General features: G+C 46.2%; 1 protein-coding gene across 1 annotated transcript; it reads right to left on the reverse strand.

Annotated features, from left to right (window-relative positions):
* Nucleotides 1–11,521: 11,521 nt before the first annotated feature.
* LOC143815707 (glutathione S-transferase Mu 4-like) lies at nt 11,522–42,495 on the reverse strand. The gene is made up of 8 exons (XM_077295231.1): nt 42,246–42,495; nt 42,089–42,164; nt 36,282–36,346; nt 26,308–26,389; nt 23,634–23,734; nt 21,053–21,148; nt 19,913–20,023; nt 11,522–12,001 (listed from the first exon to the last, which is right to left on the reverse strand). The coding sequence occupies exons 1-8, from the start codon at nt 42,276–42,278 to the stop codon at nt 11,912–11,914; spliced, it is 654 nt and encodes a 217-aa protein (XP_077151346.1). The 5' UTR covers nt 42,279–42,495; the 3' UTR covers nt 11,522–11,911.
* Between the last annotated feature and the right edge of the window lie 29,594 nt (nt 42,496–72,089).

Consider the following 72,089-nt stretch of genomic DNA (forward strand, 5'->3'; position numbering starts at 1 on the left):
TTCTGAGGGACATACTTGGACTTGCTGCGGTTGATAAGGCTTTTGATGCTCCTTTCTCCTCCAGGAGGCAGCATTCCTTTCTCTCCGAGTTTATCACTAGACTCAGAAAGACCTGTGATGTTACCGGTTCTGGCCTGGATTTTTTCAGGTTCAGATGCCACCCCAGCGCCTCTATATTGGCGCGTTCCTGGGACTGGAGAAGGGAATCCCCCATGATCAGAAAATTGTCCAGATACGGTATAACCAAAATGTTCTTCTCTCAGAGATGAGCTGTCACTTCTGAAATTAGCTTTGTAAATATCTGGGGGGCTATCGCTAGCCCAAGGGGTAGAGCCCTGTACTGGAAGTGTCTGATTTGTGACTATATCTGTACCACAACTCTGAGGAACCTTATATCTTGTTTGTGAATAGGTACACGATAACAGGCATCCTTGAGGTCCAAGGACTGCCATATAACAGCCTGGAAAGAGAACCTTTACTGCTGTCCTCACTGACTCCATCTTGAGTGAAGGGACTACTAAGAACTTGTTTAATGCCTTTAGATTTATAACGGTCCTTAAGGATGCGTCTGTTTTTTGTTTTTTTTTTTAATCAAAAAACAGAATTAGTCTTACCGGTAATTCTGTTCCGGAGAAGCCTCCACAACAGCAGCATCGGTTGTTGTATCCCTGCCCTAATGGGGGACAGGAAACACAAAGAGGTTAAATATTTGTAGATTGTAAGCTTGCGAGCAGGGACCTCACTCCTAATGTCACTGTTTAAATTGTCTTAAATTCAATACAAGTTGTCTGTACATGTCCCCGCTTAATTGTAAAGTGCTGCGGAATATGTTGGTGCTATATATATAAAAATTATTATTAAATACCCCTCCCCTTCCTGCAGCCACCAGTGTTTTTTCTGGACACACTAGCATAAATAGTTACCACCAAAGTGCAGGAATCAGATAGGGAGGGAAATTAGTGCTGTCATGGAAGGTTCCTAGAAACCGAATTACCGGTAAGACTAATTCTATTCTCTCTAGTCACCTTCCACGACAGCAGCATCGGAGTAATACCAACGACTCATTTCTTAGGGAGGGACTACAGCCTGCAGAACTCGTCTGCCGAATGTTAAATCCCTATTAAAACTTAGTGTGTAGTGTCTGGTAAACATATGGACTGAAGACAATGTGGCAGCTCTGCATATCTGCTCAGTAGATGCGTCCCCTCTCTCTGCCCACGATGCGGATACTGAACTGAATGCTGCGATTGTCTCGGACCGAGGAAAACTTTCGGCTCACTCGCACCCATATAAGCCTATGGGTGCGAGTGAGACAACGCACATCACTTGGATATCATCTGAGTGATGTGCGTTATAAGTGAACTCCAGCAATGGAGGAGATGGAGAAATTCATTTCTCCGCCTCCTCCGCAGCTGTGCTCCGATCCTCCCTGTGCAAGAGAATCGGAGCACAGACGCATGACACTCGGCTCCTGTTCTGCTGCGAGCAGGAGCCGAGTGTCATTAGCATATCGCATCCGATGCAATATGCCAGTGTGATGCCAGCCTTAAGTAGGGCTCCTGTATTGATAGGGGCTGCAGCTCCCCTACACGTCTAGCGGTAGTAATTGCTACTAGAAAGACAGTTTTAAGGGTAAGGTTTTTTAAACTCGTGGATGATAGGGGTTCAAACGGATCTTTGGTTAAACTGTTAAGCACCAGATTTAAATCCCAGGGGGAAATTCGGCTACGAAGCCTAGGCCCGATTCTAGCTGCTGAGGTTATGAAACGCTTTATTCAGTGATGACTAGCCAAGTTCTGGTCAAAGAAAGAGCTAAGAGCTGACACTTGCACCTTCAGGGTACGAGGTGTAACACCCAGATTCAGCCCTTTTCTCTAGTCACCTTCCACGACGGCATATGGAGGTTGCCTCTTTGCCCTAATGGGGAACAGGAAATGGAGAGGTTAAAAGGCCCTCCCACCTCCCTCTCACCAGTGTCTTTTCCTGTTCCCCATGGGACAGGAGAGGTTTACTTCATATGCAGTGGTGGCCGGTGACTGCTGCATCTTACAAGTGTCGGCTTGTGTGTAACCGGGCAGCATGGGGTCGTATCTTACCTCCCCTCCTATGCTGCTCCCGTCGCGCCGCGCTGCGGTGTCCTCGGGACCTGTGCCTAGCTTTCCCACGCCCCCGTGAGGGCAAAGCAGGCTAGTGTTTCTGACCGGAGTCCTCCTGGAGCTCTCCGGTCTCCTTCCCCTCCACACACGCTGCTGGCAACCCGGAAGTGATCGCGCGCGTCACTTCCGGTCCTTTCTGCGCTCCCTGGAGGCACTTCCGCCGGCGGTGTCTCGTGCAGGACGGCGTCCTCCACGCTGGACTATGGAGGGGAAGAGGTGATCGCTGGGGGCAGGTGCATTCCACCGTGTATAAAACCTGCCAGAAAACGTCGCAGGTAAGACTGTTCCTGTCATGGAGAGCGGTACCTGCCCTGCGCTTGCAGAGCCCAGCGCTGCCCCTGCCACAGTAAGTGCCGCAGGGACAGGGGTCCTTAGGTAGTAACTTTGGGGTATCCTTGGTCACTCTCTCTCTCCCCTCTCATTGCAGGGAGAAAGGTCTACCCCCAAAACTACTGTTAAAAAGAAGTGTGCCATCTGTACCATTAAGCTGCCACCTTCATGGGAGAAAAAACTCTGCAGGACCTGTACTGACAAAGTTGTCAGGGCAGAGCAACCTTCTTTACTAGAGGAAATCCGATCCCTGGTCAAGCAAGAGGTGCAATCCTCCCTAGCAGCCTTTACCCCTCCACCCCCTCCGCCACCCCCTCCGCACTCTCCAGCCAAAAAAAGGAAGATCCAGGAAGAGGATTCTGAATCTGAGTCAGACCTCTCTTATGCCTCATCCTCAGGTCGTCAGGAGGAATCTGCATCCTCTATTACATCTGAGGCCAGAAAATATCTCTTTTCTTCTGACTGGATTGAGGACTTAGTAGCCGCAGTACGCAGTACTATGGGGCTGGAGGAGGAACCAGAACCCCAGTCCATACAGGACCAGATGTTTGGTGGCATAACTAAGGGTAAACGGGTGGGGTTTCCAATCCACCAGAATATTTCCGATATGATTGACCAAGAGTGGGAATTACCTGAAAAGCGCCTCAGTACTCCATCCGAGATGAAGCGTAGATTCCCCTTAGAAGGCGAAATGACCAAATGGGATGTCCCTAAAGTTGACTCTCAGGTGGCAAGAGTGGCTAAAAGAACGGCTCTTCCATTTGAGGACTCGTCACAATTAAAGGATCCGATGGACAGGAAGATAGAGAGTCTATTAAAGAAATCATGGGAGACCTCCTCGGTAGCCCTCAAAGCTAATATCGCATCAACATGCGTGGCTAGAGCTCTATTCCGCTGGATAGGTGAACTGGAGTCTCACATATCCCAGGGCACTTCAAGAGCTGAGTTGTTAGACTCCCTTCCTAGTCTCCTTAGAGCCACGGGTTTCCTAGCAGATTCTTCCATGGAAACGATCAGAATTGCTGCAAGGTCGTTAGTACAGACTAACTCGGCCAGAAGGGCGCTGTGGTTAAAAATGTGGTCTGGTGATATCACCTCCAAAGCCAAGTTATGCGCCATACCATTTAAAGGTAACTACGTCTTCGGGCCTTCTCTTGATGACATCTTGGAGAAAGCAACCGATAAAAAGAAAGCCCTCCCAGAACAAAAAACTCCCAAAAAGAAGTTTTTTCGTCCCTTTCAGTCCCAAACCTCTCAGAGAGGGAAAGGCAAGTCCGGGAGGTGGAGTTACCCGAAGGGAGGGGGGAGAAACATCCTCATCCCTCAGCAACAGCAGCAGCAGTCTCAACAGGAGAAACGGTGACTTCGATCCAGTGGGGGGGAGACTTTCAAATTTTTACTCCCAGTGGCAAAACATCACCTCTTGCCCCTGGATCCTCAATATCATCAAAGAGGGTCTCCTAATAGAATTCATTTCCTCCCCCCCACGGGGTCTAAAAGTCACCTCCCTACCCTCCCTGAAAGATCAGTCAAAATTGGCGTCCGGTCTCAGAGCCCTAAAGATGTCAGGTGCGATATCCCAGATACCGGAATCGGAGAGGGATCACGGCCACTACTCTCGCTTATTCCTGGTTCCCAAGCCATCGGGCGAGTCCCGGGTCATTATAAATCTAAAGAATCTCAATCGGCATATAAAGTACCGAAGATTCAAGATGGAATCAGTGAAGAATGCCATCCCCTTGATAGGTCCACACTACTTCATGGCCACTCTCGATCTGAAAGATGCCTACTTTCACATCCCTATTCACCAAAGACATCGCCAATACCTCAAATTCGCTGTACAGAGAGGGCGTCTGATAGAGCACTATCAATTCAACGTCCTCCCATTTGGAATTTCCTCGGCTCCAAGAGTATTTTCCAAAATAATGGGGGAGGTAGTCTCCTTTATCCGGAAGCAAGGCGTCTGTATAGTACCGTACCTAGACGACCTTCTGATAATAGCTCCTTCCGAACAGGCCCTGGAGTCCCATGTATCCAAGACTCTCGAAATCCTGACATCTCTTGGATGGGTGCCGAATCTGGAAAAATCTCACCTACGACCCTCCAAATGCAGGAAATTCCTGGGAGTTCTCCTGGACTCGGCAAAACAAATGTCCTTCCTCCCAGTGGAACACCGTCAAACCCTTTTATCAAAGGTCAAAACGTTCAGGGACACCAGATCCCCTACAGTCAGAGTAGGCATGTCTCTTGTGGGCTCGATGACAGCCTGCATTCAATCGGTACCATGGGCCCAAGCCCACTCCAGAATTCTTCAGGCACATATCTTGCAGAATTGGGACGGTCATCCCAATTCTTTAAACAAGAGGTTGTACACACCAGGTCGTGTCAAGGCCTCCCTGGCCTGGTGGATGTCCCCAAAAAATCTACAAAAAGGGGTCAGCTGGACGCAAGTCCCACTGACCACAGTAACAACGGACGCCAGCCAGAGAGGCTGGGGGGCCATGATAAATCACACCCCTTTCCAAGGTCTCTGGGACCAGTCAACAAGCAAGAAATCTTCCAACTACAGAGAGCTAAAAGCTGTAGAAGAAGCCCTACTAGTAGGAGGTCATCTGATCAAGGGACATCACGTTCGGATATATTCGGACAATGTGACCACGGTGGCCCACATCAGACATCAGGGCAGTTCAAAAAACAATTCCCTGAAGAATATATCTGCCCGGATATGCTCCTGGGCAGAAAGACATCTCTTATCTCTGACAGCGGTTCACCTGAAAGGCTCGTCCAACATTCAGGCAGACTATCTAAGTCGCCAAGACATACATCCGGGGGAATGGTGCCTGAGCAACCGAAGCTTCGAGATGCTGGTGAACAAATGGGGTCTCCCAGAAATCGACCTCTTTGCATCCAGCCGAAATGCGAAAGTCGAAGCATTCTTCTCTCTGAACCCCAGGGACGGCTCCAAAGGAGTGGATGCACTGGTCCAGAAGTGGAATTTCCGACTGGCTTATGCGTTTCCACCAATCCCAATACTGGCGAAAGTCTTACAGAAAGTGCGAGAAGAACAAACGCCTACCATATTGGTAGCTCCACTGTGGCCCAAGAGGAGTTGGTACAACCTGATAGTGGACCTTCAGGTGGATGGGCCGCTCCACTTTCCGATAGAAGAAGACCTTCTTTCTCAAGGACCAATCCATCTCCTAGATGCCCACAAGTGGAATCTGGCGGCATGGCTACTGAAGCCCAAATATTAAGAGCCAGAGGACTATCAGAAGCAGTGGTTTCCACACTTCAAAAATCTAGGAAACCTGTAACCATTGCAATATATAATAAAATCTGGAAGAAATTCTCATCCTTCTGTCTTCCTGAGGTGCCGGATCCCTTCAACCCGAATATTTCAAAAATTCTAGACTTTTTGCAAAAGGGCTTAGAAATAGGCCTCAGGCCTAGCACCTTAAAAGTCCAGGTGTCCGCCCTCAGTTCAATATTTGATCAGGATCTGGCAAATCATCGCTGGATCAAGAGATTCATGATATCAGCTTCCAGAATGAACCCTAAGAAGCAAATAACAGTACCACTGTGGGATCTCAACCTAGTATTACAGGGGCTCACAGGTCCCCCCTTCGAACCATTATCCTCCTGCTCCCAGAAAAACCTAATCTACAAAACAATTTTTCTAGTGGCTATTACATCAGCAAGGAGGGTGGGAGAATTACAAGCTCTCTCAATAAGAGAACCATACCTAACCATTCGAGATGACTCTATAGTACTGCGCCTAGACCCTTCCTTTCTTCCAAAGGTCGTATCGGACTTCCACCGCTCCCAGGAAATTATTCTACCTTCTTTTTGCCAAAATCCTGCAAATTCCAAAGAAGAGAGATTCCATATGCTGGATGTCAGGCGCACTGTATTGTTTTACTTAGAACAAACCAGTTCTTACAGAATTGACCACAACCTATTTATCCATCCATCAGGACAAAATAAGGGAAAAAAGGTAGCCAAAAGTACTATTGCCAACTGGATAAAGAAAGCAATAGCGGAAGCATACCTTGCTCAAGACAAAACTCCTCCAGTGGGAATCAAGGCTCATTCGACTAGATCAACCTCAGTCTCCTGGGCAGAAAGAGCAGGTGCATCAGCGGAGCAAATCTGCAGGGCAGCCACATGGTCTTCATTGCATACTTTCTCCAGGCATTACAGATTGGATGTAATGCCCAACAAGGATTTAGCCTTCGGCCGGAAAGTACTCCAGGCCGTTGTCCCTCCCTAGCGCCAATCAGTTGGTATTCCTCCATATGCCGTCGTGGAAGGTGACTAGAGAAAATAGAATTATTCTTACCGTTAATTCGGTTTCTAGGAACCTTCCACGACGGCGCTAGTTCCCTCCCTATACTCCTGGATTTAAATCTGGGATTCAAGGTAAACCGGTGCTATGGTTTTCAGTTATAAGTCACTGGTGAGAGGGAGGTGGGAGGGCCTTTTAACCTCTCCATTTCCTGTTCCCCATTAGGGCAAAGAGGCAACCTCCATATGCCGTCGTGGAAGGTTCCTAGAAACCGAATTAACGGTAAGAATAATTCTATTTTTTGTTAGGATGAAAGGGATCAGGAATATTCGGAGAACATCAGGATGAGAATTTCTTCCAACCTTGCCATAAATGGCATTGGTCACTGGCTTCCTGCTCTTCTCGAGAGTTTGTATCACTTTATCCGAAACTCCTTTGCTCTTAGGATTCTGGCTTCAGTAGCCAAGCCACAAGGTTCAATCTGTGAAAGTCCGGATGTAATAGGGGACCTTGGTGAAGGAGGTTGTCTTTCTGGGATAGCGGTAGTGGATCTTCCTGAGCCATTTCCGTCAGAGCGCTGTACCAACTTCTTCCCAGCCACAAGGGAGCCATTACAATTGTGGTGATCTGATTGGACCATATCTTCTGTAATGTCCTTGCCAGAATCGGGATTGGTGGGAAGGCATAGGCCAGTTTGAACCTCCAAGGGTGAGAAAAGGCATCTATGACCAATGCCCCGTCTGCGGGATACAGGCCATTGGCAAATAGATCCACGTCCGGAGTCCCCCATCTTGTCACAAGGGATAGAAAGATTGCTTGGTCGAGGCACCACTCCCCCGGATAGATGTCCTTTCTGCTGAGGAAGTCCACCTGAGCATTGGCGGACCCCTTCAGATGGACTGCTGTAAAGGACAAAACATATTTCTCTGCCCAGGAAAAAATTCTTGCAGTGACCAATTTCAATCTGACGTACTTTGTGCCCACCTGGTGATAGAGGTATGCTAATGTGGTCAGATTGTAGGAATAGACACGTACATGATTACCTTGGACAAGGGCAGATGCGGCTTTCAACACTTCCTCTACCGTCAGAGAACCTCTTCATGCCCCATAGGGGACAGGAAAAACACTGGTGGTTGCAGGAAGGGGAGGGATATTTAACCTCTTTGTGTTATCTGTCCCCCATTAGGGCTGGGAGACAACCTCCGATGCTGCTGTCGTGGAAGGTGACTAGAGAAATGGGGGGTAGAACCCCTTCTTCCTTTCTTTCTTTCCCCTAGGTGAATTTCTTCCAAAACGTGCTTCTCTGAGAGACAGGACCTAATTTTCCAGCACTAGTTGTTTGTGCGAAGATGGTTGCACAGGGGTCTCTATATATTTCTCGTGAGGTTGAGTGTGGAATTTTAATTTTAGGCCTGAACCTATGATGTGAAGGATCCAGGCACTGGAAGAAATACTTTCCCAGGAGGGAAGGAAGAGAGAATGCCTCCCTCCCACCTGGGAAACTGAGTCATTGGGGGGCTAGTTGGTCTCCCGGGAGGGTTTTCGGAAGAAAAAAAACAAAAAAACTTCTCCCCTTTAGGTCTGCTCTCTGGTCTGTCCTGGTCCCCGAGCGGTTTCTTGTGGGAATAGCAACCCTTATGAAAGGACTGCCGAAAGGATGGAAAGGGAAACCTTTCTTTTTATCCCCTTTCTCGATAATCGAGGGCAGCCCGAACAGGAAGTTCCCTTCGCAGGGGAGAGATCAAAGTTTAATCTTTGCCTGCATGTCCCCTGGCCAACATTTTAGCCAGATCACCCTGCAACCTGCATTGGATAGCGCGGGTGATCTGGCTGCCAGTCTTGCAGTCTGCCCAGGCATCTGCAAAAACGCTGCTGCTCCCTTGATGGTTGGGATTGACGCCAGGATGGTCTCCCTCTGTACTTGCTGCTCTAACTGGTCTTCCAAGTTGTCCAGCCAGACCTTTAAGGATCTGGACGTGCATGTGGCTGCGATGGCCAGTCTCAGGGCCCCCACTAAGGACTCCCAGGCCGCCTTAAGGAAGCAGTCAGTTTTCCTGTCCAATGGCTCCTTTAACGACCCCAATTCTTCAAACGGCAGAGAAAATCTCCTTGAAACCTTGGATGATATTGCCACGTCCAATTTTGGGGCTTTATCCCAAGAGGAGGATGCTTCTTTTCAGAGGGGTACTTCCTTTTAAAGGAAGCCAAACCTTGTCCCTTCCTATCCGGCCTTTCCCATTCCCTTTTAATGAGATTCTGTAACTGCTCATTTACCGGGAAGGGTCTACGTTTTTTCTGCCCAAGGCCTCCGAACATGAATGCCTGAGCTGATTTCTGTGACTGGTTTTCTGGTCCACCAGACCCATTGTGAATTGTATGGCTTTATCAGCTTATCCGTTCCCTCTATGGGGAAGCAGTGGCGATCGTCAATGCTGCTATCTGACAAGACAGTTAAACGCAGGGCAATGTGTGGGGTAATGGCATGAGGGTATAGCCGAAGGGCAAAAATTTCAATTTCATCAAATAATTAAAGGGCCACTGTCACCCCCTCCAGCCGTTATGAACTAAAAGAGCCACCTTGTGCAGCAGTAATGCTGCAGTCTAACAAGGTGGCTCTTTTAGTTTTTGATTAAGTTATTACCTCAATAAAGCGTTTTGAAAATTGTCCACAAAGACCAGATATTGTACCTGGAGGCGGTCCTAAGCGTCCTGTATGAATCCCCCAACGGCCGTCACTCTTCTCTTCAGGGGCGCTGGTTTCCGCCCCCTTCGCGGTGTTTCTTCTTAAATCCGGCGCCTGCGCTGTGCGTGCCTGCCTGGGGCCTGCGCAGTGTTCATTGTGAGTCACACTCAGACGCAGGGTGCCTGACTGCGCCTGTGCGGGCAGTGCGGCCACCCTGTTGCTGAATACAGCAAGCCTCTGCCGTCTGTTCTGCACCAGCTGCAGGAAAACTACATTTCTCAGAGTCCCCCGATAGACCTGGCAGTCAGGGCATGCTGGGAGTTGTAGTTTTCCAGCTGCTGGAGCGCAGTGACGTCCATGGAGCCTGTACAGCGCTGGATAACACCGTACAGCACTGGATAACACCGCACCGCGCCCGGAGGAGCCTGAAGACAGCGGCCACCACTGGGGTAACAGCTCCGCCGCCGCTGTCAGGAGCCCTGGATCTGCGCTATGACCGACAATGAAGACTGCGCCTGCCCCAGGCAGGCACGCACAGCGCAGGCGCCGGATTTAAGAAGAAAAAGCGCGAAGGGGGCGGCGACCATCGCCCCTGAAGAGAAGAGTGACGGCCGTTGGGGGATTCATACAGGACGCTTAGGACCGCCTCCAGGTACAATATCTGGTCTTTGTGGACAATTTTCAAAACGCTTTATTGAGGTAATAACTTAATCAAAAACTAAAAGAGCCACCTTGTTAGACTGCAGCATTACTGCTGCACAAGGTGGCTCTTTTAGTTCATAACGGCTGGAGGGGGTGACAGTGGCCCTTTAATCAGTAAATCAATATTCCAGTGACAGCATAAAACATAACAGCAAAGTGCATTCTCATGTGAGGTGGAGATTGGTAGAGCAATGTAGTATTTTAAAGCTAAAGTTCCTGCTGTGCAAAAAAGAGGTTATAACATGTAATTGTACGGGCTAATACCTACATAATTAGGAGAGTGAGATGACCCCTGCCTGCCGCATCTACGCGCGTTTCGCCGAGTCTTCGTCATGGAGATTTTAAGCTTATAATAGATTCCTTTGTTTACAATTGCATTTGCACTTTGCCCTTACTTATGCTGCTATTAATAGCCTGCTATTAAGAGTTTGTATGCACAATTGATTGTTCTTTTTTTATATGAGTCTTTCATATGCATTTGCACTTTGCTTTTATGCAGTCACTGGAATATTGATTTACTTATTAATTATTTCATGTGGTTCACACTAAGAACAGATCGAACAAAAAGACGCTATGGAGATTTACTTACACTGACCAAGGACTGCTCGGCTGGCGCTTCTGAGTGTGAAGGATTAATATCCATGGTTCAGACTGTGCACACCACACCACTCTGTCAGCACCCTTATATAGGGTCTTACCTTGTCCAGATGACCTTCATATTACCCCATAGCCTTTTACTGCGTTCCTGCTTGGAATACACGCTACACAACCCCGATCAGAAGTGCCCCTTCAACCCGGAAGAGCACTCCATGCTGGAACGCTTGCGTGTCATCGAAAGGAGTCCCCGGCCAGAAATGCATTCCATGCTAGAACGCACACCAGTATGCATGACCGTAAGTCCAGCGGCCGGCAGCACCATGGAGCCGAGAGCCTTTCGGAGAGGGAAGCGGCGAAGTCGGGAGCTACCGACAGGCAGAGGGTCCCCTGCCCAGTGAGTTATCAGCCTCGACAGCAGGAAGGGAAGAGATACAGTCCCCTCCCATCCCACTGAGCTCTGGTAAGTGCGTTGCGCTCCTCTTGCTGTGCTCTGTCCTGCTAAGGAAAGAAAAAACACTGAGGGTGAGGTGGAATGAGGGTGGCGGGACTGGAGGTGGGGGCTTTTAACCTCTTGTGTGTTTCCTGTCCCTAGAGGAGGAGTAGGACTGCCTCCTGTCATGAGGGACGTCCTGGGGAAATTAAGTATTTCATCATCATAACCTATTTAACTCTCCATTAAAACAGTTATGAAACAGTTATTTTCAAGACTCTTGTGCAGACGTAAAAAATAAAAACTAGATGACATGAAAACAAAACACTCAGAAATAATACCATTACGACAAAATCAAATTTTATTCATAGAGCATATGGACTTGAACTTTAGAAAACGTTGCCAAAAAATAAAATGCTTAAAAACATTTGTATTAAAAAAAAAAATAATAATTCCCTGCGTAAGTGGGTAATTTTTTACCTTACATTCTATTTTTTATATTTGATCATTACAACCAAAATGTTATTAAAAGTTTACACATCCATTACCAACAAAAAGACTTCCAAGGTGTGATTGTAAGAAATCTTTAAATATCCAGGCACTGGTTTATTTTTCAAAATTATTGCCAACACGAGTTATAAAACAGACTACAATTAGAAAAAATTAAACAAAAACATTATTAGCCCTTCATCTCCAAGTATATCAGTGAACAACTGGGATGTGCATGATTATTTGTTGGACCAAAATGCTGCTTTGCCGTTAATAGGCGTTTTCTTACAACGGGGTGTTTTTAAGTATGCGGCAATAGCAGGAAGAGCCTAAAATGGGAAACAAAAAAAAAGTAAAACTTAAGTCACTTAAATAAGGTTTTATCTCAGCACTAAAAACAGCTTCACTTTTGTCAAAGAAGCTGCAACAAGAGCACAGAGCATGGTGTGTTACACCCCATTTAAACTTATTGGGAAAAGGGCACGAAAAGTGCAGGCGAGATGTTCGTAAGAGAATTGTTTGTAATTGTATTATGCAGTCCATGTATGAAATATAAGTCTCCTGACCCAAACAGTCTTATAGGCATATATGAGTGTTCGTTTGGGTCAGAAGTATCTTGTGCATTGGGGTTCATACTTGGACCATATTTTCAAGTTCATGTTTTGTAAACCTTTTCCTTGTTTCAATTCACAACTGTCTTTCTAAAGCCATGTGTCTGTAAGCAAGCTGTAAGGCTGAACTTACAAGTTTCGTCTGGACTGAAGATGGCTCCATGCACAATGAATGTAGGGAAGGGGTGGGGCATACATGCACAACTGACACCATTTAGATGGAGCACTGCAAAGTCCCATACACTGGGAAGCACACTAATCCTGCAGAAGAGAGCCACAGCAATCAGCAAGATTTTATTAGAGTATACAAAAGAAGCCAAAAAATACATTAAAAACAATAGAGTGCCCACCAAGGGGTAGGATCACGCCCTGCGGACCTAACTGCATAGCTGAACATGCAAGTGGAAACTAATACATAGTAAATAGAAAATATCACATTGACTATTTTGACACCTGGTAGGGGAAAAGAGGACTCTCTTATATCCGTACAAAGATCAGAACATAGATCGAAGCTGATACTATACACAAAAGGGTGTCAAATCAACAGAGCAGAGATTAAATGAACTGTGGCCTCTGGGAGTCCTGCTAAAAAGCAGTCCACACAATACCTAGTGAACACGACCAGAGTATGTGTTAGGAGGTCCGGAGGGTGTATGAGCCCAACGCGTGTTGCCACAGCAGTGGCTTTGTCAGGGGCAGGTCCCTGGCATATCATAACAAGGTACTTTGGTTTGAATATAGATATTCACTCCTTTTCAATACCATTTGTATATATCTGTATGTATTTTGTCCTGTTACTCTTACTATTTTTCCAGGGACTTCTGCTTTTTTTGTTTACCATTACACCTACGCTGGGCTCAAGATATAAGGGAGTCCTCTTTTCCCATACCAGGTGTCAAAATAGTTTGTATTTGGAACACTGACCAGTGTCTCTATGTGATATTTTCCATTTACTATGTATCGTATTAGTTTCCACTTGCAGGTTCAGCTGTACATTTAGGTCCGCAGGGCGTGATCCCACCCCTTGGTGGGCACTCTATTGTTTTTAAATGTATTTTTTGGCTTCTTGTATACTTTAATAAAATATTGATTATTTATTGGGGGTCCCTGGTTTATAGTATGTTTCATTTTTCTATTTATTTAGTAGTTGCCCACATGCTTCAGGTTGATCGCATTTAATACTATCTCTTGATGGTGCCCTCTGTTGTCTTTTTCGTAACTTACATGATAAAAACAAGTTATCAACATTTTACAAATCATTAGTCAGTCCTAACATGCTATATGGCAGATTAATTGAGCATCAGTGAATTAGTCCATGAGCCGGGCCAGATATCGGTACCACCCGGAGTGACTAATTTTCTTTGGTATTTTTAGGTAGATGCATGTCTGTAGTTTATTTTTTGATATGATAGCCCTTACATATACGTAGCTTATTAACCCCTTCAGCCCTAGGCCTATTTGTACCCAAGTGCCTAAGCCAATCTGACCTGTGCCACTTCATGGGCTAATAACTTTGGAACGCTTTCACCTATCCAAGCCATTCTGAGATTGTTTTCTCGTGACATATTGTACTTCACGTCAGTGCTAAATGGGAGTCAATATATTTTACCTTTCTATATAAAAAAATGCTAAATATTCGGAAATTTTGGAAAAATCGGCAATTTTTTAACTTTGAAATTCTCTGCTTTTTACAAAAATACTGATACCCCCCATAATAGTTATTAATTTACACTCCCCACATGTTTACTTCATATTGGCATCATTTTGAAAATGAAACCTTATTGTTTTACGACGTAATAGGGCTTATAGTTTTATGCGCAATTTTTCACATTTACAGCAAAACCCACTTTTCAAAGGACCAAGTCACTTCTGAAGTCACTTTAAGGGGCTTACATAACAGAAACCACCCATAAATTACCCCATTTTGCAAACTACACCCCTCAAGCTGTTCAAAACTCATTTTTAAAAACTGTTAACCCTTTAGGTGTTCCACAGGAATTTTAGCAGAATGAAGGCGAAATTTCAAAATTTCATTTTTTTTCCAGATATTACATTGTAATCCAATTTTACCTGCAACCTAGCAAGGGTTAACGGCAAACCCAAACTTGGTTACCCTAATTCTGCAGTTTATAGAAACACCCCACATGTACTCGTAAACTAAAGTATGGGCACACAGCACAGCTCAACACGGAAGGAGCGCTATGTGGTTTTTGGGTGGCGGATTCACTGGAAGAAATCTAGGGGGCCATGTCACATTTGAAGGCTGCCTGAGGTACCCCCACAGTGGAAACACCAAAAAGTGACCCTATTTTGGAAACTACACCCCCAAGGAATCTTTTAGGGGGTATAGTGACCACTTTGACCCAACCAGTGTTTCACAGTAGTTGGAAACACTTGGTTGAGAAAATGGAAAAAGTGCATTTTTTACATGAAGGTGTCATTTTAGGCTCATTTTTTTATTTTTAAGAGGTGTACCAGCAAAAAATGCACCCCACTATTTGTTCACCAATCTCTCCCGAACACAACAACACCCGATATGTTGTCGTACACTGCAGTATTGGGGAACGGCAGGCCTCGGAAGGGAAGGAGCGCCAAATGACTTTTGGAGTGCAAATTTTACTGGAAGAAATCTAGGGGGCTATGTCACATTTGAAGACACCCTGAGGTGCCCCAACACACGCACACACACTGACACATACACGTACACACTGACACATACATGGTCGAGACCATGCTGGCCCTGGTTCGAGCTTCAAGAGAAGGCAACTGGATGCTTCACCTAGGAGCAATCCGACAGATGATACCATGGTGTTTTGCCTATGACAAGGTCAACTATGCCCGATACCTAACCTATTACTATGCCACAATGTCTCGGCTGCCCATAGAACACCCAGAGGTCCATGAATACTTCATGCAAGGTGGCTTTTCGGTCCAGATCGGTAGCAAGAATCCTTTTGGACGAATTCCTGTGGACCAGACCATTGAAGAGACAATCAACAAAGACACCCAGACACCAGGGGGCACAAAAGGCTTCAGCCTCAAAGTTGGAGCTGTTTCCAGGTTCTACCTGACATCAGAGTACCGCAGTATGTACTTGAGGCAGCTGAGGGCCCTGGTAGGCCAACAATATACTGACTTCAGCCATTCAGACCTACAGGTGTCTAGGATTAGAAGAGATGAAGCCGATGTCCAATCTTTCGTTCAACTGCTGGAGACAGGTTGGGTGAACCCCTTCAACAAAGAGCATAATGGTGAACTTATCAGTTTGTCAACAGCGACTGTAGCACCACCAGATGTAGCCAAAGACCTTCAAGGGGCATACAGTATAGGAGAGGATGCATATCAAACATTCAAGGATGAGCGTTTGGGTACCGATAAGCCAACTACATTGTTTCATGACAAGATGACGAAGAACAAACTTAAAACGTTCTCTAACATCCAAATGAAGACACGCAGACAAGGTCTTGGCAAGGAGGTAATTTTGAAGGCTGACAGAAACCTATTTGGCCAGATGATACTTGTAGCTGAGAACAGAAAGCTACAAATGAGTGATGTCTTGACTCATCCCCTGGGTCCATTGCCATGGGCACTTGCCAATGGTGATGGGTCTATCCGCAAGACCAACAAGGCTGCCCTCGCAAGGGAGTTGGAGAGGAATGCTCGTCCTGCAGAAGTGATCCCCGAGCCCTCTGCAACCATCATTGATGGGATGAGCCTGGTTCAGAAACTGAAGGGAAACAATGCAACATTTGGCCAGCTAGCAGGCACAGCAATGAGTCGCGCTATCCATGAGGGTGCTAAGAGCAAGCGCATTGATATTGTCTTTGACGTCTACAAGGAGACATCCATCAAAGATACAGAAAGAGTCAACAGATATGAAGGCACAGGGATCCATTTCAAGAACATTCAACATGGGCACAACATCCAGCAGTGGAAAAAGCTTCTAAGTAGTTCCTCCAACAAGGCAAGTCTCATAAAGTTTCTGGTAGAAGAATGGAAGGCGAAACACCACAGGGAGAAGCTTGAGGAGAAGGAGCTGTATGTCACATGTGAGCAGCTCTGCTTTAAGATCACCAAAGAACAGTGGGAAGAGGCTGCTGACCTTAAGTCAAATCAAGAAGAAGCAGACACACGCCTCCTTCTCCATGCTCTTCATGCAGCAGAATCTGGTTACAAGTCGGTCATCATCACTTCGGAGGATACTGATGTCATGGTCCTGTGTCTGGGCATGTGCCACAAAATCCCATCCCACCTGTTCCAGAAATGCGGTACACAGAACCGGACAAGATTCCTGGATATCACCACTCTGAGCCGAACATTGGGAGGCAGCGTATGTGATTCATTGATTGGTATGCATGCATTTACAGGCTGTGACACCGTCAGTGCATTCGCTGGCCGTGGGAAGATGACGACACTCAAGCAGTTGAAGATGAACAAGACATACCAGGATGCCTTTCAGGAAGTTGGTCGTTCATGGGAAGTGTCTACCGAACTTTTTGAGAAGTTACAGGAAATCACCTGCCACATGTACCTGCCAACTACCCAAACAACTGAGGTAAACAGGCTCCGTTATCAGCTGTTCTGTGCCAGACGTGGAGTGGTAGAGTCAAGTCAACTCCCTCCTTGCCAGGACTGCCTTTTCATGCATGCACTGCGTGCAAACTACCAGGCTGCGATCTGGAGGAGAAGTCTGCAGAGCCAGCCATGGGTTGCAAACCCAACAGACTGCGGTTGGATGATAGATAACGACGGAAAGCTTGTTGTCAAGTGGATGCAAGGGGCACCAGCACCAGAAGCTATTATACAGCTACTGTCCTGCAAGTGTGTGCGGTCATGTGAACTTCCTCAGTGTACTTGCCTCAGCAATGGCCTGAAGTGCACAGACATGTGCAGATTACAGACATGCCAGAACAAGGGTACTGAAGACGAGCCAGTAGAACAACAGTCAGATTCAGAGTCCGATGTTGAAGATATTATGGAGTAACATATATATATATATATATATATATATATATATATATATATATATATATATATATATATATATATATATATATATATATATATATATATATATATATATATATGCACATGACATGTTCAGTGTGTATTTACATAACTTGGATTAAATTTTGTTACAAATACTACATCTAGTCACTCCGGGTGGTACCGATATCGTCATATTTGGTTCTTGGCTCATGCTAAAATTCCTGTGGAACACCTAAAGGGTTAACAGTTTTTAAAAATGAGTTTTGAACAGCTTGAGGGGTGTAGTTTGCAAAATGGGGTAATTTATGGGTGGTTTCTGTTATGTAAGCCCCTTAAAGTGACTTCAGAAGTGACTTGGTCCTTTGAAAAGTGGGTTTTGCTGTAAATGTGAAAAATTGCGCATAAAACTATAAGCCCTATTACGTCGTAAAACAATAAGGTTTCATTTTCAAAATGATGCCAATATGAAGTAAACATGTGGGGAGTGTAAATTAATAACTATTATGGGGGGTATCAGTATTTTTGTAAAAAGCAGAGAATTTCAAAGTTAAAAAATTGCCGATTTTTCCAAAATTTCCGAATATTTAGCATTTTTTTATATAGAAAGGTAAAATATATTGACTCCCATTTAGCACTGACGTGAAGTACAATATGTCACGAGAAAACAATCTCAGAATGGCTTGGATAGGTGAAAGCGTTCCAAAGTTATTAGCCCATGAAGTGGCACAGGTCAGATTGGCTTAGGCACTTGGGTACAAATAGGCCTAGGGCTGAAGGGGTTAATAAGCTACGTATATGTAAGGGCTATCATATCAAAAAATAAACTACAGACATGCATCTACCTAAAAATACCAAAGAGAATTAGTCACTCCGCTTGGTACCGATATCGTCAAATTTGGTTCTTGGCTCATGGACTAAATGAGAAATATATAGCAGAGCTTGAGCACAGGTGGGCAACCAAAATTTAAGATGAAATTGATTTATTACAGTTCCTGAAAAGATTATTAGGATTATTTAGTGTGGAATTATGGCTGAAGGTTGACATAATGGCCATGTATAAAGCTATAAAAAGGTCCATCTGGAGAGGTCACTCAAAACCTATAAAAATAATAATAATTTATATTTAAGACTGACTATAAAAAGGGGCCTTCCTTACATCTAGAGGAAAGAAGGTTTTTAAATAAACAGGGATATTTTATAGCAAGATCAATAAAACTATGGAATTCTCTGTGCCAAAGAACAAGCCTGACCCCGGCCAACGCAGATTTTTTTTGTGTGTATCTTTATTTAACTCTATGTACCATTTTATTATGTTTATTACTAAACATTGGGCTTGGTATCTATCATCTATCTATCGATCATCTATCTGTGTGTAAAAATTCTTCAGTGGAGTATATAAATAAAGAGGTTGGACAAGAAATTACATCACATTTTTTTAATTGTTTTTTTTTTTTTTTTTTTTTTTTTTTTTAAGTACTGTATGTTAGCATTATTTAGGTTACAAAAACGCAGACAAATCCGCATGAAAAAACGCACAAAAAACGCAGCAAATCCGTACCTGCGTTTTCTGGCAAGAGAGGGAAGAATCTGCACAGAAAATTCCACAGGCAAATCTGCAACGTGTGCACATACCCTTAGTCAGTTCTGCAGCCACTATTTCATAATGTGGCCAATTTAACATGGTAAAACTGGTGAAAGATCCTCTTTAAAAGGTTGTCCACTACTCAAAACCACCTTGTCAATTACTGTATCCTCCAATGTAAAACAAAAAATCAGCTTGTATTGATCTCCGGTGCCATTACAGGAATGACTGAGCAGAGTCTTGTGTGACATTACTATGTCACGTGAGACCTTCCACCACTCAGCATCCACTAATAGGCCGCTTCAGTCTCGCTTCCTCAGTCAATAGTTACATCTGGAAGAAGTGAGAACTGCTGCACACTGAAATCCATCGATTGTCAGCTATGTCTGAAGGAAGCAGCCCACTAGCGGCTGCTGATTAGCTGCAGGGCTCATGATGTCATGCAAGCCCTGACATTGCTGGAACTGCGTTGACACCAGGGTATGTACAGGCCGGTTTTTATTTAACATGGGGAAAAATAGTAATTGTGAAGGTGTTGTCCGAGTGGTAGGGATTTCCATTCAAGCACAGTACACGCTGTCAGCTATAAATGTACAGCATGACGCAGAGTTAAAGACTGTCTAAACCTTGTCAGAGGTTTTCTTTTTATATACCGTAGTTCCAATACAAATAAAAAGAAAACAGAAGCACAAGTATTTAAAATAGTGCTGCTAAACATCTCTTACCACTTTCCATCCACAGCTCTGTGCAGATCTATGTGTCTCCATAGTAACACTGAGTAGACTGATCCTGCAGTCATGTCGTATTCTGTCTCTTACTTCTTGCTAAGCTACCAAATATATGATAGTAAGTGTAAGGTAGATGGAAGGTGACATAACTACCAAACCACACCACTCAAGCGGCCTGTTACTTTAGAACTACATGGACCTTGCAGGAGCTGTATGTTACAGAACAAATGGATATTTTTCAGATTATCAGCAAAGAGATTTCGTGTCAAGATGCATTTTCGTAAGAAAACATAAATTGGGCTCTACAAAACATTTAGAAAAAACATTTACCTCAAATCTTATAAGGAAGTCCTGCAAGTTCTTAAAATTTTGCAAACAGGTAGGAGCCAAAATTTTGTGCTGATCCAGGGCATCATATATCAGAATATCTGCAAGCGTAAGCTTTGAAATGGAAAACACATACATATATAGAATTAGAAATGCAAAACTATAAATTATATAGTCCCTTAGTGACCACCAATACGTCTTTCTACTGGCCTGTAATACAAGAGACTAGAATCCACCGACTGGTGACAATCCAGCAGCTATCAGCTGTGCACTATAGTGTTGGTAATGACCATGGCCGTTTAACCCCTTAGATGTCACTTAATAGTAACTACAGCATCTAAATGGTTAACAGGATGCAGAAGCTCACTCTGGAACCCCATTGGCACCCTGAGATATTGATCTTGAGCTCCTGATGTTTGCTATGGCAGTTCATGGCCAAATAACGGCCTTAGCGTCTCCCAGCTATAGCGGCCTGCTCAGAAGTTATAAACATTTTGGTGGTAATAACACACCTTTTTATTCTAGTCATGCTACTTTGCATTACTTCCTGAAAAGCACTTAATGGGTTAATGAACTACCTGAAAGCAATTTTGAATATATTGAGTAGTGGTTTTTCAAGTGGTATAACTTTTTGGGAGTTTCTAATATATAGGACTCCCAAAGTCACTTCAAAAGTGAACAGGTCCCTATAAAAATAAGCTTTGTAAATTTCCTTAAAAAAAATAAAATTACTGCTACATTTTTAAATCTTCTAAAATGCTAACAAAATAAAAACATTTTACATATGGTGCTGATATAAAGCGGACAGAGAAATGTTATTTATTAATGTTTGTGTGGTATGACTAACTGGATTAAAGGGATAATCAAAGTTTGAAAATTGCAATTTTTTTTTATTATTATTTCTGTCAAATTTCTGATATTTTTATAGATCAAAGCAAAACATAACCTAAATTTACCATTATCATAAAGTACAATCTTAAAATCATAAAATCAATGGGATATGTTGAAGCATTCCAAAGTTATTACTACATAAATTGACACTGTCAGATTTTAAAAAATGTGTGCCGGTCATTAAGGGGATAGACATGTTAGCATCTAAACTATATAAAAAAATAAAACAAATCTCCACTGAAAAGTATTTACCTGGTCCCCAACAAACCAGTGTCTTTGCCCCAAAAATCGAGAATATCTTGCCAATACAGTTGGTAACTTTTCGATGTAAGGTCCCTTCAGCTGTTCCTGAAAAAGTAAGGTGAAAAAGATTATTTCCACTTTTTTTTGTGCTGCACTGGAATTCATTATTTATGGAAAAATTAACACTAAGGCTACGTTCACACGATCAGTGTTTGTTGAGTCGTTTTTGACACTGCAGTTCGCAGATTTAGATCTCGGCTTCAGGGAAATGGCCGCCGTGATCTCCATCTGCGCACGTGCGGCCTCCCGCGGCCATTTTCCTGAAGCCCCGGGAAGCAGAGCACTCCATCTGCGCACGCGCGGCCTCATGAAGATGGCCGCCACCACCGATAAACCGGTGATTAACCCGGCTCTGCTGCTCACATTGCATACCGGGCCGCTGCGTCACCTCACCTGTGGAAGGGACCCTGCTCACGCCATACCGCTCATTATCCCCGCACCTCTGCCGTCGCCGCACCACTGCTGCAACCCCCCCATGGACACCAGGCCTTGGCGTCACCCACCTAAGCAGGAAGGGACCCTGCTCAGGTGCACGCCGTACCACATCACCCCACCTCTGCCGACACCATGCCTCCTGTGACCCTGCTCTGCCACCGCCAGCCCTCAGGTAAGATACTGTAAATTCGGACCCCCATCTTATTAAAAAAATCCTTTTTTTTCTGCAATTTTCACCACAAATTTGGGGTGCGTCTTATGGTCCGGTGCATCTTATAGTCCGAAAAATACGGTACATTTTCTTTCATCGTGTGCGTCTTTTTTTATGCTGCATTTTTTGGTGTAAAAGCAGCTATGTTTTTGACATTTCCTGGTATTAACATTCTTAGGTGTGGAATACATCCATTCTTGATGCATGTATGCTGTGTAAATACACTAAATGTGCGTTTTTTCCCCCCTGGATCTAATGCAAGTCTATGGGTAATTCCGCACAGAAAACTCAGCGTACCCGCTAGAGAAATTGACATGCTGTAGATTATACAAACGCATTGCATACGAGTTTATGCCATGTAAAAAAGGAGCCGATACTGTAAATCTGTGCTTTTTTGCTGCAGCAAAAATGTGGAGGAAAAAGGGGGGGGGGGTGCATCTTATAGTCTGGATGTACCTGCTCTGGCTGTGGTGGGGGGACTAGCAGGTCACAGGAGGCAGGAGCCGGTGGCTGTGGTTTTCTTACATGCCTGCTGCTGAAGAGAAATGAATATTCCCTGCATTCCACGCCCATGCGCTTGGAGGGCCGTGAATATTCATTTCTGTTTAATATCATTCTGGTATGCATGACCCCATCCTTATTCTGGTATGATTGGCCCCCATCCTGGATGCAGGGCCCCATCAGAAAAGCATTAAAAAAAATAAATAAAACATTACATTTACCTTCCCCAGCTCCCTCGCTGTGTCCTGTTCTGGTGACAGCAGCTACTTTATGTTTGTAAGTAGCGGATGGCAGGGATGTCATGTGCTGCTTACAAGCCAAAGGACAGCTGCCGGAATATTCACTGCTCCCCACAGCAGGATTATGTGCTTGGAGAGCAGTGAGTGTTCATTGCTCTTTAGTAGATAGCACAGTGTAAGACGCAAGCTTCCTGCAGCTTCCGGGTGGTCTCGTGTCCCCACTATTAAAGGGAATGGATATTCAATGCACTCCACTACCGTAGTTGAATGCAGTGAATATTCATTCCCTTTAATAGTGGTAAACATGACTGCTCGGCAGCTGCAGGATGTCTGCGGCTAGCAATGAATACTCATGGCCCTCCTCGCATATAGTTCTGGGGTGGGGAGCAGCGAGTATTTCGGCAGCTGTCCTTTGATTTGTAGAAAACAAAGCAAAAAAAACAGCTCACCTGATGCGACTTATGGTGTGGGGAAGCACGGAGCACGTGTAGTTGCACGCTGATAAGATCAAAGAAAAAAAAAAAAGATTGTTCCAGCTTCCAAGTAGTCCGAAAGGAATAATTTATTGCTTGCATATAAAACCAGACTTGTGGAGGCAAGTTCACATGACCAAATAGCAGCGTATAGCACCTACACGTTTCAAACACACTAGGTGTTCTTTGACTTGTAAGCAGCGCATGATGCCCCTCCCATATGCTGCTTACAAGCATAAAGCAGCTGCTGGCACCAGAACAAGACGCTGCGAGGAAGCGGAGGAAGGTAAGCGTAAATGTTTTGTTTGGTTTTTTTTTGTTTGTTTTCTTTAGGGGGGTCTGATGGGGCCATGCATACCAGGGCAGAGATGGGGGCCCTGCATTCCAAGATAGGGATGAGAGGGGGCCCATGTACACTAGTATGGGGATGGGGGGGGGGGGGAGCATGCACATCAGGATAGGGATAGTAAGTACAGAATTGACCACATTTTTTGCTTCAATTTTTTTTCTAAATTTCCTCCTCTAAAAACTGCTTCTTATGGTGCGACTTATGGTCCCGAATCATCTTATAGTCCAAAAAATATGGTACCTAGCTACCTGGACTTATGTATATTTACAAGATTATAAAGGGGTTAAAGGCTCCTCTGCATGCAAAACAAGGTTTTACTTACAAACTGAGGATCATAAGAAAGAGTAGCAATGCGCATTCGAAAATCCATGGCTTCATTTTCAAACAGGGATACAAAGTTCTCTTCATTTTCAGTATTACCACCTGTAACGCACAGAAATACAGTAAGCAAAAACATAGCTCAACACTGTGCCCCAAGCATCAAATGTCAGTGGTGTAAGCAGTGGGCTAGAAGCTAAATCTTCACACGATACCAGCCTTCTTACCAGGTGGAGAATAGTTTCATAACCAAAACTGTTGCATCCAATTGTGCGCTTCAGATGGTTCAGCCAGCCCATGATATAAAACCCTTATGCTTTAGTATAAAGGCACATTTAGGCCCTGACAAAACACTTTCATTATTGGCAAAATTGTTACGTAATCCAGGGTTGGCAAAAAACTTCAGATTTTACGTTTTCATGCCAGTTTTGCCCAGCTCTGCCAAAATGAGTGAAGTTGGGGCGGAATGCTCCAGTTCAACGAATTCATGATGAGCTGTAGTGTACCCAACACCATAAATTTTACTTCACTCTGACAGTAGCAAAATGTGTAGGGAGGTGCAGCGCCTGAACCATTACACCCACCCATCAAACTTGAAGTCAACAACCTTAGTCTTGATGAACAGGGGCCTTGGTGTCTTTATAAAGTAGAATCTCGAAAACCTTAAAAGGAACCGGTCATCTCAAAAATGCTATTAACCTGCAGATATATGATTAATTCTAAAGCCGTGCAGCCACCGCACTTAAATCCTGACTGCCAGCTGAGCAGTGCCAGTGCATTCGTGCAGAGTCGGCTGTCAATCAGTGCCACTCACTGTATGCCAGCAGTTGAAGGCTGCTGGGAGAATTAAAGTTCACTTCTTCCAGGTAGTCTGCTTTCAATGCAGCGTCCACACAGCTTTATAATGATATTAACAGCTTCTTTTTTTTTTTTTTAATGACAGGCTCCCTTTAAGAGGATACATGGCATTTAGAGTATGTTCACACATTGCATGTATTGTACAGTGCTGCCATAATGCCAAGTGAAGAAGATTTCTGAAATCTCATGGAGCTTAGTTTTTCATTGCAGGATGGCGCATCAAGTTGCTTTTCAATCTGTAGCATGTCATTTGTTTTGTCGTTTTTCATCAATTGTTTTGTCGTTTTTCACCCATTAAAATAAATGGGGGGGGGGGGGAATACATGCAAAAGATGCTGAGCAAAAACAGCATCCTTTCCCATGATTTTATTTACAGGCAAGACTAGTGCATGTACATAACAAGCAGCTCTTGCTCCTGTCCATGCGGACAAGCACATGGGAGTTGCGGACGTAAATAGTTTGCCAAGTCCAGTGGTTACCGTATATACTCGAGTATTAGCCAAGATTTTCAGCCAATTTTTTTAGGCTGAAAGTGCCCCTCTCGGTTTATACTCGAGTCATTGTCCCAGGGAGATCGGCGGGGGAGGGGAAGCGGCAGCTGTGACATACTCACCTGCTACCTGCGCAGTCCCTGCACGTCCCTGGTTCTTCGGGCGCTGACAGCTTCTTCTAGCGTTGAGCGGTCACATGGTACCGCTCATTACAGTAACGAATGTGGACCCGACTCCACTCCCATAGGGGTGCAGCCGCATATTCATTACTATAATGAGCGGTACCATGTGACCGCTCAATACAGGAAGCTGTCAGCGCCCGGAGAACCAGGGACCTGCAGGGACTGCGCCAGGAGCAGGTGTGTATAATGGGGAGGGGGAGCATCGCGTAATATTCACCTGTCCTCGTTCCGGGCACTGCTCCGTCTTCCGCGTCCTCTGCAGTGACGCTCAGGTCAGAGGGCGCAATGACATGGTTAGTGCGCGCCCTCTGCCTGAAAATTAGTGCAGAGGACGCAGAAGACGGAGCGGTGCCCGGAACGAGGACTGGTGAATATTGCAAGTGCCGGGGGCCTGACCGACGAGAGGCGAGTATGTCTTTTTTTTTTTTTTAATCGCAGCAGCAGCATATGGGGCTAATATCTTTATCTTTTGGAGCATCTTATGGGGCCCATAATCAACATTTATGCAGCATTGTATGGGGCAAATGTCTCTATGGAGCATCTTATGGGGCCTTTATTAACCTTTATGCAGTACTGTTTGGGGCAAATGTGTCTATGGAGGATCTTATGGGGCCATTATTAACCTTTGTGCAGCATTATATGGGGCATATTTTAATGTGGAACATCTTATGGGGCCCATCATGAACTGTATGGAGCATCTTCTGGGGCCCATCATGAACTGTATGGAGCATTATATGGGGCTCCTGATTCAATATGGATATTCAAAAACACTTAACCTGCTGATATCTCAATTAATTTTACATTTATTGGTACCTATTTTTATTTTTGAAAGTTACCGGTAGCTGCTGCATTTTCCACCCTAGGCTTATACTCGAGTCATTAAGTTTTCCCAGTTTTTTGTGGCAAAATTGGGAGGGATATATTACAGGTTATGGGTATTGGATTCTGTGATGGGATGCTGATTCAGGGAACTTGTCCGAATGCTGTATGTGGCATTAGGAAGGAATTTTCCCACTAATATGGGGCAATTAGAATCTGACTCGTGGGGATTTTGCCTTCCTCTGCATTAACATATTAAGTTATAGGTTGATCTTGATGGACTTTATGTCCTCTTTCAACCATAAAACTATAAGAAGTCCATACTCACACAATCCATGCTTGCGGCCAATGTATCGCAGAATAGTGTTACTCTGTGTCAGTTTAACATCTCCATCCAAAAGGTAGGGCAACTGTATAATACAGAATTTTTCCTAATATCACCAACTTGACTCTAGTTTCAAACAAAGACCATTGATTTAAATGACTAAACCCTGCTCACAACTTCATGACATACCAGTTAGAATGTTCTGCCGATTACCTTAAGGGTGCTTTGATATTGCATTGTGTGTTCCCGTGGGGGCATACGCCCGGAGGTATGTACCGACGAGGCCAATAGATTAAACTTTTTTGAGGGAATGTACACCTACTAGAAGCAGACACTCCCGAAAAAAAGTGCATGGTCGCTCTGCCATCACCATTGCAATCCATTGGCCCCGTCGGCGCTTATGTCCATACCCGTTTTGTGGGGGGATTTCGGGTGCCTGGGATCAGCACGAACTGTACTTTTCCCTGGCGCCGATACATGTCGCACGGACGGCACATTGATGAGACACACGGATGTCCCATATGTACATACAGATGGCGCATGGACACTGACTACGAATCTCACTAATATTAGTTTTCCCATGACATGTGAAAGAGGCCTTATGCTGTGTAGATAGGACTATATGCCTCATTATACTATGAGCAAGGAATATAATGTGTGAGGGACATTATACTGTGTGGGGGGAATATACTATGGGATGCACCTTTCTGTGAGTGGAGGAATACAGTGTGTGAAGGGGGCACCATACTGTGTGAAGGAATGTTCTGTGGGGACATTATACTGTGTGTGTGTGTGTGTGTGGGGGGATATACTATGGGATGCATCTTGCTGTGAGTGGAGGAATACTGTGTGTGAGGGGGGCACCATACTGTATGAAGGAATGTTCTGTGTGGGGACATTATTCCGTGTGTGGGGTAATGACGAGAGTGTTGGGCATTATACTGTGGGGGACTGTACTGCAGTGTGCACCCTGTGTGTAGATTAATGTAGTATATAGGAAAACTACTCTGCGCGGGTGAACGCCTTAGAGGAAGTTTGGGACATTATACTGTGAGTGGTATTGTACGGTGGGGTGCACCATACAGTGTGAGGTTGAATAGTGTAGGGAGAATTCTGCTTGTGGGTGTAGTGTTGGGGGCATTCCACTGTGTGTGGAAAAATTTAGTGGGCGGAGGGGGATGCCATACTGTGTGTGATAGAATGTACTGTGGTGTACACCACACTGTTGCAGAAATATAGTGTATGTGTAGGGGGTGAAGCCACTACTCTGTGCAGGTAAATGTACGGTGGGCAGCATTATACTATAGGGGGGCACATTGTGTGTGTGGAGAAGGGATGCCATTTTGTGTGTGCACCATACAGTGTGGGAAGACTTTATACCCCCCGAAGAAGCAACTTACACGAACCGTACGTTGGGGTACAGGGCAAACGCCAAGGCAGGGCTTTCAATTTGGGTAAATAATGTTAAACTGCTTAAAAGAAAAAAAAAAATGTCTGTTAGGTTTTCCCTTCTTTGAGTAGTCTGGAATATTGACAGATCTATCTGATGCACTTGCACTTTATTTGACTGTTTGTAAGTTATTATTATTATTCCTCCTCTGGGACAACATAACATTTGACTAATGGCAACCCCAGTATGATATTACATATTAATGTCTCGCCTTGTTTATGGCCCCTTTTGTTTGAACCCTGGGTCATCCCTTGTGAGACTTACATGCACCCTTTGCATTTTTCCTATAAACTGCAGAAAAATCGTTTGAAATATTGATGTTCAATAAAAGATACTATTTTATACTTCTAATGGCATCAAAAGACTGGGTTTCTCCTTGTTCAACCATTTGTAAAATGTTGTTTTATTTTGTTAGCATTTTAGGAGGTTTAAAAACGGAGCAGTAATTTTTCAAGGAAATGTACAATTTTTTTTTATTTTTTAGGGACCTATCAAGGTTTGAAGTGACTCTGTGGGTCCTATCTACTGGAAAACCCCCAGAAGCGATACCATTTTAAAAATAGCACCCCTCGACATATTGAAAACTGCTCTCAGGTAGTTTATTAACCCTTCAGGTGATTTTAGGAATTAATGCAAAGTGACATTACAGGAATGAAAAAGTGTATTTTTACAACCTAAATGTCGCTAACTTCTGAACAGGTCACCTTAGCCGCCAGACTCTAAGGCTAGGTTCACATTGCGTTAGGGCAATCCTTTTAGCGCATACGCTAGCGGATTGCGCTAACGCAATGTCCCAAAAGGGATCGCGTTTGGCGATCCCGCTAGCGCAGATGCCCGATCTGCGCTAGCGAGGAACGAACCTCGGACGCTGCAAGCAGCGTTCGAGGTCCGTTCGAAAATTAACGGGACATCGCTAGCGCATGACAAAAATGGCATGCGTCAGCGATGCGTTAGCGACCCTTTAGCACATTGCGGTCAATGTGTGCGCTAACGGACCCGTTACATAGCGTTGATTGCGACAATTGCGCCATGTAATGGAGTCCGCTAGCGGACACCCATTAACGCAATGTGAACCTAGCCTTAGGCCGGTATTTGGTCGTGAACTGCCATGGCAAACATTAAGACCACACAATCATGATCTCAGGGTGCCAGTGGGGATAAAGAGGGAGAAGCCACACTCTGTTTACCATTTATATGATATAGTCACTATTGACAGCAGCTTCTAAGGGTTTTAACAGATGTGTTCGGTGCCAACACTGATCGTGGCTAATGCTGCAAGTTGTCATTTACAGTGTACAGCCGACAGCTGCTGGATTGTCACTTTGTGCGAATGCTCTTCTCATATCTCAGGTCAGTAAAAAGATGTATTGGCGGTCATTAAGGGGTTAAACAAAAATAAATAAAATATACCTAAAAAGAGTATTGGATAGTTAAAAAAATAGGGATTTTTGTGTACTCATCGTGAAATCCTTTTCTCCGAGCCAATCATTGGGGGACACAGGACCATGGGTGTTATGCTGCTGCCACTAGGATGACACTAAGTGAATACAGAAAGATTAACTGTTCTGCTAACGCCTGGTGCTGAATGGCCCAAGAGGCACCAACTGACCGAGTTGAGTGTGCCTTAATCTCATAAGGTACAGGTTCACCCCTAACACGGTAGGACTCAATAGCCGAGCGGATCCACTTGGCTATTGTAGCCTTAGAAGTGGCTAGACCCTTCCTATGCACTTCTGGAAGCACGAACAGGGTATCTGACATGCGAAAAGACGCCGTCTGCGAGACATATCTCTTCAGGGCTCTCACAAGATCTAGGGTGTGGAGAGGCTTCTCGATGCAATGTACCAGTGCCGGACAGAGGGAGAGCAAAACAATATCTTCGTTGAGATGGAAAGAAGAGACAACGTTCGGCAAAAAGGACGGGGGTGTCCTCAGAAACACCTCATCTTGATGAAAATTCAGGAATGGGACTCGGCAGGACAGGGCCGCTAACTCCGATACTCGTCTGATTGACGTGACCGCAGCCAGGAAAGCTACTTTCCAGGAAAGAAGAGATAGCGAGACTTCCTGCAGTGGTTCGAGAGGGGCCTCTTGTAAAACCCCGAAAACCAAACTAAGATCCCAAGGTTCCAACGGCATCTTATAGGGAGGCACCACATGAGAGACTCCCTGAATGAAGGTCTTCACCTGTAATCTATTGGCAATCCTGCATTGGAACAAAAAAAATGATAAAGCTGAAATTTGCCCTTTGAGTGAGCTAAGCGCGAGACCTGACTCCAAGCCAGTCTGTAGAAATTCCAGGACGAAAGGAATGGAAAAGTCAAGGGGAGAACGGCCACGATCTTTGCACCATGAGAAGAAGGTCTTCCAGGTGCGATGATAAATGCCCATAGACGTGGGTTTCCTAGCACTAAGCATGGTAGAGATCACCTGACGAGAAAATCCTGCTTGAGCTAGAACCCAGGATTCAACGGCCACGCCGTTAAACACAGGGCCTCGGAGTTCTGATGGTAAATAGGGCCCTGGGACAGCAGATCTGTGCAATCCAGCAGTCGCCAGGGGACGTCGGCGACGAGTTGAACTAGTTCCGCGTACCACGCCCGACGCGGCCAATCCAGCGCAATCAGGATTACTGGTATCCCCTCCGCTCTGATCTTCTTGATAACCTTTGGAAGTAAGGGGGGCGTGGGGGGAATATATACGGAAGCCGAAATTGATGCCACGGGAGGACGAGTGCGTCTGCTCCGATGGCTACTGGGTTTTGGGACCGCGCTATGAAGTGGGGAACCTTGGTGTTTAGCCTTGAGGCCATCAGATCCACATCCGGAGTCCCACAGCTACAGCAGATCTGTTGGAAAACCTCCGGGTGGAGAGACCACACTCCCGAGGAGAGACCCTCGCGACTGAGGAAATCGGCCGCCCAATTCTCTACACCCGGAATGTGGACTGCCGAGATCACGGAGCGGTTCCTCTCGGGCCAACGCAGAATGTGACCTACTTCGATCATGGCCGCCTTGCTGCGGGTACCCCCCTGACGGTTGATGTATGCCACAGCTGTGGTGTTGTCGGACTGAATCTTGATGGGTCGACCTGCTAGGAAATGGAACAGCAGAAGGGCTAGCTTGATTGCCCATATCTCTAAAATGTTGATCGGTAAACGCGACTCTCGAGGATACCAGCGCCCCGGAGCTGTGTGATGGCGGAACACTGCCCCCCAGCCAAGAAGGCTGGCATCTGTGGTCACCACTAGCCAATTAACTGGAAGGAAGGACTTCCCCTAATTGAGCGAAGACTTTAACGTCCACCACCTGAGGGTCTGTCTGACCCGCTTAGAGAGGCGGAAACGACGGTCGAGAGAAAAAGGATTCCTGTCCCAAGAAGCCAGAAGCACGTGTTGCAAGGGGCGGAGGTGTAGCTGTGCGAATGAAACCGCCTCTATAGCTGCTACCATCTTGCAGAGAACTCTCATACTGAAACACAGAGAGTGGGGAAAAGGGCAGGAGAGCATCTGAGTTCCCCAATGTAAGGCTGAGACCTTTTCCTGAGGAAGGATCATCAACCCCTGGGAAGTGTCCAGGATCATTCCCAGAAAGGGAATCCGCTGAGCCAGTATTGGTGAGGATTTTTTGAAGTTTATCTTCAAACCCAGGCGAGAAAAAGTATTTAGTGTGATGCTCAAACACTCCTTGCAGGCGTGAAAAGAAGGTCCCTTGATCAAGATATCGCCTAAATACGGTAGCACTACCAGCCCCCGAGTGTGAAGGATGGCCATGGAAGCCGCCATGACCTTGATGAAGACTCTGGGGGCGGTGGCAAGGCCAAAGGGCAAAGCAGCGAATTGAAAATGTTACTCTTGAACTGCGAATCGTAGAAATCTTTGGTGAGAGGGAAAAAAAAAAATCGTGATGTGAAGGTAAGCGTCCTGGATGTCTATGGACGCTAAGAACTCTCCCTTTTCCATTGAAGCGATGACAGAACGGAGCGATTCCATTCTGAACCGTCGCATTCTGACGAAGTTGTTCAACAGTTTTAGGTCCAGTATGGGCCGCACTGTCCCATCCTTTTTGGGAACTTCAAAAAAAGTTTGAGTAAAAACCCTTGAACCTTTTGTTTTGCAGAACCGGAATAATGACCCCGTCCTTTCTGAGGGCATCTATGGCTCGGAAGAACGCTGCAGCTTTTGCGGTGGGAAGAGAGGACAGGAGGAAACGCGCTGGTGGAGGAGACGAAAACTCTATTTTGTATCCGGAGGACATTAGATCTCTGACCCATTCGTCGTGAACGACTGAGAGCCAGGCTTGACGGAACAAAAGTAGTCGGCCGGCTACTTTGTTGGCGTCCCCCAGATACCGCACCAAGTCTTTGTGTAGAGGATCTGCGTCCCTTGGGTTCAGGCTGTCTGGGCCTGCTTTTCCAGGAATGGAAGGGATGAGATGAGATGGATGAGACCTGGGAACCTCTATCTCTGCATTGGGCTCGTCCTGGTCCTGAAGAAGTGGATGTCGAGGACCAGTTGGGATTGTAATGGGAAAAAATAAATAAATAAAAATTGGGTTCGAGCTTGCTGTTGCTGGTTCCGAAAGGGTCGTACAGGCCTCTGCTGGGGAAGAAACTTACTCTTCCCTCCAGTGGCGTCGGAGATTAGTTGATCAAGTTTTTCTCCAAACAAGCGACCACTTTGATAGGGGAGAGAGGTTAAAGACTTTTTGGAAGCAGAATCCGCACACCAGTCTCTGAGCCATAGGGCCCTAATGGTGATGGCGTTTGCTGCTTGGGAAGCGCAGTTAGCCGCATCCAAAGAAGCGGACATCCCGAAATCCCCGGCCCGAGAAATCTGATTGGTGAGGCATGCCACCTCAGAGGGGAGGTTAGTATCCTGAATGGCTGCGGACAAGACCTCAGCCCAGTGGGCCATAGCTTTAGCCACCCAGGTCGCGGCAAATGATGGAAAGAGTGCAGCTCCAGAAGCTTCAAAAACCGAACGAGCAAGGTTGTCAATTTGACGATCAGTAGGATTTTTGACTGTGGCGCCATCGGACGAAGACAGAAGAGTTTTAGAAGCAAGCCGCGATGCGAGAGGATCCACCGGGGGGACTGTAACCAATTCTTTCTTAAATCAGGAGCAAACGGATATTTAGACTCCATGGGCTTCTGCCCCATGAAGCGTTTATCCGGTCGGTCCCTATGTCTCTCAACAATGTCCTTTAACTCGGGGTGGTTGGCAAACACCCTATGACGGCGTTTAGTCCTCTTAAAGATGAATTTGTAATTCACCGCACACTCGAAATGAATATTGCACGATATGCAAATAAAGTGTAAATTTATTCTAAATCTGGGAGCGTAACAGAATAAAGCAGGTTATGCGATCATATACAACGTTTCGGCTCCACCGGAGCCTTTCTCACGTAATCGCTGTGAAAAACAAAACATATAAATAATAAATACATAAAGAAAACCCGTGGAAAAACCTGTGGAAAAAAACAAGGGAATATATACAAGAAAAACAAAACAAAAGATATCGTCCTGGTGTAAACATAGTTAGTAAGCTCCTGTAATCGCAGCAGCGTCTAGCGGACACAGACTGTACATGATGTAATCACCATGAACAACGATGAGAAGTACTTGAACCGCCACAGAGATTATTCGAAGGAAGGATGATGGGGTAAACACGAATTCTCTAAACGCGCACACGCACTTCCGGTGCGGCGATGCGAAACTACATTTAAGACAGACCAGCAGTATTAGCTGCACACGCCGACTACCAGCAAGGCGCGGGAGCGCCGCTTATCTCAGTGACATCTATAGGTAATTACCACTAGGCCCTATACTGCCCCCTCTGTACTAGCACCATATCGATCCTACCATGTATGTATGTATTTATTATTTATATGTTTTGTTTTTCACAGCGATTACGTGAGAAAGGCTCCGGTGGAGCCGAAACGTTGTATATGATCGCATAAGCTGCTTTATTCTGTTACGCTCCCAGATTTAGAATAAATTTACACTTTATTTGCATATCGTGCAATATTCATTTCGAGTGTGCGGTGAATTACAAATTCATTACTAATCGGGACTGACTGTCCCATTACACCGGCACCTCACCTTTACTCTGACTGAGTGCACGCCAAAATCTTACTCTATAGTCCTCTTAAAGGACACAGCATGATCTGGAATGGATACGGGTTCCTCCTCTACCTTCAGAGCTTTGCTGACTGACTCAATGAGGGAATCAAGTGTCTCCTGATCATTTTGAGATTCCTGATCTAAGGACGCATCAGATTCGTATTCTAAATCGTGTTCGCTACCAACCCCTGGAGAGGGGGAACGAGAAGCCGAATTCCCGGAGGTTGAAGCAGGAGGAGGTTCGGGGGATGTGCCATGAGACCTTTTCCTAGAAGCATGGGCACTTTTAGATAAGGTACGACCCCTGCTAAATAAGGAGTTTTGTCCGTCTAAAGGGTTTTCCGCGCCTAACAGACTAACGCCCTGGCTAGAGGAAGGATCCCGGAGAGAGTCTATCGCTTTGGCCAGAGAAGCCATAGACCACAGGAGAGAAGTGGCCCACTCAGGGGGCCTAGGCTTGCTGGGGTCGGTATCAGTGACGGGTGGGTCCTGGGCAGTTACCGGGTCACAGGCCGTGCAGAACGCAGTATTGTGGCCCCAGGGCAAAGAAACCTTGCAAGTGGTACATGAAGCAAAAAACACTGTGTGTGTTTTGTTAGTCTTTTTGGAGGTTTTAGACTGAGATAGATAAAGGGAGGATGTACTGGCAAAGGAAGGGTTAAAGCTAAAATACTGCAGCTTACCCAGGTCCTGTGTCTTGAGTCCCTAGGGGTGGTACCGCTGTTTGTGTACCCACAGCGCTTCTGTCAGCGCTGTTCCTGCTGTAGTCCAGGCACAAACGAAAAACGCTGCTGCTGCAGTGATGCGGTTGTAGTAAGATGGCTGCCGAGATAAGGAGGGCGCTTCTCGTTTGGGCAGAGAAGCACCAGAGCACATGGGCGGCGCCACCCCCAGCAGGCGGGGCCATAAAAAATGCGGCCTATCTCAGCTAAAAGCCGGGGCCTGAATTTTGGGAGCCGGGAAAAGTGCGGGCCACGGTAGTCGGCAGCAGCGCCAGAAGCCGGGGACTAGATTTGTGGGGGCCATGGATGGCGGCCTTACACCGTCGCGCCTGCTGAGCCTCAGGAGCAGGGGAATGGGCTGGAGCCCTGGCGACGCTGGGAAGCGCAGCCAATTCCTGGGGCACCTCCCCCTCCCAGGGACCAGGACCCGTCTGAGCCTCTGCAACCAGCTGCTCCTACTCACGGATTGCAGGTGTGCTGGTCCTGGTATTCACTCTCAATCCACCATCCCCCAAGACAAGGGGGATGGAGAGTCTTTCTGCCGCCTTCCATCATCCGCCAAGTCAGTGGTGATGCAGTGGGGGCTGCACGGATGCCATAGTGGGTGCCGCAGTACTGGGCAGAATGTCCGGCTATAGGCCTGGCTCCAGGAGAGGGTACATGGAGGCAACACTGTTGTCGGTGTGGGGAGATCGGGACCCAAAGGAATCGTCGCCCCTAAAATGAGCTCAGGCATGGCTTCCAGTCGTCGCAGGAGGGTACGGGGAGGAACTCTCTGCGTTCTCGCCTGTTGATGATTCGGGGGAGATCGGAGCCTAGAAAGGATCCGTCGCCCCTTCACTCAGTTAATTAAAAAACAAAAATGTATAGAAAATAAAAAATAAAAACGTTGGGGTCTGAAAACCAGACCCAAGTGCCTCCTACAGACGCTAAGCAAGAACTGGTTCTCTTAGAGCCAGCAGGAGGTTGTATACTGCAGGGGAGGAGTTCATCTTTCTGTATTCACTTAGTGTCGTCCTAGTGGCAGCAGCATAACACCCATGGTCCTGTGTCCCCCAATGAGGCGAAGGAGAAAAATGTCTAATAGGTTAGAGTAGAGTTGGGCCCTTCCAGAAGAATCTACCTTGTCATGATGGTGGCTTAAAAAAATCTTTGGGCTAAAACAAAAGCTGATGCCTATGTATGTGATCTGGTGTTTGATGGGAATTGCTAATGTATGATTGGTGAGGATGTGGTGCAAAAGTGGAGTTTTTCCTAGAGTGGGCAGTGGGACTGTGCAAGGTTTGATGGGTGGAGGTGGAGCTGGGGTGGAGCTTGGGCGGAGTCTCAAGAGGGGGCCCAAAAATGTTGCCAGTTTGGGGACCTGAAATTCCTGGTGGCATGCCCTGTGACTGGGTGAGGTTAGGTCAGTGTCTTAACGTAAAATGCATGCTGTGCACACCATATTATGTGTCCTTTTCTTTGTTTTTGAGCTGTGAGGTATGGATTATGTGAAGTTCCATAGGGAACAAAGCCTCATATTTTATTTGGGGTATGGGACACAAGCTGGTGATAAAGATGGTCACATGACTGTATGCGAGACTGGCTTTGAAAGGCATTTCTGCTATAGACCAAGATAGTAAATGCATTTAAACAACTCCTGTAATTTAATTTTCAAGAAATATTTTTCCTTCTCCACGTACATTTGGAAAGTCCAAACCCAGCTTCTCCTTTTCCTCAGTCCACTGACTTTTTTCATTGTCTGGGGCTGTGTGGAGACAAACAAATTAGTCACACATAAACATGACGTTCATACATGGTTACAAAATTAACTTTCAAAGTATATTTATATTTATATAAATATAATATAAAATAATATAATAATATTTATATTAATTTATATATATTTATATTTATAGTATATATTTATATTTGTAACGCTCTATTAACCCCTTCATGACCTTGGGATTTTCCGTTTTCCCGTGTTCGTTTTTCACTCCCCTCCTTCCCAGAGCCATAACTTTTTTATTTTTCCGTCAATTTGGCCATGTGAGGGCTTATTTTTTGCGGGACAAGTTGTACTTTTGAACGACATCATTGGTTTTACCATGTCGTGTACCAGAAAACGGGAAAAAAATTCCAAGTGCAGTGAAATTGCAAAAAAAGTGCAGTCCCACACTTGTTTTTTGTTTGGCTTTTTTGCTAGGTTCACTAAATGCTAAAACTGACCTGCCATTATGATTCTCCAGGTCAGTACGAGTTCACAGACACCTAACATGACTAAGTTATTTTTCACCTAAGTGGTGAAAAAAAAATCCAAACTTTGCAAAGAAAAAAAAAAAAAAAAAGCGCCATTTTCCGATACTCGTAGCGTCTCCATTTTTCATGATCTGGGGTTGGTTGAGGGCTTATTTTTTGCGTGCCGAGCTGATGTTTTTAATGATAGCATTTTGGTGCAGATACGTTCTTTTGATCGCCCGTTATTGCATTTTAATGCAATGTCGCGGCGACCAACGTAATTCTGGCGTTTCGAATTTTTTTCTCGTTACGCCGTTTAGCGATCAGGTTAATGCTTTTTTTTTATTGATAGATCGGGCGATTCTGAACGCGGCGATACCAAATATGTGTAGGTTTGATTTTTTTTTTATTGATTTATTTTGATTGGGGCGAAAGGGGGGTGATTTAAACTTTTATATTTTTTTTATTTTTTTCACTTTTTTTTAACTTTTGCCATGCTTCAATAGCCTCCATGGGAGGCTAGAAGCTGGCACAGCGCAATCGCCTCTGCTACATAGCAGCGATCTGCTGTTCGCTGCTATGTAGCAGAAAATCAGGTGTGCTGTGAGCGCCGACCATAGGGTGGCGCTCACAGCTGCCGGGGATCTGTAACCATAGAGGTCTCAAGGACCTCTATGGTTACCATTCTGAAGCATCGCCGACCTCCGATCATGTGACGGGGGTCGGCGATGACGTCATTTCCGGCCGCCCGGCCGGATGCGGTAGTTAAATGCCGCTGTCTGCGTTTGACAGCGGCATTTAACTAGTTAATAGCGGCGGGTGAATCGCGATTTCACCCGCCGCTATTGCGGGCACGTCAGCTGTTCAAAACAGCTGACATGTCCCGGCTTTGATGCGGGCTCACCGCGGAGCCCTGCAACAAAGCAGGGGAGCTGACATCGGACGTACTATCCCGTCCGAGGTCAGTAAGGGGTTAATTGGCCTCCCCCTCATGCGACTTTCCCCTCTCCAGTCTATCTTTAATGCGGCAGCCAGGGTTGTCCATCTGGCTAATCGTTACTCGGATGTGTCCGCTCTTCGCCAGTCATTACACTGGCTGCCCATTCATTACAGGATACAATTCAAAGCACTTGTTCTCACCCACAAAGCTCTCCACAGTGCGGCACCCCCTTACATCTCCTCCCTCATTTCTGTCTATCGGCCTAGCCGACTGCTGCGCTCTGCAAACGACTTTCGACTAACCTCTGCACTTATCCGTACCCCCGACTCCCGACTCCAAGACTTCTCCCGTGCTGCGCCAAGCCTCTGGAATGCTCTACCCCAAGATATTAGAACCATCCACAACTTGCATAGTTTTAGGCGCTCGCTCAAAACTCATTTGTTCAGTGCGGCCTATCACGTTCCCTAATCAAACTCATTTCATGTTTGTGTGTGTGTAGCCCATTCGCTATCTCCATCTATCCCCCACTCCCTGAAGATGGCTGGACCATCATTGTAAATACATCATTGTAAATACACACCTGTGCATTGTATCTCCCCACCTCATTGTAGATTGTAAGCTCTCACGAGCAGGGTCGTCTTATTTTGCTTTATTACTGTATTGTTAACATTGTTACCCATGACTGTTGTGTTTGAAACTGTAAAGCGCTGCGGAATATGTTGGCGCTATATAAATAAAGATTATTATTATTATATTAGCTTTGGCATGTGCCATTGTTCAAATAGGTTACCCTTAGGGTGCATTCAAACGATCGTATAAATCAGACCGCAATGCATGGAGGGGCCGGTGGGTCTGCTGAGCAGAGCGTGACAGCGTCATAGAAAGATATTAAACTGTTGGCGCTCTATCGGACCTCTCCTGGGCCTTTGCCTACATTTTAATGGGCAGGTAGGATCTAGCTTCAATTAAAACGCAGCTTGGACAGATGGGAAGAATGCGCCAAATATAAGCTGCAAAAACCAGGGTGAGCGAGTGCCTCCTCATATGCTGGGACTCCACAGTTTATTAGAAAGCACCTGTAAAGACATGGCTGCAATGGGGCTGGAATACAGGTTAAATAGATCAATTTGGTGAAAAAGATAGGCAGGATGTTCAGGCAGAAATAAGACCTATACACTAGTGATGAGCGAATATACTCGAGATTTCCCGAGCACGCTCGGGTGTCCTCCAAGTATTTTTTAGTTATCGGAAATATAGTTTTCATCGCCTCAGCTGAATGATTTACAGCTTTTAGCCAGCATAAGTACATGTGGGGGTTGCCTGGTTGCTAGGGAATCCACACATGTAATCAATCAGGCTAGTAGCTGTAAATCATCCAGCTGCGGTGAAAAAAACTAAATCTCCAAACACTAAAAAATACTCGGGAGGACACCCGAGCGTGTTTGGGAAATCTCGAGTAACGAGTATATTCGCTCATCACTACTATGCACCTCTCTTATATAGGGGTAAAGCTCCATTCACTGCAGCAGGATCCCATTTGCAGACATCTGCAGGTCACCAGGCACCGATCCTATTCTGATGACCTGGATAGCAGTGGGATACTGGCCACACACGTAACCTGGCAGATATCTGCAGACATCACTGGCCCTCCACACCATCAAAAACCTCAGTGACAGGAGCCAGAACACCCATAAGCCACTGATAAGTGCATATGAGCCAGTCTGTCCCAGTCCTACCAGTCACTGCCGCCTCCATACACCATAAAGAACAGAGGACATCTGTCACACGTCTGCCACCATAAAGAACAGAGGACATCTGCCACACAGGTCTGCCACCATAAAGAACAGAGGACAATTGTCACACAGGTCCGCCACCATAAAGAACAGAGGACATCTGCCACACAGGTCTGCCACCATAAAGAACAGAGGACATCTGCCACACAGGTCTGCCACCATAAAGAACAGAGGACATCCGTCACACAGGTCTGCCACCATAAAGAACAGAGGACATCCGTCACACAGGTCTGCCACCACAAAGGACATCCGTTACACAGGTCTGCCACCACAGAGGACATCCGTCACACAGGTCTGCCACCACAAAGAACAGAGGACATCCGTCACACAGGTCTGCCACCACAAAGAACAGAGGACATCCGTCACACAGGTCTGCCACCACAAAGGACATCCGTCACAGGTCTGCCACCATAAAGAGGAGCCAGAATACCCATAAGCCACTGATAAGTGCATATGAGCCAGTCTGTCCCAGTCCTACCAGTCACTGCCGCCTCCATACACCATAAAGAGCAGAGGACATCTGTCACACGTCTGCCACCATAAAGAACAGAGGACAATTGTCACACAGGTCCGCCACCATAAAGAACAGAGGACATCCGTCACACAGGTCTGCCACCATAAAGAACAGAGGACATCTGTCACACAGGTCCGTCACCATAAAGAACAGAGGGCATCTGTCACACAGGTCCGTCATCATACAGAACAGTGTACATCACTCACACAGGTCTGCCACCACAAAGGACAGAGGACATCCGTCACACAGGTCTGCCACCACAAAGGACATCCGTTACACAGGTCTGCCACCACAGAGGACATCCGTCACACAGGTCTGCCACCATAAAGAACAGAGGACATCCGTCACACAGGTCTACCACCACAAAGGACATCCGTCACACAGGTCTGCCACCACAAAGAACAGAGGACATCCGTCACACAGGTCTGCCACCACAAAGGACATCCGTCACAGGTCTGCCACCATAAAGAACAGAGGACATCCGTCACACAGGTCTGCCAGAACAGAGGACATCCGTCACAAAGGTCCGCCACCATAAAGAGGAGCCAGAATACCCATAAGCCACCGATAAGTGCATATGAGCCAGTCTGTCCCGGTCCTACCAGTCACTGCCGCCTCCATACACCATAAAGAACAGAGGACATCTGTCACACGTCTGCCACCATAAAGAACAGAGGACATCTGCCACACAGGTCAGCCACCATGAAGAACAGAGGACAATTGTCACACAGGTCCGCCACCATAAAGAACAGAGGACATCCGTCACACAGGTCCGCCACCATAAAGAACAGAGGACATCCGTCACACAGGTCCGCCACCATAAAGAACAGAGGACATCCGTCACACAGGTCCGCCACCATACAGAACAGAGGACATCCGTCACACAGGTCCGCCACCATACAGAACAGAGGACATCCGTCACACAGGTCCGCCACCATAAAGAACAGAGGACATCCGTCACACAGGTCCGCCACCATAAAGAACAGAGGACATCCGTCACACAGGTCCGCCACCATAAAGAACAGAGGACATCCGTCACACAGGTCCGCCACCATAAAGAACAGAGGACATCCGTCACACAGGTCCACCACCATAAAGAACAGAGGACATCCGTCACACAGGTCCGCCACCATACAGAACAGAGGACATCCGTCACACAGGTCCGCCACCATACAGAACAGAGGACATCCGTCACACAGGTCCGCCACCATACAGAACAGAGGACATGTCACACATGTCCGCCACCATACAGAACAGAGGATATCTGTCACACAGGTCTGCCACCATACAGAACAGAGGACATGTCACACATGTCCGCCACCATACAGAACAGAGGATATCCGTCACACAGGTCCGCCACCATACAGAACAGAGGACATCCGTCACACAGGTCCGCCACCATACAGAACAGAGGACATCCGTCACACAGGTCTGCCACCATACAGAACAGAGGACATCCGTCACACAGGTCTGCCACCATACAGAACAGAGGACATCCGTCACACATGTCTGCCACCATACAGAACAGAGGACATCCGTCACACAGGTCTGCCACCATACAGAACAGAGGACATCCGTCACACAGGTCTGCCACCATACAGAACAGAGGACATCCGTCACACAGGTCTGCCACCATACAGAACAGAGGACATCCGTCACACAGGTCTGCCACCATACAGAACAGAGGACATCCGTCACACAGGTCTGCCACCATACAGAACAGAGGACATCCGTCACACAGGTCCGCCACCATACAGAACAGAGGACATCCGTCACACAGGTCTGCCACCATACAGAACAGAGGACATCCGTCACACAGGTCTGCCACCATACAGAACAGAGGACATCCGTCACACAGGTCTGCCACCATACAGAACAGAGGACATGTCACACAGGTCCGCCACCATACAGAACAGAGGACATCCGTCACACAGGTCCGCCACTGACTATCCACAGGAGACAACCCCATGCCTCCAACCTCACAGCAATGGCACCAGCCCAAATGCCTCCTCCCGCAGCCCTCACCATCTCCTTCCACATAGCGCTTCTCCTCATAAGGCGTCTCCGTGTATTCCAGCAGCAGGCGGATCGCATGGCCGAGCTGCAGGAACAAGTGCATGTTAGTAGTGTGAGCGGCGTCCTAGCCCAGGGCAGCAGCCATTACTTGTAGTGCGCCTCTCACCCCGCGTATGTCCCAGTAGCCGAGAATCATCATCGTCCGTCACTTGAGCCGCTCACTAATAGTAATCTGACCTTGTTCCTCAGAGTCAGTCAGGACCCCGGGAGCTGGCTCACTGTTCATGTGACAGTAGCTGGGATGCCAGCCAATCACAGAGGTCTTCGCCGCAGACCGGAAGTTGACTTCAGGACACGTGACTAGGCGATAACGCAGGGCTGCGCTCGCTCGCTCCAGTTTGAACTTTGCAGTCTGCTCTGCTGGCTACAATGAGACACCTTTTTGCTGGTCAGCACATTAGTGTTGCTGTGTTGCTAGGTTACAGGCTAGGAAACGTCATTAGTTGTGCTACTTGCATATACTTCTGTGACATTGTCCTAGCGTCCTGAAGCATAAAAGCCTCCATACACATCAGTGAGCAGAAAAGGCTGACTGCCGACAGAAAGGGCAACCATTCCTATCACTATATGGCCGGCGTCACACTAGCAAGTTTTACGGACGTATGAGAGGTGCAGATTGCATACGGTACAATGATTCTCTATGGCCCAGGTCCTATCTGCGTATTTTACGGTCTTGTACGGCCGTAGAAAATCGCAGCATGCTGCGTTTGTCACCGTATTGCGCAAAAAAATCGCCAATGAAAGTCAATGGGGGCGAGAAAAATATGGATTACACTTGGAGCAGCAGTGTGACTTGCGAGAAATATGCAGCGGTGTTCTATAGAAAAGCCGGTAATTCAATTGCCGGCTTTTTCTTTCTCCTTCACAAACCCGACATGAGACATGGTTTACATACAGTAAACCATCTCATATCCCTTTTTTTTTTTGCATATTCCACACTATTAATGTTAGCAGTGTGTATGTGCAAAAGTTGGGCGCTGTAGCTTGTAAAATAAAGGGTTAAATCACGGAAAAAAATTGGCGTGGGCTCCCGCGCAATTTTCTCCGCCATAGTGGTAAAGCCAGTGACTGAGGGCAGATATTAATAGCCTAGAGAGGGTCCATGGTTATTGGCCCCCCTGGCTACAAACATCTGCCCCCAGCCACCCCAGAAAAGGCACATCTGGAAGATGCACCTATTCTGGCACTTGGCCACTCTCTTCCCACTCCTGTGTAGCGGTGGGATATGGGGTAATGAAGGGTTAATGTCACCTTGCTATTGTAAGGTGACATTAAGCCAGATTAATAATGGAGAGGCATCAATTATGACACCTATCCATTATTAATCAAAGAGTACCACCGCTAAACGGGAGTGGGAAGAGAGTGGCCAAGTGCCAGAATAGGCGCATCTTCCAGATGTGCCTTTTCTGGGGTGGCTGGGGGCAGATGTTTGTAGCCGGGGGGGGCAATAACCATGGACCCTCTCTAGGCTATTAATATCTGCCCTCAGTCACTGGCTTTACCACTCTGGCAGAGAAAATTGCGCGGGAGCCCACACCAATTTTTTCCGCGATTTAACCTTTTAATTTAATAGCTAGAGGGTCCAATTTTTGCACATACACACTACTAACATTAGTAGTGTGGAATATGCAAAAAAAAAGGGATATGAGATGGTTTACTGTATGTAAACCATGTCTCATATCATGTCGGGTTTGGGAAGGAGAGAGCAAAAGCCGGCAATTGAATTACCGGCTTTTAAGATATCTAGCGCTGTCTGAAATATAAATATATATATATATATATATATATATATATATATATATATATATATATATATATGTCTCAATGACATATATATATATATATATATATATATATATATAGATATAGATACTGTATATATGTTTTAACGAACATTTGAGCACATAAATCCATTAGATGTCGGTTTTGCAAGCCTGCGAGAAAATATCGCAGTACGGATGCCATACGGATTACATGCGGAGGATGACATGCGCAAAATACACTGCCACACCCTGCCTACGGATGACATACGGACCACTATTTTGGGAACATTTCTGCGTATTACGGCCGTAATAAACGGACCGTATTTTCATATGCTGAGTGTGACGCCGGCCTATGGCTGTGGCTGAATGTACATTATGATTCAAAAGACCAATCAAGCGTGTCAGACTTTGTTGGGAAACGGTTTCCACTGTCGGTATGGTTTGGTGAAAATATCGAACAACCCAATGTAGTCTGAGAAGGTTTTTCACCTGATACTGAACGACTGATTGCCGGCCCATATTTGTCTCATGTATGAGCCCTTAAAGGGACTGTCAGCGCAGAAGGACTGTTCAAACCAAGTACAGGCACTCGGTGCTTCATGGCGGCCAATCATTTATATACACCTTCCCACCTGCTTGTTTTCCCTCAGTCTCCACCCCTCTCTTTTTTCATTGACAGCTCTGGCTTCATAGGGCCAGAGAAGAATGTAGATATATGGAAACTAAGGCTTCTTTTACGGGCCGTATCGCCACAATTTTCACGGTCTGCCGCAATAACGGACCGCAAAAAAAATGTGGATCGCCGTTTTTTGGGTTCCCAATACTATAGCAAATGTATTGGGAAACAAAAACGACGGTCCGCAAAACCGGAAGTCAACCTTCCGTTGTTTTTGCGGCTCCATTGATTTACAATGGGGGCCGTGTCTGTAAGCCGTGAAAAAGATCGAGCAGGCTCAATCTTTTTTCACAACCGTAAATACGGTCCTCACGGCGTACTGCGCACCATGAAATTACTGTGGCCCATTTTTGCAGCCCCATAGAAATCTATTGGGGCCGCAAAAACGGGCCTCAAAATTACGACAAATGTAAAAGAAGCCTAAACAAGCGGGAAGGTGTATTTCAATGATTGGCCCCACCGTGATGCACTGAGCGCCTGTATTCAATTTCAACAGTCATTCTGTGCTGACAGAGTCACTTTAAGGCCTCTTACATGAGATGTGCTGGCATAGTCCTTTTAACCCCTTCACGACATGCGCCGCATATTATTATTATTATAGCGCCATTTATTCCATGGCGCTTTACATGTGAGGAGAGGTATACATAATAAAAACAAGAACAGTACAATACAAGTCACAATGGTACAGGACGAGAGAGGACCCTGCCCGCGAGGGCTCACAATCTACAAGGGATGGGTGAGGAATATGGATATGTATGGTGCTGCGGGTGGTGTGTACATGTATGGCATGATGATCTCGTGGGCTCACTCCGAGCGCCAGGGCGATCAAATGTGGGTGTTAGAGCTATATGAGAGTTGACCGAAAGATGACCATGGGGTCACCAAGGGACAGTGCCCTGCAAGCTCATGCTCAGAGCAGGAGCCGACACATCTCCCTTTGTGCGATGCACTTTTCTAATACCCTGAAATGCAAAAGCATTGCAGTGTATTTGATCACGGCAGGGAAAGTTGATGTCCCATCCTGGGACAAGGTAAAAAGAAAGTAAAAAAAAAAGTTTAAAAAATTGAAAAAATATTTAAAAAAAAAAATCACAAAAAAAAGAAAGAATATTAATCCAATAAATACATGTATTTATTTAAAATTAGCAAAGTACACATAAAGTCTTAGCTGAAAGCTGAGAGATCTTAAAATTACAGTTGGGAGAAGGCATCCTTCTAATATGAGAGACCTGGAGCAAAAGAAGAGTGGTAGAAAAAAGACAAAATGTGGTAATACCAACAATGATTATCTAGATCCCAATGGACAATATATTATGCAGCATAAGTGAGAATTAAAATATAACTTTTAATATATACAGTACAGACCAAAAGTTTGGAAACACCTTCTCATTTAAAGATTTTTCTGTATTTTCATGACTATGAAAATTGTACATTCACACTGAAGGCATCAAAACTATGAATTAACACATGTGGAATTATATACTTAACAAAAAAAGTGTGAAACAACTGAAATTATGTCTTATACTCTAGGTTCTTCAAAGTAGCCACCTTTTGCTTTGATGACTGCTTTGCACACTCTTGGCATTCTCTTGATGAGCTTCAAGAGGTAGTCACCGGGAATGGTCTTCCAACAATCCTGAAAGAGTTCCCAGAGATGCTTAGCACTTGTTGGCCCTTATGCCTTCATTCTGCGGTCCAGCTCACCCCAAAACAACTCGATTGGGTTCAGGTCTGGTGACTGTGGAGGCCAAGTCAACTTGCGTAGCACCCATCACTCTCCTTCTTGGTCAAATAGCCCTTACACAGCCTGGAGGTGTGTTTGGGGTCATTGTCCTGTTGAAAAATAATTGATGGTCCAACTAAACGCAAACCGGATGGAATAGCATGCCGCTGCAAGATGCTGTGGTAGCCATGCTGGTTCAGTGTGCCTTCATTTTTGAATAAATCCCCAACAGTGTCACCAGCAAAGCACCCCCACACCATCACACCTCCTCCTCCATGCTTCATGGTGGGAACCAGGCATGTAGAGTCCATCCGTTCACCTTTTCTGCGTCGCACAAAGACACGGTGGTTGGAACCAAAGATCTCAAATTTGGACTCATCAGACCAAAGCATAGATTTCCACTGGTCTAATGTTCATTCCTTGTGTTCTTTAGCCCAAACAAGTCCCTTCTGCTTGTTGCCTGCCCTTAGTAGTGGTTTCCTAGCAGCTATTTTACCATGAAGGCCTGCTGCACAAAGTCTCCTCTTAACAGTTGTTGTAGAGACATGTCTGCTGCTAGAACTCTGTGTGGCATTGACCTGGTCTCTAATCTGAGCTGCTGTTAACCTGCGATTTCTGAGGCTGGTGACTCGGATATACTTATCCTCAGAAGCAGAGGTGACTCTTGGTCTTCCTTTCCTGGGGCGATCCTCATGTGAGCCAGTTTCTTTGTAGCGCTTGATGGTTTTTGCCACTGCACTTGGAGACAATTTCAAAGTTTTCCCAATTTTTCAGACAGAAAGACCTTCATTTCTTAAACTAATGATGGCCACTCGTTTTTCTTTACTTAGCTGCTTTTTTCTTGCCATAAAACAAATTCTAACAATCTATTCAGTAGGACTATCAGCTGTGTATCCACCAGACTTCTGCACAACACAACTGATGGTCCCAACCCCATTTATAAGGCAAGAAATCCACTTATTAAACCTGACAGGGCACACCTGTGAAGTGAAAACCATTCCCGGTGACTACCTCTTGAAGCTCATCAAGAGAATGCCAAGAGTGTGCAAAGCAGTCATCAAAGCAAAATGTGGCTACTTTAAGGAACCTAGAATATAAGACATAATTTCAGTTGTTTCACACTTTTTTGTTAAGTATATAATTCCACATGTGTTAATTCATAGTTTTGATGCCTTCAGTGTGAATTTACAATTTTCATAGTCGTGAAAATGCAGAAAAATCTTGAAATGAGAAGGTGTGTCCAAATGTTTGGTCTGTACTGTACATTAAAAGGTACCAAAAAGGAATGTGTCACCCTAAGGCCTCTTTCACATTTCCGTCGTGGGGCCTCCGTCGCAATGCGTTGTTTTGGGGAAAAAACGCATCCTGCAAATGTGGCCGCAAAAGATGCGTTTTTTTTCCCATAGACATGTATTGCCGACGGATCGCGACGTATGGACATACGTCGCGTCCGTCGTGCACTGGATCCGCCAAGTTTTTGCGGACCGTCACAAAAAACATTCAAGGGAACGTTTTTTCGTACGTTGGATCCGCCATTTCCGACCGCGCATGCTCGGCCGGAACTCCGCCCCCTCCTCCCCGGACTTTAGAATGGGCAGCGGATGCGTTGAAAAACTGCATCTGCTGCCCACGTTGTGCCAAATTTGCACAACGTCCTTCGGTACGTTGGGCCGACGCTTTGCGACGGCCCCGTACCAACGGAAATGTGAAAGAGGCCTTAGAGAAATAAAGAACGAGGGATTATGTTTCAGTCATAAATCAAGAATCAATTGTATAAGACATGAAACAATAACCCCCTTAGCATAAAATGATTTCTCGTGCAGTAGCTATAGTGAAATCCATATAAACCAAGGTATAATGTCTTTGATAAGGATGTAAATGCAAATCAACCATATAATAACATAGCCCTTATAACCTTGGCTACATATATAGATGATAACTATCACACTAATATCACCAACATTAGTATTTAGCTAAATATGCAGTTAGTGAGACTGAGAAACTAAAAAAAAAGGAACAATCTCACCAAATCCAATGACTGGGAACGAGAGAAGAGGATATTCCTGGGTCAGAGATGATCCATCAGTTAAATCATGGGAAGACAATACCCTGTAAATCCCTATGGGGCTAGCAGTAATCTATCCCCAAAACTCCCGCCCTGACAAGGGCAGTCCACAGCTACCCCTGTACGAAACATGCCCTGCACTCTCCCTCATGAATTGTCCCATCGCATTTCTTCCAAGCTGAATCATCAGGTGACTGACTTGTATTAGGCGATAAAGTGCCTATATGCTAAAATAGAGATACATATAGTCCTACCACTCTCTATACTATACTGCAGAGAGTGAGAGGATAGTATGGCTGTCTTTAAAAAGAGGAAGATGTGTTCTGAAAAAACTTACCACTTCCTGTGGGGCAATCCCATAATGAATAGTGCAACCCCCATAAGACATGTGTAAACTGCCACACTATAGCGTGACGTTTCCGGTACTTGGAACGCACACTGAACATGTTTCCGGTTGATTAAGCCGCCTAGTAATCAGCTGACAGCCAGAGGAAGTTACCTAAAAAATTCTGTCATATCCTGTTGACGCGGCTACACCGCTCACAAACCAAGAGCGGCAATCAAAAGGAGGCCTGCAGCAACACATGCACGTGACCGGAAGATAACGAACTTCCGGTAAATAGAACACAACCCGGATGAGTGGTGCGTGAATTACTACACCTTAGTTGCTATTCGCTAGGTCACTGGGACCAGAGGCGTAGCTAGGGTTTTGGTCCAAGGGGGGCGAAGCTTCTGAGTGGGCCCCTAACCAGGTAAGGCTACTTTCACACTTGCGTCGTGCACTGCATGTCGCAATGCGTCGCTGTGGCTAAAAAACGCATCCTGCAAAATTTCAGGATGCGTTTTTTGTCCATAGACTAACATTAGCGACACATTGCGATGCATTGCCACACGTCGCAACCGTCGTGCGACGGTTGCGTCGTGTTGCGTCGGACCGTCGCCACCAAAAAACGTTGCATGTAACGTTTTTTTAAGCGTCGTGTCCGCCATTTCCGACCGCGCATGCGCGGCCGGAACTCCACCCCCTCCTCCCTGCACCTCACAATGGGGCAGCGGATGCGTTGAAAAACAGCATCCGCTGCCCCCGTTGTGCGGCGCTTTCACTGCTTGCGTCGGTACATCGCAACAACGCAATTCGTCGTGCGGCGTACGACGCAAGTGTGAAAGTAGCCTAACCTTGATTACAACTTGGTGACGCGCCCTAATACTGGAAAAGAACCTCAGCAGATGACTGTGCTGTTACTGAAGATAATCTCTATATAATGACCAACATGGATATTACCGCCATATGGTCAGTGGTAGATACCAGTCTCACGGAACATATAAGAGATCACAGCACAGTTACAGATAATGTCTTACCGCTGACGTTCTTTATGATGGAATCGTCACTTTTCCCGTCTTTTCCATCTGGCCCAGACCGACACAACTTCTTCCAGCTACAACTCGTCTGCAGAGAAAACAACAAAGACACACTTCACTTTTCACATTCCAGCCATCACCATCTACTCCCAACCTACACAAACCCCTCATCCTGCTGATACCCCAATACTGAGCCGCTGCTGCCGTGTGTGTCCCTATTACTGCACCTGATACCCCAATACTGAGCCGCTGCTGCCGTATGTGTCCCTATTACTGCCCCTGATACCCCAATACTGAGCCGCTGCTGGCGTATGTGTCCCTATTACTGCCCCTGATGCCCCAATACTGAGCCGCTGCTGCCATATGTGTCCCTATTACTGCACCTGATACCCCAATACTGAGCCGCTGCTGCCGTATGTGACCCCATTACTGCACCTGATACCCCGATGCTGAGCCGCTGCTGCCGTATGTGTCCCTATTACTCCACCTGATACCCCGATACTGAGCCGCTGCTGCCGTATGTGACCCCATTACTGCACCTGATACCCCGATACTGTGCCGCTGCTGCCGTATGTGTCCCTATTACTCCACCTGATACCCCGATACTGAGCCGCTGCTGCCGTATGTGACCCTATTACTGCACCTACTCTGTGGTTCTCTGTACCCTCTAAATTCTAAAGCACCCCTCTATAATATAGTAATGCCGGGTGCAAGTGCCCTAGAAAACAGAGCCCACATTTTGCCCCCTAGAAAGTAATAATGCCCTCTGTGTGCCCCTTTGATAGTCACAGTAACCTGAGTTCCCCTATTACAATAAGTGCCCACTTTACATTCAATAATGTCCCGAGTCTCTCCCCCTGTACAGCTCCCCTATACACAGTATAATGCCCCCTAACTGTATAGTACCACCCACACAGTATACTGACCCCTTAGTAGCCTTCAAACTGCTTGATGGCTCCAACACTGTATGACGGCCCCATAGATAACCTCCATATAGTATAACTAGATTGTGGCCCGATTCTAACGCATCGGGTATTCTAGAATATGCATGTCCCCGTAGTATATGGACAATGATGATTCCAGAATTCGCGGCAGACTGTGCCCGTCGCTGATTGGTCGAGGCAACCTTTATGACATCATCGTCGCCATGGCAACCATTATGACATCTACATCGATACTGCGCCCGTCTCTGATTGGTCGAGGCCTAGCGGCCTCGACCAATCAGAGACGTGGGATTTCCAGGACAGACAGACAGACAGACAGACGGAAAGACCCTTAGACAATTATATATATAGATGTGCCAGATAGTCCTCAATATAGCACAAGGCAGCACCCCTATAGGCAGACCCTGTAGTTTAAAGCAGCACCCCCATAGGCAGATCCTGTAGTATAAGGCAGCACCCCCCATAGGCAGATCCTGTAGAATAAGGCAGCACCCACCTATAGGCAGATCCTGTAGAATAAGGCAGCAGCCCCCATAGGCAGATCCTGTAGAATAAGGCAGCACTCCCCCTATAGGCAGATCCTGTATATAAGGCAGCACTCCCCCCATAGGCAGATCCTGTAGAATAAGGCAGCACTCCCCCCTATAGGCAGATCCTGTATATAAGGCAGCACTCCCCCCATAGGCAGATCCTGTAGAATAAGGCAGCACTCCCCCCTATAGGCAGATCCTGTACATAAGGAAACACTCCCCCCCATAGGTAGATCCTGTAGAATAAGGCAGCACTCCCCCCATAGGCAGATCCTGTATATAAGGCAGCACTTCCCCCCATAGGTAGATCCTGTATATAAGGCAGCACTCCCTCCCCTATAGGCAGATCCTGTATATAAGGTAGCACTCCCTCCCCTATAGGCAGATCCTGTAGAATAAGGCAGCACTCCCTCCCCTATAGGCAGATCCTGTGGAATAAGGCAGCACTCCCCTCCATAGGCAAATCCTATATATAAGGCAGCACTCCACCCCTATAGGCAGATCCTGTATATAAGGCAGCACCCCCCCTATAGGCAGATCCTGTATATAAGGCAGCACTCCCCCCCCATAGGCAGATCCTGTATATAAGGCAGCACTCCCTCCCCTATAGGCAGATCCTGTATATAAGGCAGCACTCCCTCCCCTATAGGCAGATACCGTAGAATAAGGCAGCACTCTCCCCCCCATAGGCAGATCCTGTAGAATAAGGCAGCCCCCATAAAAACACAGTAAATAAATACTCACCTCTCTAACTCCTTGTTCCAGCGGTGCTTCCTGCTCCCACTCATCTGACAGCTGCGCGCGCCGATGCAGTTACAGTAGCGTAGCTCCCGGTGGGCCCCCTCAGAGCGCCGGGCCCGGGGCGATGGCCCCCTCTGCCCCCCCGATAGCTACGCTACTGACTGGGACGCAAGCGAAATGCAAGCCTGGAAGAAGGACTGCGCGCACTGATGCTTCATAGATGCTCACCATATACAGATACCATATGTAGATAAGTTTAAAAACTCCAACATACTGTATACTCATCACCTCTAAAGGGAATAGAAAGAGGATCACCCAATACCATACATGTTAAGTATGGAAAAAATTGAGGATTTGGGAGGGAGTTTTGGGTAGGTGGGACCAGGTTGGGGGGCTAAGGGAGACCAACGGAAGGAAGCTGAGCAGTTATATCATTATGCAAAATGATGGGGGATAAAGTAAAAATTTTGAGCTGGAACATTAGGGGTCTATCGAATGATACCAAACGTAATGCTATCTTGCAATATAGTTTGAAGCAGAGACCCTCGCTGATATGCCTTCAAGAGACTCATTTAGTAAAAGAAAAGACGGGTTTATTGCAGAAAAGATGGGTGAGGAAGGCATATCATGCGACATTCTCGGCCTATGCTAGAGGAGTGTCAATACTTGTACATACAAGCGTACCGTACGTTCGAGGAGGTAGAGGTGGTATTAGATAGTGACGGACAATACGTATTCCTTGTGTGTAAGATATATGCTAAGTTGTTATGTGTCGTGTCGGTGTATATTCCTCCACCGTACTCAGGGAAAAAACTACAGGAAATCCTAAATCTATCCGGCAGGTGGGGAGGAGTTCCGTTACTTATAATGGGAGACATGAACAATATTATTGATGATCACTGGGATAGGGGGCAGCATGCTAGGTTGAAGACGGAGGGGAATTTGACAGCATTTGGTAACTATTTAAAAGAGGTGGCATGGAGGGACTTGTGGAGAGTTCGTAATAATGACATATACTGTTTCTCCTGTTACTCGGCGACATATGGCTCTCTATCCCGTATTGATTTGGCCCTGGGTAATGAAGGAATGGATAGGATGGTACAGGAGATAGACTATATGCCCAGAATATTATCGGATCATAGTCCATTGGTAGTGACACTGCAAATTGAAGGCCCTGGGGAGGCAGTTAAATTGGGGTGGAAAATTAACCCTTTCTGGTTAAAAATTCTTGATATGGGAAAGATCGGGGAAGAGATAGGGGAATTTTTTAAATTTAATGATGGTAGTGCAGCGAAGCATGTGGTATGGGACACCATGAAAGCTTATCTGAGGGGAATATTATCTAAAGAGATTACTAGGCATAAAACAAAAACAAGGGAGTCCGACAAAATTATACTGGAGGAATTGAAGGCAGCGGAGGCTGAATTGAGTAATGTGCGCACTCAGGACACCATGAACCGTATGAAGATGGCCCAGGAGGAGGTTAACAAACTACATTTACGCAAAGCAGAGAGGGCGAGTGCTTTCCAAAAAGAGGCATTTTATGCGGAAGGGGAGAAAGTAGGTCATCTACTGTCGGTGATAACATCTGCTCAGAGGGACTCGACACATGTACACGCTCTGAAACTAGCAAATGGTAATATTGTAACACAGGGGGCCCAAATTTTGGAGGGGTTTAAGGGATTTTATAGTGATTTATATGCATCGCATACGGGGCAAAGGGAAGATGAAATTAATAGATTTCTAGAGGAGGCAAAATTACCTAGGTTGGAAGCTGAGGAAAGAGATTTGTTAGATAGGCCGCTTACGGTGGAGGAGTTGGAGGGTGCTTTGAGGTCGATGGCAGGGGGGAAGGCTCCGGGGGCTGACGGCGTCCCTGTTGAGATGTATGATGTCCTTTCTGAAGAGTTGTTGACCAGATTGTTGGGGGTGTTTGAGGAGTCACTGGAGAGGGGAATATTGCCTGCTTCCATGAGAGAGGCCACTATTGTGGTCATTCCTAAACCTGATAAAAACCCACGGTTGCCGGAGTCATACAGACCGATATCACTTCTGAAAACAGATGTTAAGATTTTGGCTAAGGCCTTGGCGAACAGACTGACTCAGGTGATAGAAAAGGTGGTTCATTCGGACCAGTCCGGCTTTATGCCTAATAAATCCACTGCCATCAACTTGAGAAGGCTATTCCTCAATATGCAGATACCGGCGGAGAATGCTGGTAGGAGGGTGGTAGTTTCCCTCGACGCACATAAAGCCTTCGATAGTATAGAATGGCAATACCTGTGGTCGGTTCTGGGTCGCTTTGGGTTTGGGCCAGTTTTTGTGTCATGGGTGAGACTCCTATACTCCTCTCCAGTGGCTAAACTTAGGGTGAACAACGCACTGTCGGAGGGCTTTCAGCTCTTTCGAGGTACTCGGCAGGGGTGCCCGTTATCCCCGTTGCTACTTGCTCTGGCAGTGGAACCACTGGCAGCGGCTATCAGAAGGTCTCAATTAGTAAAGGGGTTTGTGTATGGGCAAATGGAGGAGAAAGTTGCTCTATATGCAGATGATATTTTGCTTTTTCTTGAGGACCCTGGGGAGTCTTTAGGAAATGTGATTTCCTTAATTGAAGGATTTGGGCAAATTTCTGGATTGATTATCAACTGGGATAAATCAAGTGTTATGCAGGTGGATAGGGAAGTAGATTGTACGAGGGAGGTGGAGCAGAATACGAAATTAAGGGTGGTGATGCAATATAAATATCTGGGGATTCAGGTTTCTCTTCCCTTAACCAGATTTGAGGAACTTAATCTTGAGCCTTTAATAAACAAACTACGCGTCAAAATCACAGCTTGGAATAAGCTACATTTGTCGGTAGTGGGTAGAGTAAACCTACTTAAGATGGTGGTGATGCCACAGGTTTTGTACATTTTACATAACTCTCCGGTATGGATCCCTCTGACCAGATTTCGAAAACTACGATCATTATTTGGGGAATTGGCGTGGGGTGGGAAGAACCCTAGAATTAGGCAGGAGATACTGCAGAGGCCTAAAGATGAGGGGGGACTTGCCCTGCCTAATCCCTGGTTATACTTTTTGTCTGCGCAAAGCCAACATCTTAGGGGTTGGGGGGATGGACTTGAGAAAGGTCAGGGACATAGTAGCTTGGTACATATAATTGGCAGGTGGCCCTTGGGTCAGGGTTTAGAAGCTGGCATATTTAAGAAGTTGGGAACTTGTTTTCACACCATAAATTTGATCCATAAGGTATGGCAGACGATTAAAGGTATAAGGGGGGTTGTGAAATTCACTGAGTTTTCGCCTATATGGGATAACCTCTCTTTTCAAGAATTTAATCATATGGAAGGAATGGGAGAGTGGAGGGAAAAAGGCATTGGGTTGATAGGTCAGTTGATTCACAACGGGAATCTTAAATCTTTTGGTATGCTGCAGCAGGAATTCCATTTCCCGGGGTTGAAGTTGTATCAATATAGAAGGGTTCAGCACGCATTTCAGGCACAAAAAAAGAGAGGGCCTATAGTGATTCAGAATGATCTAATGTTGGATTTTATATTAAATAACAACGGAACAAAAGGGGCAATATCCGAAGTATATGGCGATTTGTTACATACCTTTCTATTGGATTACCCTATTAAGGCCAGAAGGAAATGGGAGGATGAACTGGGGCAAATAGACGATGATAGGTGGGAGTCTATACTCGAATACATACCTAAGTTGTCGATGAGTGAGCCTGGGAGACTGTCGCAATTATATGTGAAAAATAGGGCCTACAGGACACCTGACATGTTGTTTAAAGCCGGGCTGAGAGACGATTCTGAGTGCCCCAGGTGTTCCCAGTCTCAGGCTGGTATACTGCACATGTTGTGGCTGTGTCCCAGATTGTTTGCATACTGGGTTGTAGTGCTGAACCAGATAGGGGTGATTTATGGGTGTACGATTCCTAGGGATCCGGTGGTGTGTGTACTTGGGTACGTGGAGGAAATCCTGACCGACGAAACTGCCAAAATGGCAATTGCTAGATTATTGTTCATTGCAAGAAAGGTGATCGCAAGGTATTGGATTAGGGAGGAACCTCCTACTAGACGGGAGTTTATCGCACAAGCGAATCGTATTGTCCAGCTCGAGAGAAGCATATATAATAAGAGGAATAGGATGGGATTTTTTCAAAAGCTGTGGCAGCCATGGCTGGATGGGAATAACTGAACGGCGGTGGTAAAATGATGCTAATAATAAATATGTATGTACTGCTTAATCTGTTCTTTCCAAGAGAATTGTATGATTGGAGTTGGTCGTTAAGGGGGGGGGAGGGAGGTGGGGGGGTTTGTTTCTTGTAAAAATCAAAACATTGATATATATTGTTATCTGAATGGATATTGTTGTATATCTTTTGCATAATAAAAAATATTTGGTTAAAAAAAAGTATGGAAAAAATGTTATAGATAACAATATGTACATGTTAATCCCAAAGATGGATGACACAAAATTGCAGGATTTAGGAATTCAATGCGATTAACCTGTCTGTATAACACTAAAATTGATTAATAAAGGAAACAAAGGAAGGAAAGAATCAAATAAAGCATCCATAATTAATTTGGTCATTAAGACCATGAGGTGATATGGTATTTAAATAAAAAATCCACTTGGCTTCTTTTTGCAATAGCAACTGATCCCAGTTGCCCCCTCTCACAGGTTTGGACACTCTCTTTATTGCCATGAACCTCAAATTTCTGATTTGGCCATTATGCTGATTGTTAATGTGCCAAGAGATGGAAGTGGAGCACCCCCAGACGCAGGGCCGCGGGGTACTCGGTACCGGGTTCCTCTGTCTCAGCTCTGGGGTTGTCACGGTGGCTAGACCCGGTCCGTGACCCTGCTAAGGGGCGTCCAATGAAAGTTGTGAGTGGTGGTGCAGGTCGCGATGAATAACGAGGACACAGGGTTGCAGTCTCTTTACCTCTTTACTGAAGGCTTCAAGGTCCTCAATCCGGAGTACGGTTAACAGGGCTGCAAGAGACCGGCCGGTCCGATGGCACCTCCAGAGTTCCCTTTGCAGGTGGAAATCTGTGCCTACCTTCTAGCGCCTGTGTGTTGTAGTACTTCCCTGCTGAGCACCACGGGATAGTCCTCACAACTGTTGTGTCTGCTTCAGATGTTATTTCCCACAACTTATGTCTGTTCTGATGTTCTTCTCCGTCCCCCAGATGATATGGATAGGACGCACCCGTATGAGGCCTGGAGTTCTTCCGGGACCCTAGTGTCGCCCCTCTCCCACAGTTGCCCCCTATGTCTTCTTAGGTGATTTTGGTGAGACAGTCAACCTAAAATCAACTGTCCTGCCTCTGTTTGAAGTATTGCTTGGAGCCTAATACTTCCTCGGCGTTCTGGCCACCGGCTACGCGCCTCAATAGGATGTTGCCTCCAGTGGCGTAACTACAAAGTTATGGGCCCCGGTGCGAACTTCCAAATGGGCCCCCCCCCTGCAGCCCTGCCATACAACTCAATGTAAACCCCATAGAATACAACGCAGCCCCCCTCATAGTATAATGCAGCCCCTCCATACAGGGGCAGTGAGAAAGACACGAGCAAATGGTGATGAGGGGGCAGGGGAGAGGGCACAAGGGGGCTAGGTGAGACAGGCACAAGGGTAACATAGGGGGGCTAGGGAGCAAGGAAGACAGGCACAAGGGGACACATGGGGGCTAGGAGGCAGGGGAGAAGGTTACAAGGGGACTAGTGGGCAAGGGAGACTGACACAAGGGGACTAGTGGGCAAGGGAGCCTGACAAGGGGCACACGGGGACTAGTGGGCAACGGAGACTGACACAAGGGGACTAGTGGGCAAGGGAGACTGACACAAGGGGACTAGTGGGCAAGGGAGCCTGACACAAGGGGCACACGGGGACAAGTGGGCAAGGGAGACTGACACAAGGGGCACACGGGGACTAGTGGACAAGGGATACAAGCACAAGGGGACACAGGGACAAGTGGGAAAGGGAGACTGACACACAGGGATTAGTGGGCAAGGGAAACTGACACAAGCACAAGGGGACAAAGGAGACAGGCACATGGGGACACACAGGGACTAATGGGCAAGGGAGACTGGCACACGGGGACAAGGGACACAAGCATAAGGGTACAAGGGAGACAGGTTCAAGGGGACACACGGGCCCCTGACCTGCCAGAGCTGCTTGCAGCGGCGACCGCTGCGACTGTGGTAATTACGCCCCAGCCTCACACACACTACAGATATCACACACACACTACAGATATCACACACTACAGATATCACACACACATCACACACACTACAGATATCACACACACACACATCACACACACACTACAGATATCACACACACACACACTACAGATATCACACACACACACTACAGATATCACACACTACAGATATCACACACACACATCACACACTACAGATATCACACACACACATCACACACTACAGATATCACACACACACACATCTCACACACACACACTACAGATATCACACACATCACACACACACACTACAGATATCACACACACACATACTACAGATATCACACACACACACTACAGATATCACACACACACACATACTACAGATATCACACACACACACACACACACACACACACACACACACACACACACACACACACCAGATACCAGCTCATATACACAACTCACAATCTTCTCTCTGGTACAGGGGTGGCTGACGTAAATCGGCTGCAGCTCCGCAGGTCCTCAGCTTCTCCTGACTAAAGCGGCTCTGTCCCGCACCTCCCCCCTGCTCTCACCTTCTGTCCCGGGGCTGCAGAGCAGAAGGTGACAGTCTCACCATGATGACTGGAGCTGCTTCCTGTCTCTCACGTGCCCCGGCTGCCCCCTCCCCCTAGATACGCCTCGGACTGTTGCCGTGCAGGAGGAATCTCCTGCACGGCAACATGGTGTTGGGTGCCTCTGACCTGCCGGGCCCGGTCGCACTGGCGACCGCTGCGACCGCGGTAGTTACGCCCCTGGTTGCCTCGATCTTACAGCACAACTCCTATTGGTATTATCTCCTTGTTGCTGCGATCTCGTTTCTCACTGCTTCACAATAAACCTCGCTTCTTGTCCTTTCTTGAGATACCGCCGCGATGTAGTGCAGGCGCGGTTCCTTAACGTTCTTTTCTGTTCGCTAGGCCTCTGGTAGGATCCCACCCCTGACAGGGACCCCCCTGAATCTTCCCCTGCAACACCCTCTGCCACAGGATGTTGCTTGGTTCCAACCCAGTCAGCTTTCTGTCTAACTTCCTATCTAACCCCCAGTTTTACCAGATTGTGAGGAGTGGCCTAATACATAGCGCCCTTAGCTCCCCCTGGAGGCCAGACTGTGAAGTGTATTGGTGCCTGTGATACCTGGTCAGGTGAACTCCTTCAGTGCCATCAGACGTACCATCACTCCCCTTAGCGGCGGAGCATCAGTACTGCAACGACCAGGACTCTGGGGCGCTGCAGAAGCATCTCTCTTATGTTCCACATCTCCCACATGCTCACCAACTCTCCTTTTAAATTCTCTAATGGTTTTCCCTACATATTCTACTCCACAGGAACAGGAGGCTTTGTATAAGGCCGGGGTCACACTAGACCGTAATACGGACGAGTGCAATGCGAGAAAAAATCGCATAGCGCTCGACCCAATGTTAATCTATGGTGCAGCTCCCATCATCCGATATTTTGTCGGCCGTATTCAGGATCCGAGTGAAATCGCAGCATGCTGCGATTGTCAGCGTATCTCGGCCGAGAATCGCCAATGCAAGTCTATGGGTGCGAGAAAAAAATCGGATTCCACCCGGACCAGCAGTGTGACTTGCGAGAAATACGCAGCAGTGTTCTATAGAAAAGCCGGTAATTCAATTGCCGGCTTTTTCTTTCTTCTTCACAAACCCGACATGACATGAGACATGGTTTACATACAGTAAGCCATCTCATATCCCTTTTTTTTTTGCATATTCCACAATACTAATGTTTAGTGTTGAGCATTCCGATACCGCAAGTATCGGGTATCGGCCGATACTTGCGGGTATCGGAATTCCGATACCGAGATCCGATACTTTTGTGGTATCGGGTATCGGTATCGAAACAACATTAACGTGTAAAATAAAGAATTAAAATAAAAAATATTGCTATACTCACCTCTCCGACGCAGCTTGGACCTCACCGAGGGAACCGGCAGCGTTCTTTGCTTAAAATGCGCGCGTTTACTTCCTTCCGTGACGTCACGGCTTCTGATTGGTCGCGTGCCGCCCATGTGGCCGCGACGCGACCAATGACAGCAAGTCGTGACGTAATTTTCAGGTCCTCAATGCCTAATTCTAGGCATTCAGGATTTTAAAATTACGTTCCGGGTTGTGATTGGTCGCGTCGCGGTCACATGGGCGACGCGACCAATCACAAGCCGTGACGTCACGGGAGTCAGGAAACGTGCGCATTTTAAAATTACGTCACGGCTTGTGATTGGTTGCGTGCCGCCCATGTGACCGCGACGCGACCAATCACAGCAAGCCGTGACGTAATTTCAGGTCCTGAATGCCTAATTCTGCATTCAGGACCTGAAATTACGTCACGGCTTGCTGTGATTGGTCGCGTCGCGGTCACATGGGCGGCACGCAACCAATCACAAGCCGTGACGTAATTTTAAAATCCTGAATGCCTAGAATTAGGCATTGAGGACCTGAAAATTACGTCACGGCTTGCTGTGATTGGTCGCGTCGCGGCCACATGGGCGGCACGTGACCAATCAGAAGCCGTGACGTCACGGAAGGAAGTAAACGAGCGCATTTTAAGCAAAGAACGCTGCCGGTTCCCTCGGTGAGGTCCAGGCTGCGTCGGAGAGGTGAGTATAGCAATATTTTTTATTTTAATTCTTTATTTTACACATTGATATGGATCCCAGGGCCTGAAGGAGAGTTTCCTCTCCTTCAGACCCTGGGAACCATCAGGGATACCGTCCGATACTTGAGTCCCATTGACTTGTATTGGTATCGGGTATCGGTATCGGATTAGATCCGATACTTTGCCGGTATCGGCCGATACTTTCCGATACCGATACTTTCAAGTATCGGACGGTATCGCTCAACACTACTAATGTTAGTAGTGTGTATGTGCAAAATTTGGGCGCTGTAGCTTGTAAAATAAAGGGTTAAATCGCGGAAAAAATTGGCATGGGCTCCCGAGCAATTTTCTCCGCCAGAGTGGTAAAGCCAGTGACTGAGGGCAGATATTAATAGCCTAGAGAGGGTCCATGGTTATTGGCCCCCCCCGGCTAAAAACATCTGCCCCCAGCCACCCCAGAAAAGGCACATCTGGAAGATGCGCCTATTCTGGCACTTGGCCTCTCTCTTCCCATTCCCGTGTAGCGGTGGGATATGGGGTAATGAAGGGTTAATGTCACCTTGCTATTGTAAGATGACATTAAGCCAGATTAATAATGGAGAGGCGTCAATTATGACACCTATCCATTATTAATCCAATAATACGAAATGGTTAATAAAACACACACACATTATTTAAAAGTATTTTAATGAAATAAAGACACAGGGTGTTTTAATATTTTATTATACTGGTAATCCACCTGAAGACCCTTGTCACCTGAAACAAAATTAGTAGTGTGGATTATGCAAAAAAAAAAAAGGGATATGAGATGGTTTACTGTATGTAAACCATGTCTCATATCATGTCGGGTTTGTGAAGGAGAAATGAAAAGCCGGCAATTGAATTACCGGCTTTTAGGATATCTAGTGCTGAATTAAATATAAATACAGTATATATATGTGTCTCAATGACACATATATATATACTGTACATATGTTTAAACAAACATTTGAGCCGAAAAATCCATTAGATGTTGGTTTTGCAAGCCTGCGAGAAAATCTCGCCATACGGATGCCACACGGATGTCACACGGATAATTTGATGCGAGGAAATCGCATCCTCGCACTGCACACGGATCACTGTTTTGGAAACATTTGTGCGATTCTCATCCGTGAAAAACGGACCGTTTTTTAATACGTTGTGTGTGTCCCCGGCCTAAGACACATTTAGAACTACAATTGATAAATTGTTTAATCAAGTACTTTTTGCCTGTAACATTGCTCACAAAACTGTTACCTGTGTCTATATGCTGGCAGGCTGTGCAATGACCACATGTATAGCAACCTGTTATGTCACAACTCAACCAAGTTTCCATTGATCGGCCTGTAAAATGGCTATGCACAAGCCTGTCATTCAGGGACCGAGCCTTTTTATATGTAATCATGAATCCTTGCTCAGATAATTAGAAATATCCATGTCCGTATGCAAGATGGGACAGTGCTTCTTTATAATGTCCCTTACACATGGAGCACCATTGTCAAAGGTGGTAATGAATCTTACAAAGTCGCTATCCCGTTTTTTAATCGTAGGATTTAACAATTCCAGTTCTATCTCTACTTTTTGCCTCACGATTATTATTATTATTATTTATTATTATAGCGCCATTTATTCCATGGCGCTTTACATGTGAGGAGGGGTATACATAAAAACAAGTGCAATAATCTTGAACAATACAAGTCACAACTGGTACGGGAGGAGAGAGGACCCTGCCCGCGAGGGCTCACAATCTACAAGGGATGGGTGAGGATACAGTAGGTGAGGGTAGAGCTGGTCGTGCAGTGGTTTGGTCAATCGGTGGTTACTGCAGGTTGTAGGCTTGTTGGAAGAGGTGGGTCTTCAGGTTCTTTTTGAAGGTTTCGATAAGCTTCTGTTAAGCTTCTCTGATAAGCTTTTGTTAAAATATTCTGTGGATAGTCTCTGGTCAGGAATATGTCCCATAGTCCTATGGCTTGGCTTTCAAAAGTCACGTTGTTAGAGCAATTCCTCCAGACCCTGAGGCACTGCCCCTTGGGGATACCTCTTTTAAGATGTTCCGGATGATGGCTACTCCAATGTACGAGAGCATTGGTTGCTGTTGGTTTTCTATAAGTAGATGTAATCAACTCGCCATTATCACCTGTTACGATAAGGATGTCCAAAAAGGGCAATCAATCACCGATGTAAGGTAGACCATTATCATTAAATATCTTTAAAAGAAGAGTGGTCAAAAATTCCTGTTCAGAGGTGTAAGGGTATGTTTCCATGGTACAGATATGCAGCGCTTTGGACGCAGCACATACCCGCTTCGTCTAAAGCGCTGCCGGCTTTTGTACGTGCTGTGATTCCGTATGTGTTCATTGAACCGTGCGGAATCACCGCATCCTATACATTGGACTGTGTAATTTATCTTGCGGAGACTGAGCATCTCCGCAAGATAAATAGACATGCTGTAGACTATAAAGATGTGCCGCATGTGCATATACGCAGGTCTGCCACCTGCATTTTTGAACACATATGCGACTCTCACCAGGGCCGTGGGGTACTCGGAACTGTGTCAGACAGTTCTTTGGGATAGTAACAGGACAGGTTACCAATAGGTTGCTTATATTATGTGATATACTCAACTGAACCAGATTGGTCAAATAATTCACTGCATCTGCAGTTTCTAATCTCCATATTCTGACTCCTGTTCACTTTTACACTTTAAGGATTGGGGAATTTTTTCACTTTCGCTTTCGTTTTTTTCCTCCCCTTGTTCAAACAGCCATAACTTTTACATTTTTCCCTTGACATAGCCATATGATGACTTGTTTTTTGCAGGACAAGTTATACTTTTGAATGACATCATTAGAGATGGGTGAACCCGAACAGTAAAGTTCGGCATCTATACCGAACACCTACTGTTCGGGCACAGACACCAAACAAACCTTCACCAGGATGTCCGTGATACTGTTTGGGTTAGGCTTTTCTAACACGGGTGTTTGTGCGGTGCCCCAGGGTCCTGGTCGTCGCAGTAGTATTGCTTTCCTCTAGGGGAGAGTGATATTAGGTTTGGAGGCAAAGAAGGATAACTGCATCCAGTTATCACAAACATTCAACACATTTCACACTCCAGGCCACCAGGGGGAGCTTCTGCTCCTATTAGGTCACTCCCCACATTGTAAAACTGGTCGCCTGTAGGGAAAGTTAGTCAGTTGCTGGCTGAGCTCAGTTCAGTTAGTTGGCCCCTGACAGGGGTGGGATCCTGTCAGTGAACGAAGGAGAAAGGACATGGAGCTGTGCATGCCCTCAGAGCTGCAGCTCCTAGGAAGAGATATTCAGAAGGCAGAACTGTATTTCAGCGAGCATGAAGGAAGCCATAGCAAAGGAGAACATACCAGAAGGGGACCAGCCCTGCACAGGCTGCCTCCTTCTGAGGTGCAGAAGCCCGGTAGCCAGAACACCGAGGGAGTAAGGACCTTTATGCTTTGCTCCAGAGACCGGCAGGACAGCTAATTGCAAGTTACCTGTCTGCCCTACACCCAGGAGGCACGGTGGCAACCCATGGAGGCCGGGGCGTGCTAGAGTCCCTATAAACAGCCTCAAGCCACCAGTCATACGGGTTTGTCCTATCCTATATGGGGGACAGAGAGAAAAACATTACATCTGTGAGGACCTTATGTGAAGCCTTAGGCAGTAAGGAACTACAACACTGCAGCGCAAGGGAAGGCTGCTGATTTCCACCTGAACAAGGGGACTCTGGACTGGCCTCCAAACTGGCCGGACTCTGCCTGCCCTGTGATCTGGTGCTCTGGACTGTGGATGCTGAAGTCTTCAGTAAAGGTAAAGAGACTGCAACCTTGTGTCCTCGTTCTTCTCTGCGCCTCTCACCATCCACCATCTACACACCGGGAAGCCCTGGGGACATACTTCACCTGTGGGAAGGCATACCATCTAGCTGCCATAACATCACCCCAGCGGACCCCTTAAAGCAGCGTCAGTCACCCTGACTGAATACCACAGGTGGCATCACGAACACAAACTTTATCCCTTTAAAGACCTTTCCCTTTTACATGGACGTCCCAGGGCCACGGACTGGGTCAGCCACCGTGAAGTCCCCCTGTGAACCGCAGGACCCGGTACCGAGTACCCCACGGCCGCATGGGGGGGCTCCATTTGTAGCGCTGTCATGTGCATGATAGCGCAGCACACACTGCTTCTGATCGGTGGTGAAATCATCACTGCCGGTCAGAGAGCCGCGGTTCCCACGCTGTCAAGAGACAGCATGAGCGCGGCCGTGACCTGTCTCCATGGCCCTGGGGGTGCAATAAAAATGATGCAAGGGGAAAAGTTATATAGGATTGATTTGTGACGCCACCTGTGGTGCTCGGCTAGGGATGGCCGATGCTAAGGTTCAGGTCCACTGGGGCCAATGGTGACGCAGCAAAGATGGTACAGCTCCCCACGGGTAGAGTGGGGCCCCAGGGCAGATATAACAGTCGGTTCAGGTGGTAGTAAACGTTATGGTGCAGAGAATAAGCAATGGACGCAGAAAAGTGCAGTTTTCTTTACCTTTACTTCTTGGTAGATGAACATGCAGTCCGGAGTACCAGTTACAGATGGCAGCAGGAGTCCAGCTAGCCTGGAAGCATTCAGGGATTCCACCTTGCCAGGTGAGGTTGGTGGGCTTCCTACAGCGCTCTATTTTCGGGTCCCTGCTGCCTGTAGCTAGCTGTGGCCCTCTCCATGTTGGCTTCGACCTGTATGGCAAACAGAGTGAGCCTATCACAAGCACTGCCTATTCACTACAACACAGAAAGAAGAGCACAAAAAATCCCAAATAAAAAGCAAGTATTAATTTATTCAAAAATACAAGTAAACACCACAGAATAACCACAAAAAAGTCAAATAGACAAAGTGAAATAGCTGACATTACAGGTGTAAAACCCAGAAACCGCATATGTCAAAGTGGATGGGAGGACACAAAGTACCATTACCAAAAACAGTATTAATGCATAATGTATAAATTATTATCGCATTCGGACAAAATGTCTCCACTGCGGTCACCTGAGTAGTGCAGCCCCAATGCGCGTTTCGCATGGGCTTCCTCGGGGGTTGAAACGCGCATTGGGGCTGCACTACTCAGGTGACCGCAGTGGAGACTATGGGTAAGGATACCATTTGACATTCCTAGTAATGTGTATGTATCTTAAAGGGAACCTGTCACCCCGTTTTTTCAGTATGAGATAAAAATACTTTTAAATAGGGCCTGAGCTGTGCGTTACAATAGTGTATTTTGTGTACCCTGATTCCCCACCTATGCTGCCGAAATACCTTACCAAAGTCGCCGTTTTCGCCTGTCAATCAGGCTGGTCTGGTCAAATGGGCGTGGTGACATCGCTGTTTCTTCCCCCAGATCTTGCTTATCTTTCCGTTGGTGGCGTAGTGGTTTGCGCATGCCCAACTGCCGAATCCACTGCGCAGGTGAAGAAAAAGAGCGCGATCTGCGCTATTCCCCTGGTGATCGGTGGGGGCGGCCATCTTCCTGAGGCCGCGCGTGTGCAGATGGAGCGCTCTGCTGCCCGGTGCTTCAGGAAAATGGCAGCGGAATGCCGCGCGTGCGCAGATGGAGAGCGCGGCGGCCATTTTTCTGAAGCCGAGATGCGAACTCGGCTTCAGGAAAATGGCCGCCGCAATCTCCATCTGCGTGCGCGCGGCATCCCGCGGCCATTTTCCTGAAGCCCCGGGCAGCAGAGCGCTCCATCTGCACACGTGTGGCCTCAGGAAGATGGCCGGCCCCACGATAACCAGGGGAATAGCGCAGATCGCGCTCTTTTTCTTCACCTGTGCAGTGGATTCGGCAGTTGGGCATGCGCAAACCACTACGCCACCAACGGAAAGATAAGCAAGATCTGGGGGAAGAAACAGCGATGTCACCACGCCCATTTGACCAGACCAGCCTGATTGACAGGCGAAAACGGCGACTTTGGTAAGGTATTTCGGCAGCATAGGTGGGGAATCAGGGTACACAAAATACACTATTGTAACGCACAGCTCAGGCCCTATTTAACGGTATTTTTATCTCATACTGAAAAAACGGGGTGACAGGTTCCCTTTAAAGTGATACATACCTAATTTTTCACTGGGTTTCATTGTGACTGGTTTGGTTGTCTTACTGCTTCCCAATTTTCTTATATTAGCAGCTTTTTTATACTTTGATACTGTATTTATGGATATACTATTTCAGAAGCTGCACTAATTTATTGTTTTGAGCACTCTGATATTTCCTACCAGTGACATTTTGTCTGAATGCGATAATAATTTATACATTATGCATTAATACTGTTTTTGGTAATGGTACCTTGTGTCCTCCCATCCACTTTGACATATGCGGTTTCTGGGTTTTACACCTGTAATGTCAGCTATTTCACTTTGTCTATTTGACTTTTTTGTGGTTATTCTGTGGTGTTTACTTGTATTTTTTAATAAATACTTGCTTTTTATTTGGAATTTTTTGTGCTCTTCTTCTTTCTGTGTTGTATGACTATTTGAGAGTGTCCTGAGCTAATATAGCACCCCTATTATGTAAATTAAGGGGAATAAGTGATAAAGGAAATGATTTCTGTTCTGAGGTTTATGTTACTGCCTATTCACTAGCAGCCCTGGGCTCTTGGTCTGCTGCGGTGCCTCCGGGTGTTCGGTGTGGCCAGGGAGCTTGCAGTCCTTCTCCTGCCCTCCAGATTTGGCTGTCTGGGCGTACAGCACCCGCACAGCCAAGGACTCTGGCGTCCTTCCTGTCAGCTCTCTGCTCTGGTGTCAGTGAAGTCGGTTCTAGGGCTCCCCCTTCTGGCCTGGAGCCGGAATTGTGATGCATGATGTGTATTACCTGGCATGGGGACCTCTTCCTGCTTCCAGGCATGACATCACCATACAGAGTTAGGCAATGTCACCATGGCAACTTGACTCTGGAGTGCCACACATAGTGGAGATAGGATTTCATAAAATCCCCTCCACTATGCTGTAACATCTGGATGCTGCGGATTGGACGCTGTGGCTGTACGCAGTGTCCAATCTGCAGCATTTTCTGACAGTGGTAAAATACCCTTAGAAGCTTGTTAATGGTTATAGGAAGCGATTGATTGCAGTTATTTATTCTAAAGGGGTTGCAACCAATTATTAAGTTGAGGGTGCTAATAATTTTGTCCAGCTCATTTTGGGGGTTTTGTGTGAAATTATGTTCAGTTTGTCTTTTCTTGCCGTTTTTTTTTTTTGTGCTGTTCCAATTCCCCCCAAGGTAAATAAATGTGTATAACAAAACTATAATTGTCTGGGAGAAATACTTCATATTCTGGAACAATTTCATGACTATATTTAGTATTGCCACGTCTGGAACTTTCTGACCTATAAAACTGTTCCAACACTTAACCAACTTCAGTGAACACTGTAAAAAAAAAGTGGCAAAAACAAGGTTTTTTCATCATACCGTTGAATAAAAAGTGGAATAAAATGCAATAAAAAAATTGAATGTAAATAAAAATGGCATTGCTGAAAAAGCCATCTTGTCCCTCATAAAGTAATCTGCCATACAGCTCCATCAACACAAAATAAAAAAACCTATCTCAGAAAAAAGCGATGTTAAAACAATTTTTTTTCTATAAAATAGCTTTTATTGTGTAAAAGCGCCAAACATAAAAAAATATAAATGTCGTATCGCTGTAATCGTACTGACCCGAAGAATAAAACTGCCTTATCCCTTTTACCACACACTAAAAACAAAAATAAACAAATAAAGTACACAAATAGTCATGGCCAAAAAGTGTTGGCACCCTTGAAATCTTTCCAGTATTTCTGCCAGAAAACTATTGCAATTACACATTTTGTTATACACATGTGTATTTCCTTTATGTGTATTGGAACAATATTGTATATAGCGATAGAAATAGTAGACCGTAATCTCCCTCTGCCGTTTATGCCACAAAAAATCGGGAATAATAGAAAAAAATGTGGTTTTAAAACTTAAATATAACAGATAAAACAGATAAATGCTTCAACTCCCTGTTTGGGAAAAAAAAAATTCAATAATTCATAATTCAACTCCCTGTTTGGTACGAAAAAGTGTTTATGACATTAATCACACCATATGAAATGATTATGTGAACCAACAAAAAGCCCAAATCCTCATCATGGGAAATTCATTAATGAGCTAGTATTTTTTCTCCATTGTTCACATATAATATGCCAGATGAAGCATCTAAATATTTGCCACACATATAATATTTACAAGTTGCAATAAAAAAAGGAACAATCTCACCAGTTATTAGTTTTCTTTTCTCCTTTAACTGCAACTTCAAGTAGTGGGGGTCCCGGAATTACCCGTCAGTCCCTGTTATTTAGGCTGATCCTGGCACCCCGAGACTCCTGCACTTACAAGGGCAGTCCACAGCTAGCCCTGACACTAGCCAGCCCTGGACTGACCCTGTGTGCCTCCCGACGCGTTTCATCAACGTCTTGATTCATCAGGGGAGTGGCACATGTATTCCTTATCAGGAGTAACCGGTCAATAAATCCCTTCATCCAGGGATATCAAAGAGGCAATGGGATCCACAATAGCAGAACCACCCCTCTTATAAGGCATGTTTCATTAGTGATTGAAAGGTCAAAAAGTCAAAACACCTGGTTTATATTAAGCCAGGCTCATCATCATACTGGGAGCCAAAGATTTTTGTTAAAAGACATCCCATTCGCTCCATATTCATATGCAGTGTAGACACAAACATTAGTCCCAAAATATCCCTCGCCTGTTTAGGTCTTTCATCTCCATCATAAAGTGTACATATCCCCATGTGTAACGAGTCCACGCTGTGTCTCCGGCGTTCACTTCCGGATCGCTGCACCGCACAGCGTTCCATTTGCCTCGCTTCCGACACATGGAACGCATAGCTTCCATCGGTCATATCATCATTTGGGGAGACTATATTTAGATGGAAGATCCATCTTGCCTCTCTCTGCCAAATGAGGTGATCCCAAGTTCCCCCTCTCAACGGTTTCCCCACTTTCTCTATACCTGTGAATTTCATTACTGTTTTCCTACCATCATGGACTTCATTTACATGTCTTGCAATAGGGGTGTCCTTTTTATGTTCAATATCTCCAAGGTGTTCCTTTAATCTCTGCCTGAGTTCCCTTTTTGTCTTTCCAATGTACTCAAGGCCACATTGGCATGTTCCCTTATAAATTACTCTCTCAGTCCGGCAATTTATAAAGTCCCTGATGGCAAAAATGTGGTCAATATTGGTACCCCCAAAGGACTTGCATTTCCGGATGAATGGACATGCTACGCAAGTTCCACGATTAAAATTACCTTTTAGATCAGATTTTAGCCAGGTGTCTGATCTTGGCATTAGGAAGTGACTATGTACCAGCTTGTCTTGTAGTGAGTGACCCCTTCGGTAGGTAATGTGTGGGCATCCCCCCAAAAAAGGCCTCACCTCCTCATCCATCTCCAAGATGGGCCAATGTTTCTCAAAAATCCCTTTGATTTTGTCACTAACGTTATTAAAGGTTGTTATAAGTCTCACTACATCCTGATCCTCGTTTTTTTTCTTTTCGGGGATTTAGTAGATCACTCCGATTCTTGGTTCTATTATTTCCATAGGCCTTTTGCAGAATTCTCATGGGATAACCCCTTTCCAAAAACCTCCGCTCCAAGTCATCTGCCTGCTTCTTGAAAATCCTTTTGTTGGAGCAGTTCCCGCGAATCCGCAAGTATTGGCCCCTTGAGATCACGATTTTCAATGGGGAGGTTGACTACTATCCCAATGGAGTAGTGAATTTGTTGCAGTGGATTTTCTATACGTGCATGTCTCCAAAACAGCATTCTCTGCTTTTTTAGTCATAACATCCAAGAAAGGTAAGCATGTAGAATCTTCTATCTCCTTCCTAAAGGTAAGATCAATGGGGTTATCAGTGGCGTAACTACAAAGTTATGGGCCCCGGTGCGATCTTCCAAATGGGCCCCCCCCATAAACCCCCGCCCCGCCCCCCCCTTACCCCCCCCCACCTTCCCCTAGATACGCCTCGGACTGTTGCAGGAATCTCCTGCACTGCAACATGGTGTTGGGTGCCAGCACAGCCCGCACAGTGGTATATCCAGCACAGCCCTCACAGTGGTATATCCAGCACAGCCCTCACAGTGGTATATAGAGCACAGCCCGCACAGTGGTATATACAGCACAGCCCGCACAGGGATATATACAGCACAGCCCGCACAGGGGTATATACAGCACAGCCCGCACAGGGGTATATACAGCACAGCCCGCACAGGGGTATATACAGCACAGCCCGCACAGGGGTATATAGAGCACAGCCCGCACAGGGGTATATACAGCACAGCCCGCACAGGGATATATACAGCACAGCCGGCACAGGGGGTATATAGAGCACAGCCCTCACAGTGGTATATCCAGCACAGCGGTATATACACCACAGCCCGCACAGTGGTATATACAGCACAGCCCGCACAGTGGTATATACAGCAGAGCCCGCACAGTGGTATATACAGCAGAGCCCGCACAGTGGTATATAGAGCACAGCCCGCACAGTGGTATATACAGCACAGCCCGCACAGTGGTATATACAGCACAGCCCGCACAGTGGTATATACAGCACAGCCCGCACAGTGGTATATACAGCACAGCCCGCACAGTGGTATATACAGCACAGCCCGCACAGTGGTATATACAGCAGAGCCCGCACAGTGGTATATACAGCAGAGCCCGCACAGTGGTATATACAGCAGAGCCCGCACAGTGGTATATACAGCACAGCCCACACAGTGGTATATACAGCACAGCCCGCACAGTGGTATATAGAGCACAGCCCGCACAGTGGTATATACAGCACAGCCCGCACAGTGTTATATACAGCAGAGCCCGCACAGTGGTATATACAGCAGAGCCCGCACAGTGGTATATACAGCAGAGCCCGCACAGTGGTATATACAGCAGAGCCCGCACAGTGGTATATACAGCAGAGCCCGCACAGTGGTATATACAGCAGAGCCCGCACAGTGGTATATAGAGCACAGCCCGCACAGTGTTATATACAGCAGAGCCCGCACAGTGGTATATACAGCAGAGCCCGCACAGTGGTATATACAGCAGAGCCCGCACAGTGGTATATACAGCAGAGCCCGCACAGTGGTATATACAGCATAGCCCGCACAGTGGTATATACAGCAGAGCCCGCACAGTGGTATATAGAGCACAGCC

This window comes from Ranitomeya variabilis, chromosome 3 (assembly GCF_051348905.1).
Source record: "Ranitomeya variabilis isolate aRanVar5 chromosome 3, aRanVar5.hap1, whole genome shotgun sequence".
NCBI lineage: Eukaryota > Metazoa > Chordata > Amphibia > Anura > Dendrobatidae > Ranitomeya > Ranitomeya variabilis.

What these genes read in the sequence shown, in the direction of transcription:
- LOC143815707 (XM_077295231.1), bottom strand. Translation starts at nt 42,278, where the DNA reads ATGATGATTCTCGGCTACTGGGACATACGCGGG. An exon ending in GCTACTGGGACATACGCGGG is followed by an intron (nt 42,165 to 42,245) that starts GTGAGAGGCGCA and finishes TTGTTCCTGCAG; the next exon opens with CTCGGCCATGCGATCCGCCT. An exon ending in TTTCTTATGATCCTCAGTTT is followed by an intron (nt 21,149 to 23,633) that starts GTAAGTAAAACC and finishes TTACTTTTTCAG; the next exon opens with GAACAGCTGAAGGGACCTTA.